Raw genomic sequence first — 51889 nt, forward strand, 5'->3', positions numbered from 1 at the left:
GGGCGCGGAGCCCCCGCCCGCCGCGCCGCATCCTCGGAGTGCCCCTCGGCGTCGGAGCGGGCGGCGCTGCGGGACGCGCCGGCTCCGCCCCTCCGGCCGGCCCGGCCGCCTCCCGCCAGGCCCGGCTCCGCGCTTAACTCTCGCCCGGCCGGGCAGCGCTCCTGCGAGGCAGAGGCCTGCGGGCGCCGGCTTGCCGACCGGACGGCCGCGGGGGCGTCGCCAGCCGCGGAGGACGCTGATTGCATCACATCGGCATATATGCAAACGCGATGCAAATAGCTACGGCCGGATGCGGGCAGCAGCAGCAGCAGCGGCGGCCGGTGCCCCCCCGCGCCCGCCCGCCCGCCCGCCCGCACGTGGGGCCACATAGCCGCTCCTGCTTTTGCTGCGAACCTTCAAGGAGGCATCCCTGGAGCAGCCGCCCTGCGCGCGGATCGGCGAGGCTGCCCCGCCGAGGGGATACCCGCCCCGCCGGAGCGAGCGCGGGGCTCCGAAGGCGCTGTCCGTGGTGCTGAACGCTCGTCCCCCGGGAGGCTGAGCTCCTGCAAAGCTTGGCGTAAAATACGGAGTGGGTAAATATCTAGACAAAGGAGTCACTAGAAACCTGGAAAGAAAATATTTCCCATAGTTTAAGGCAGACTAATTCCAATATTTAAGGAGCATCTCTTTCTGCAGTCAGGACAGCTATGAATAGGATACCTCGGCTATTGCCTCTTATGATCCAGCACGGACGTGCCAAATTACCTCGCGCTTTGGTATAGATTCCCCACTCGCATCGTCTACAGAGAAATAAACCCCATACAGTTCAATAAAACTTGCTCTCAACTAAACATGCAGCTTCAGGGGCATGGAACAAAATCCGGAAGATTTGTTTTTTATTTGTAACGAAAATCTGTCGTTATTTGTTTTTCGGCGCCAGGCCAAGACCTTTTTATTTAAATGTTATTTTAATTGTTGAGTGTATTTATTGATTTTATATCTATGCAGGGGTGTCTCCAGATTTTTAATGTAATTGTATAGTTATTTATTTGCTTTGGAAGCCACCCCGAGGCTTTTGCGAATGGGGCGGCATATAAATGTGCCAAATGAATAAATAAATAAATAAGAATAAAGTTTGCACCCCACTGCTTATTTTTGCCCGGCCTTTCTGCTAAAACCTGGGGCCCAGGGCAGGCGAGAACAGCATCCAGTTTAAAAAGCAAATCCGAATCAAGGCATTACATTATAAACTTCAGTTAGAAGCACCACGATTGTGGATGGTGGACTTGGGAGATCGGCGTTCCAGCCCTCACGATGCTCACTTTAGGCACGTCTCTTGCTTCTGAGCCTGGCTTCCTCACTGGGTGCTGTGAGGGCAACTCCACAGGGTTCCCAGAAAGAGGGGGGAAGGTGGCTACAAATCTAATAATAAAAACATGATCAAACGGCACCAACCCATCGGAACTCATTTTAGCAACCTGCCAGCTTCTAGGCCAAACTCCTGCCAGCGAAAGAACAGCAAAGAGTTGACCTAGATCCTTTGTGTCAGGGAAAAATGGCACAGCCAAAAAGGCCCTTCCCCATATCCCACCAAGGGTGCCTTTGATGGGCACGGGACTGAGAAAAAGGTGCGCCCCAAGGATCTTGGAGGAGAGGAACACGTCTTCCAGAAAGCCTGATTCGGAGCTTCATAGGTCATAGCTACAGTCTAAATTAGGCCTGGGAACAGCCTGTAAAGCTTTGCAATGAGGCAATCATGCAGCTGACCCTGGTCAACAGGCCGGCTTCAGGATTTTGAGCAGCTTCCAAGGGCAGCCCCATGTACAGCCTGTTACAGTAGTCCAGAGCAGCAGTCACCAAGCCTGGTGTAACTACAGCCAGATCAGACATCAAGACAAACAGACACCAAGTTTGGGCTTAACGACAGGGAGGACACCCACACAGTGAGCCTGAATCTTCAGGGGGGAGCACAATCCCCCCCCCGGCTTTCCAATCTGCCTTTCAACTATCATTAGCACAACACTGTATTTATACCCCACCTTTTCCCTCTAGCGAGAAACCCCAGGTGGCTAAAGTAGTCCTCCACTCCATTTTATCCTCACAACAACAACAACCCTGGGAGGTAGGCTAGGCTGAGAAGGCATGAAAAACCAGCAACACCACAGTTGTGTCTGGATCAAGCACCAATTTGCTCGCGGTAGAGATTAAGCCTTGTCATGGGTGGCTCGTCCCCTCCCAAGCTTACAGACATCTTGATCAGAGCTGCGAAGACGAGGACAAGGTGTATCACCAGAGCATCCCCTCATGGGGCTTCCAAAAAGCGGCTCTCGCTGGACCAGAGACCTTCTGTGCATTCATATTCCTCACCCCCTGGCTCGGCAGATTTCAGCACACGTCTTGAGAGAGAAAGAGAATGATTAAGTGAAAAGCGCATTACCCAAGCAAAACGTTACTTCTTGCAGCGTCTGCTTTGACAAATGGCAGTGCCCGGGCCCAGCTTGTGCTTGGCTGCTCCTGCCGTGCAAGAGTGGCCCGGGGACAGCGAGTCCTCCACAAACAGTCCTTCGGGACACGTTGCCAGGGGAAGGGCCACCTTGGTCGCCCGAAGCCAAATTTAGAACACGGTCTGTCGAATGCGACACTGGAGGCTTGCTAAGCCAAGCCAACTGTTCCACAGACCTGGTCTTTCCCCTTCTCCCTCCCTCACCGGCCTGCTGGGTGTGTCAGAGGTCCTGGGTCCCAGCTGGGTTTTCTCTGCAAAAAGGGATCAGGCACCAAGCAAGAAGGACCTTCCCCTTGGGCGGCTTTCCTCCCCTGCTGGGCACCTTGCTGGCCACTGACAAGATGGGACGTTGGCCTAAACCGGCAACTTCCGTTCTCATATTTGCAAATGAAGATGCAGGAGCAGCCAGCTCCTAGGCCCTCTGCCCCATTCGGATGTGCAATGCCAAGCTCCAGAAGCCACGGAGGAGGAGTCACTGCTGCCGAAGCCCAAGGCTCAAAGATGCCCTGTGTGAACTCGTCCAGGTGCCTCTTTGGACCCAGAGTGGTTTTCCAATACCTGTCCAGAGCTGCTACAACCTATGCACAGCTCCCCCATGTGGCAAGCCGCTGAACTACGGAAGGGAGGCTACCCTCAGGGGCCATGGACTAGCCCACCCCCTGGAGCCCCCCTGAAAGGAGGTAGCGCAAAAGGACTTCCTACTTCAGCTGAGCCCTGTTGGGTTTCCAAACCTCCCTCAACGCTGGGATACTTCCGCAGGTCTGACTATCCCATGGCTTCCTGTCCATCCCAGACTGTGACCCCCGTTCTGCTGCTTCCCTAGCTGTTCTAGGAATCCCATTCACTTCTGAACCAGAAGAAGAAAAAGGTCTGGCTGCTGAGCTCCATCTTAACATTTGGTTCACCTCCAGCTGACGAGCAGTGCAGTTGAAAAATCGTCAGCTGTCAAGAAGCATCGAACCTGGGTCAAGCTCTGGAGACATCCAGTTCGAACAGACACGGGCACTGCTTCCCTACGGGGACGAAAGAGCCAACCAGATTAGTGCTACTGTTCTCCTCTGTGCTTAGAAAAGGCTCTGCTGCAGCCGATATTTGAAGAAGGCGACGGTTTGCTGCGAATGGTGACAAACTGGGAAGAATCGGTGTAGGGAAAAACAAGGTGGTCCTAGAAAGCAACTGCACAGTGGATCTCAGACCCGAGACTTCTGCCGACCAAACCCTCCACTTCCAAATTCAGAACTGGTGTGGCTAATATGTGTGTGTGTGTGTGTTTTGTTTTTTTAAAGCTCTTTCTGTCCTGAGCACAAATTTAGACTCTGCAATGCCAAGCACAGAGGTGAAGAACCAAAAGGCTGGATTCTCAGTTCAGGTCACCAGAAGACCATCCCCACATTCCCTTTCCTGCAACCATACACCCCAAAAGTCCCTGTGGGAGACCTGCAGGCAGAAGGGGTACCACCCGTTTCCCCAACAACCCATTGCTTGCTATTTTCACATCCTTCACACAGTTCTTTCCCCACTCCTAAAGTTAAAAAGCCTTTCCTAAGGCTGTGTTACTACCAGCAAGAGCTTTAAGCTAAAAGACCCTATGGGTGTTGTTCCTTTGCATTTCTGGCTTCATCTTCTCTGCTTTCAGCCCCACCCAGGACTGGAATGCAGTCCCACAGGTCTTCTTCAAAATGGAACTGGTTTAGTTTGGTTGCAAAGTCATGCCTGACCCAACATGACTCCATGGTCAACATTCCTCCAGGCTTTCCTGTCCTCCACCATCTCCCAGAGTCCACTTAAGCTCACACCAACTGCCCCAGTGACTCCATCCAGCCACCTCATCCTCTGCCACCCCCTTCTTTGTTCCCAGCATCAGGCTCTTCCCCAGGCAGTCCTTCCTTCTCATCAGGTGGCCAAAGTATTTGAGCTTCATCTTCAGGATCTGGCCTTCTAAAGAGCAGTCAGGGTCAACCTCCTCTAGGACTGACTGGTTTGATTGCCTTGCAAAATGGAACTTAGCAGAAGCATTTCACCAATGCCAAAAGCAAACAAATGGGGGATGGATCGGTCTGGATCCTGCTTGGGAGAACAGCAGCTAAATGTCTCCCATCCTGAGGCTTGCAATGTCATCTCCTTTCATGGTTGGGCCCCAAGCGGCTGTCTGAGGTGAGCCAGAGGCCCAAATCAGTAAAGAAGCTGGACCAAACACTCTCAGCCCCCTCTCCAGGATAGCAAGTCAATAGCTGTAAGCGTAGGCCACCCTGGATCCTGGGAATCCTGGCCGTGAGAACAATCCCACTGCAGCAAGAGCACAACAGAGTCCGGGCAAACTCAGCTCCAGCTGGAGCAGGTCGTCCAGGAGGACCTAATGGGAGAGCCAAGTCCGTCAAACGACATGAGAGGGTGGACTGCATGTTCTCACCACCTGGCCTTGGACTCAATCTTTGTGACAACACAAATCTGCAAGGACACAAGTGTGATTTTGAAGGGCAGCTCAACCAAGAGGGTTTCACAGTGTTTCACTCGTGCCCATTAGGCATTGGATGGGTTCCCCAGACTTCTGGCTGCACTTCAGATGATTTGCGAAGTGAAATGTATTTCAGCGAGACTGGGGAGGATGGGCTTGATTCTAAGATGCAGCAGCAGCAGGAGCAGGTGATTATCTCAAGGCCAGATGCTCCGCTGAGCCAGGCAGTTCCTGGAATGCCCAAGCGGTAGAGCTGGTAGGAGGCGTCTCTGAGGATGAGGAATTCTCAGGTGCAGGCCAGCCCAAACCCCCCATGACAAGGCATCAGCAGGGGAGGCCCAACTGAAGGCGCGGTGTGCTAAGAGGAAGCGTACTTACCTTCAGAAGGAAGCCCCCCCGCCCAAGGGGATGGGGCTCAGCCATGTTCATAAGGAGAGTTCCTGGAGGTAAACACTAGATTGGGTTTAACAAGCCACTCTGTGCATGCTCAGAGATCCATTCTGGGTGAGCAATAACAAATGGTTTGCAAGGAAAATGGTTTTGACTGCTTGAAGGGGCAATCTCGGCTCACGACAATGACAGAAGCGATGTCTGCCTAACCAAGGCTAGGGTCTGACCACACGGACAGCTTAAACTGGGCAAAGATACCCCTGGCTGCAGCCAGCACTGGAGTATGCAGCAGTGTAGCTGGGGATGATTGGAGTTGTGGCCCACCACATCTGAAAACCCTGCATCAGGGAAGATGGTTTTATTAGGTTGATTGGAATTGTGTATCTACCGTGTCTTCGTCACCATCCTTGGAGAATAGCTCTGTGCACATGTTCCAGCAGGATTCACCCATGTACAAGACCGTTGGGAGGAAAGGAGCCAGATTTCAAGTGCAAAATCCACCTCCACAACTCATTTCTCAACAGAGCCTTTCGACAGGAAGCTCCCGTGCCAAACCCAGACCCTGTCAGCTTGGATCACCACAGTGTCTGGTGAAAGGGCGACATTGTTGAAAAACTGACTGCCGTGTGGCCCGGCGGATTAATTAGCAGGTGATTAATCTCTTTGGAAAGTGCTATTTATGGCAGACAGCAAGAGACGGGAGACGTGAAATCATCGTTTAAAAGGGCAGAGCTTAAGACAACTACCCTGCTGCTGCCAGGAATGGCACGAGCAACCAGCTTCCTTGGACGTCAGCATGGAGGGCCCACCACATCTTCCCTCTTAAGCATCTCCCCGCATCCTGGACCAACTACAAAAGGCTGAATCTAGAACCTCCTATTTTCTCACTTTGCCCCCACAGAGCACCGACCGGGGAAGCTGCTGGGAATGAGACTTGGCCGCTCAGCAAGAAAGGGAAGGTGCCTGTTGGCCTACATACATCTTGGCACTGTGAGGACTTTGGGCAAGTCACATCTAGCAGATTCCCCCTGAGCCAATTTCCTAGGTGAACTAGAACCTGAGGCAGCACACAGCACATGGGAATGCTGCTGGAAATGAAGGCAAGATAGGCTCATTTGTACACTGCTCCAACAGGCAGCAGATGCTGGCAGAGCCTTAAGCATGGCTTTGGCGTTCCCGCGGCGGCTTAGCTGCATCGCCCTTTAGCTGAGGGCTTCTCTTTTCAAAGGGCCTGGGTCTCTTTCCTCAGCTTCAGGCTGTGGCTTGGAGACCAGAAATCCCAGCATCCACGAACGGCAAAGTAATGTCATCTGGACACACTGGAGATGATCCTGTGGCCTTGCTGGACAACATTTACCCCTTGAAGCCCTCCTGTAACCAATTCCTTTCCCTGATCCATTTGTCCAGGAACTACAGCTTTGGCAATGCATGGAAAGGGTCTGTCCCAACGGACCCAAGACAATGTTGCAGCATGAAGGGTTTCTGTTCGGGATTCTTGCCAGGCAGCCAGCCTGCCAGCCAGCCATGTCTTCTCCACAATACTCCATTTCGTTTCCCTGCCAGCGAGAGACAGTCAGCATTTAGCCGCCACTAAACATTCAGCGGTGTGCAGCGAGTTATTTTAGACCAAGAACTAAATGATCTTATGGGGACGCCTCATAATTTACTTCCATTGTGAGTCCAACACCTTTTTCTTCCATCACCACCTCCCTGGAGAGCTCAGTCCGTGCTTCACAACCAATTCTGTGCTCCTGATGGCTGAGCACATCACAACAACCCTCTCCCAAGCCTGATAACATGAACAAACAGAAATACATTGAGCACTGGCCAATCTGAATTTCAAGCTTGCTCAGATCACCTTTATGACAAGGCAGAAATAGGCTTTGATCTTGGCTCCTCAACACACTGACTTTCTCCAGAAAAGGATGCAATATTTGTAAAAGCAATGAGAGGAGAACGGGCATTTGTGATTGGCCTATATGCCCTAGAAAGCCACACCTGTCCGCAGAATGATTTTGTTCAGAACAGGTGTACCATCAGCTCCTGTGAGCTCTGGCATACCCTTTTTTTGGGCCAGGTGACAACTTTGGGCCCATCACTTGTCCCTCTTTGGGTAACCATTAAGGTGTGGCATAACCTCTTTGAAGTTTCAGATAGCCTTTTCTCAAATAAAGGGCAGCACTGCTCTCTAAGTAACAATTATAAATCCAAAGGCCACGTAACCCACATCTGAAGCCCTTTTTAAAGCCCTTCCCACCTTAGACTGCGGTACCTGAAGGGTCACCTCTGGCTGGCCTGCCCCTATGTGGAGGTCACTGTGGGAGGCTCTTCATGGAGGCCCAAGGTGGATGGTGACCCAGTCAAAGGTCTTCTCAGTGGTGGCACCATGACTGCAGAAAGCTCTTCCCCGGATGGTTTTCCTGGCACCTATGTTATTACCTTCGTGGCACCAGGCACTGAATCAGGCTTCAAAACAGAAAGTCAAACATTAGTTTGAGAGTGAATTACATGTCAAGAAAAGAAACAGTACCGCAAACCTATTGTGGTTTTTTGAAATACATGCAAATCCCTTTGAAATCAGTAGTTATTACTTCTAAGTAAGCCTGCTTTGGCACACACAACAAAACTGCATTTTGGTCTCCACTGAGCCACATTTATGTTCTGATCATCAAAATGCAGCTAACATGGCATCCTCTCACCCATAACAAAACAGACAACGATGTAACAAAGCTCTTTATCAAAAGGGTTCTCTTTTTTAATATAAAGTTGAACAGACATTGCATTAAAGAGCAGTTGGGTGCGTCCAAGACAACAGAAGAAGAAAAACTTGACGCAAGCAGCCCGAGGCAAACAGTGCCCACTGGATAATGTCATTCCTCTTTAATAATACTGCAACAAGGAGGAGAAGGGGAGAAACCAAAAGAGCAATCTAAATGTTCTAATGGCTGAACTTCCTCTCCCCCTTTGTGAAGGAACATTCTGACATTCAGGGAGTCCGTCTGCTTTACACGCCCTCCCCAAGACTCTCACGCAGAGACTTTGTCCCCGTGACTGGGGATCATCTAGAATCAGGGATAACTCCTTTTGACAGGCCCAAGCAAAGAATCCAACTCCACCGCGACCGTAACAGTCTCTGGCCTTCCACCGAGGTTCTCCTCCGATCTCTCGGCAAGCCATCGACACCCTCAGTAGTAATCCTTTCTGCCATCTCTTTCGACGTGGCTTTGAAGCTCCTGGACCAGTTCCAGATCATCCGCATCGTCCACCTCACCTCCGTGATCTTCCTGTTGGCAGGTGGAAAAGCGGGACAATGGAGAATGAGATTAAACACAGGGTCACGGAGGAGGAAGTGTCAAGTGAGCAAACTCTTCGCATGGCTCAGCCACCGGGCGTTTGTTTTTAATTGTGCATCTGGTGCGTCCCAGCTGGTCCTTCCCCTGTGAGCAGGTGTCTGCAAACACGGGTTCTTTCCCTGCCACGTCAGCGGGAAGAAAATCCAGAGGTCCAAGGCTCAGATGCAACGCTAAACAACAGTGCTGTTTAACTCTAGCAGCTTGCAGGTGGCATAACCAACTTCTACCTTGGCCACAACAGCCCACCCTTTAAAAAAATGTGGCTTCTTCGGAGATGTGAACCAGAATGACCGGAGAGCATCAATGATACATAAGAGATGCGTATCGTCCTCAGTCTAGCACACTGGGGAGAAAGCTAGGCTCGGGTTTTTTTCTCCTTGAAGTGCTGCTGTTCCGCGCTGCAACCTTTTGTTGTGGGCTCCTCTCGTTCATTGGATTCCTTGCATTCTCATGCTTTATCATGGGGCCATTCCATTGACTCTCATGGGAACCCTGCGAGGCTGGGCTCAGAGAGGGCAACCAGCCTATGGCTACCGAGTGGATCTCACGGCTGAGCTTTCCCCCAATTTCCAGGGCACTGAATGCCAGGCAGACCACACAGCCCAGTGGTGAACACGACCCACTGTACAGCAATGGGGAACACAATTTTGATCCACCAGCAACGCAAGAAGTAACACTAGTCCCCCTGCATGGACGGCCCTCCCTTCCACCCCAATTAAGCCACCCAAACTAACAAACTCAGGCAGTTCCCGTCCCTGACCTACTTCCGAACTATACCCTCCCCTCCCTGTCACCCAGTAACACCGCACTTTCAGAGCGGGCTTGTAAATTTTTCATATTTCCCAGGACATTCATTTCAGGACTTAACAAAAAAAAAAAATTCCCAAGCTCCTTTTCCTGCTCTTGTTCAAGAACAAAAAGCAAGCAAGCAAAGCAGTCTGGATTGCAATCCTCAACGTGTTCATGGAGAAGAAAGCTTCACTATGTTCTGTCACCCGGTGGGCAAGGGGATTTGGGTCCCACCTGGATCCAGCAGGGGCTTGGCTGTTTTGGCTCCCAGCTTTGGGCGGTTTTTGCAACAATGACCCCATGACCCTTTGCTGGACGGAACCCAAACAGGCCTGCAGAGTGAAGTGGACGGGGTACAAAGCCGTATTCTGGCAAGAACCTGTGTGGCATAGTGGTTATAAGTGCGGGCCTGGGATTCGCTTGAGCCGGGTTCGAACCTCTGCTCAGCCATGGAGCTCACTGGGTGACTTTGGGCCAGTCGCAGACTCTCAGCCCTACCCACCTTGCAGGGTTGTTGTGGGGAAAGGATGGAGAGCAGGTGGAGGAGAATGCTAGAAGCCACTTTGAGTTCATAAGAAATAAGCTGGATATAAATCCAATACATAACTACTCCCAACCCATCATCTTGCCAAGGCTGGGAATATTGTACCCTGACACTCTTGCTTCTGACCTGCTTGTGCACATATGCACAGCTTCTTCCAAAATCACTTCCAAGGTTGTTGTTTTCCCAACATTAGCAGCCATGGGACATGGCTTGGGACCACAATCCCTGGCAGAACACCTAAATTTTGGAGGGGGGGGGGCAACACAAGGGAGGGCCTTCTCTGTGGTGGCTCCCTGAATCTGGAATGACCCCACAGTTGCATCAGTACCAATTAGCATGAGCATACATTCTTAAATCTGAGCAGGCAGAGACACCTGGCAATCTGCTAAACACTGCATCCATTTTGCAACATCTGTGCACCCCTACTGTCTTTAGACTACAACCTCCAGCATTCCTGGCTGTTGGCCATGCTGGCTGGGGACAATGGGAGCTGAAATTCAACCATCTGGAGGGCACCAGTTTGAGGGAAGGCTGCCGAGAAACCCAGGCATCATATAGGAACTATATATTTTCCATATCCCGTGATTCTCTTTAATGTAATTTTAATTACATGTATTTTTTAAACTGTGGGAGGTTCCCTTTTGCAAGCACCCATCCATCTGTAGTGAATCAGTGACTTCCGGGACAGTGGGAAACTTATTCTGTTCCAATTTACAAAAAATTCCTCACTCAGTTTCCCGGAGATCTTGCCACAGGCAACTACAGAATGGCTGTTTTGCAAGACTGCCTTAAATGCAAGACACTTTTAAATGCTTAAGTCCAAGGATGTTTTTAAAAGTTCCAAGCAGCATTAGCCATTTCCTTGAAAGTGTGTTCAGACAGACAGACAGACAGACAGACAGACAGACAGACAGACAGCTTCATACAAGATCTTGTTCCTGGTCTTCCTGATAATCATCTATTGGATCATCTGCCATTTTCCTGGGCCCTTTTGCATCCTAGGAAAAAAGCCAAGAACAGAAAGGGATAATATCCAAGTTAGATCACATACACGCATGCTAGGAAACAGATCTTTGGAAACTGCCGTTTGCTTTGGGCCTTCGCAGGAGCCAAAGCCCCAAACCTCTTGTGAAATAAGAAGAGGGAGAGTGGTTTGGATCTGGGTGAAACAGCAGCTAGGACTAAGGTGAGGGCAGCTGGGTGCAGACTCACAGATCCCCCAAAAACCCACTGGCGACATCTGGATTGTTACGATCACCCCCACAGGGCTGTTGCAAGGATAAAAGGGGAAGGAGCCCTAACCCAAGCTCCTTTCAGCTGGGATATTTACGTTAATAGTCACAAGTATTTATGAGCACTCACTATTAGCTGTTGATCCTACTGGCTGAACTCCCTGAGGAAGGGCCACAACTAAAATCTTATGTTAGAGAGCAGAATCTCTAAGCCAAAGTCTCCGTCTTACCACTGCCACGTATGTCAACATTGGACAAAACTATTATGGCAGTAACTCCTCGGGTAATAGATAAATGGAACCTAGGCCCAAGTCCCAGTCCTGCAGTTTTAACCACTGTACCACACTGCCCCTTAGTGTAAATTCTTTATATCTTTCACTGTGAGACTCCAAACCTGGCCCTATGTGCAGACGCAAACACACACCAAAATGGGTACCTCCTGGGTCTTTTCCTTCGTTGGCTCATTGGCTGGCCCCTTGGTTTGACGGACTTGGTCAGCCTGGCCCGCTTTCTCTTCGAAGTCTGGTCTTTCCAGCTCTGCCTCCTCGAATTCATCTTCCCCTTGGTTGTTAGGGTCCTGGGCAGGATCTCCAACATCCCCAGGCACCTAAGGGGAAGACAAGTCCCTTTTGACGAATGACTTCCCACTACAAGCAGAAAGAAAGCCCAGCTTCCCCTCTTCTTACGTTCGGATGCTGCATGAGTGTCTCCTTCCGAGGGGGTGAATGGTCTTCTCGCTCAATCATGCCAGCATCTGAGGAAAAACAATGCAAGATAGACTCCTGAGCATTGTAGCTTGTCTGTTTCCATATATCCAGCTCCTGCTGTCCCACAGGTAAACAGCCTGGCAGGGTATGATGGAACTTAGAGTTGCACCCATCAGGGAAGGCTGGCCTGGATCACTCAGTCATTTTCATAAGGCATTCTCAGGTGAATTTCTGGAGAGGATATGGGTATAATTGAAGTATATTATATATTATTAATTGTTATAGTATGTGTATGAGGGTAGTATTGGTCTCCGGGGTGATGGGTGCACTCTTTCATTTATTCTTTTTTAATTATTATGTTCTTGTTGTTATAATTATTATTGTTGTGATTGTATTTGGTTTTTTTTCTGTCTAAAAAAATAAGAAAGGGGAGATGAATAGTATCTCAAAATAAGGCTTCAGAGAACTTCCCTTTTCTTCTTCTCATAATGTTAGATGTTGGAATTACCCACTGAATGATAATTGATCTGGAACAGGTGAAAACAGTACTTCATCTAGCATGGGAGTGGAATAATTTTTTTAAAAATTAAGGAAAAAAAACCAAGGAGTTCTCAGGTTGCACAAGGCAGAAATATGAATGGAATCTTGGTGCCCCTGCACTGAAAAACACAGCCCTTTACACTCCTCAGAGCATGGAGGCCATGCACCTCACCGATACTATTCATGACTGCTGGACTGCCTGGCATGCACCAGAGGACGGCCGTGAGGACAAATCACACATGGCTTCCTTGCGTGCTGGATGGTCAGTACCTTATTCAGAGCACTCCAAACCAGAGGACACATCCATCAGAGGATGAATCCCCAAGCAGAGACTTCCTCAGCCCAGCCTTGCAGTGATTATCTTTTAACAGCACAGCGAGCTTCTGCAGAGGGAGAGCAGAGCTGACTACAACACACTTTCTGCCATCTGATATAAGGCATCAGTTGGCTTCGGCTCCCTGCTGAGACAACGTCCTCCTGTTTTATTAGAGCATTTCAGCTAGACAGCAGGCCCAGCTTGGAGCTGTCCAAGGTCCTGTTTTCGGCTGTTTCAGGCGGTTTGCTGTTGCCTCTGTCGTGCCTTGACTTATCTACCTTGACTGGAGGGCGCCTACTGAGACCTGATTCTGCCGCTCAACTAGACTTCATCTACATTCATCTGATCCCATCCTGTGTTTGTAGCTACCCCAGTAAAAGGGGTAGGTGGGGGGGATTCACCAGCATTCCTTAATCACAGTCAGGGACAGAATTTGGGGTCACTCTATCCGGACACGAGCAAAAGTCCACATACTCCAGTGCCTCCTGGGTGAAGTCTGTCTGTTCACCTGCCCACTCTCTCTGGAGCAGCGGTAAGAGGGAGAGATGGATCAACGTTCTCCACTCCTTCCATGTTTTTCTTTTGAGTAGTCCTACACAGACAGCGCCTCAAGGAAGGGTCCCCAGCCATCCTGAGCCACTGGGCAACTTTGGAAGTCGAGCAGCATGGGTGGACTCACACAATAGCTGCCCAAATGGCTGCCAGTCAGTGTCTGGGGGGAAGGGAGCATGGCTACCTGGGAAAGTGCTGGGCTTGCGCTTCTGCATCCCGGGAAGCTGCCCGGGCTCATGACTTTTCGCTCCCTTGCTCCAAACTGGCTTTTGAGGACCCTGAACCATTCCATGGCATCTAACTGAGCCAGGACATTCCACATGCAACTCAGGCACCCGACCACTCGGGTGAAGCTCCATCTGTGTTTTTGTGCTGGTAGAAGTATCTGTGTTTTCCTTCCCCCCTTGAAATACTGCCTAATAAGCCCCAAGTCTCCCAATTAGATAGCTTCGTAGCAGGGGCAAGAAAGCCTCTCCTTCAGTATTAATCCAAATTAGAGACATGGCGATCAGGCTCTCCGTGCTGGGAACCCCTTCCTTTCTGCAGGATTTGGCTTTGATGTGAGGCAATTAATACCGTCCTCGAAGGGCGCTTGTTGAAAGTGGGTCAAATTAAAGCTGAGGACTGGAACCAGCTGTGGCTCTCTGCAGGGAAGGGCAAAGCTGTTCGCATTCCTAACAAAGCATGTTTTCTTTCCCCTACGCAAGCCTTTGGTGGGCTGCCAAGCTTCCCTTCACAACAGCCACCTTGTACTGGCTGGCTACTTTCTACTGCCCCAGGAAGTTGGCCAGATCCAGTCCCAGCAGCACTGGTCAAGCTCTCCAGCCTCCCCCCACTGAAGCCTAATGTGGGAGGAGTGGAACCATCTCATCTGGGTGGGTGGGGGCCAAAGAACTGACCCCAATGACATGTTGTCCCCATACCCTTTGGGATGGGCCAACAAGTGGAGCTCTTTCATTATGGTTCCATTCAATACCTGAACAAATATACAAACCAACAAAAGGTACCATCCAAGACTTTACAGGTGTGATTTTTCCTCACTCCCAGCCAACCTGTGGAACAACCTCCCTGGTGCCCTTGTTACAATCTTTCTGGTGCCAGATGCAAGTAACTTTATTATCTAGGCACTGTAATGATTGATCTAATCCGGATAATATTAGCAAGTCTGTTTTAATCTATACAGTTTTGAATTGTTAGCCCTCAACTGTGTACTGTTTGGTTTTATGGTCTTTTTGCTTATTGTGTTATAGCTGATTGTTTTCATTGTCATGATGTGTTTTTATCTTCCTATAATCCACCTGCAGGGCCCTCAGGCCAATAAAGCAGAATATAAGTTTACAAAATAGCTCCCTAAATCATATACATGAATGTGTTTTTTATGGCCCTAGATACTGCAAAATCTGCTTTTGAGCCTCACCCAGTGTCCTGAACTATAGTTTCTTAAAGCCGGCAAGGAAATTGGTGGCATATGGTGAGAGTCAGACCAAGGCAAGGAGAAAGGACTTTGAATAGTTCTCTGTGGGTCTTCCTGACTGAGATACTCTCCTACTGGGACACAGGAGGATGTTGTCTCAGCAGAGAGCCAAAGCCAACGAAGAATTATGTAGACCTGCAGTGTGGGGTCCATTCCACCCCTCCTGGAAGAGCTTCCTGGGGCTGTTAAATAAATAGCAGAGAAAGGTCCTTTATGTAATTCTATTTCTATGCTGCCCCATAACCTACAAATTCTCCTTTGTCACATGGAACTTTTGCAAAGCTGTGGAGCAGGTCTCCGTGTGGGCTTTCTCTTCAGTGTTGCAAGCTGGGGATGCTCCCTTCACACACCTTTCTTACTAAACTTGTTGTCTTGTTGACCGAAGTGTTTTCCAGATGCAGAAACACCTGGAATGAATCTCTGAGCATGCACAGAGCAGTTCTTTGAACTCAATCTAGTATTCGCCTCCAGAAACTCTCCTTATGAGCACACCTCCTCTCTGCACAGCAATTCTCAAACTGGGCTGCCCCCCTTTGCTGACAACGTCTCATGGGTTTTAGAACCAGGGCTGCCTCGTCTGTGTCTGAGAAACTTCCCAGCTCCAAATCCCCTCCCGCTTGGTTACATCTTGGTTACTCCCAGGGACTGCCTGCCCACCTAGGGAGTCTGGCCTGGATCCGACTACCCCAGAGAAAGCTGGCGCCGCGGCCCTTCAGAAACCTCTGCTGCCAACGAGGAAAACCAAAGCCAGGGAGTCACCTCCTCCTCAGGTCCACTCTCCCACCCAGAAGACGTACCCATCTGCAGTTCCTCCTCATCCGCTCCACCTTTCCTGGCTCCCCAGTCGGCTGGCTGCTGCTGCTCGCCTCCTCTCTGCTGCCCACCGCCCAGGACTTGATGGCCATTTGCCATCACTTGCCCAGGCCTGGCACCCAGGTCAAGGCGCTGGGAATAAGGCAGCTTTGGGAGCAAGGAGGCCTGTTCCTCATCCATCTGGACATGGACTTTGTGTACAATATCTTGCCAGCTGCAGCAGAAATAACAGGAGCATCATGAGCATTTCCTTTTTTCATTCAATGTTCAATGTTCAATGTTTCAATTTGTTTTAAACTAACAAAACAATGCAATCAAAGTAGTAACAATCATTAGAATCCAGCATGACTAGCATAATTAAACAATCCATTAATATCTGTGCTACCTCCATCAGGACCAACAACTCTGGATACTTAATGTAAGACGATATATTCATCCAGGTTGCCTCACTTCCCTTCCAGAACTGCAATGACTCTTGCGGTGGTTCACTCCCCTTTCTGTTTATTAAAATATATTCAATAAAAGGCCTCCAAAGACTTTCAAATTTATTTTCACTTTTTCCATCATTTCCCTGCTCCTACGAATTCCATATCTTTGGATGGGCAGTTGCTTTAAACCAAGTGAGAGCTTTGGTCCCTCTTCCAGCTCCATGGTGTTTACACCAGAGATTGGTCACAGCCCTCCAGGGTGCCAAATAAGGACCCCTCCCAGCCCTCCCTGGAAATGCCAGGATTGAACCAGGGTCATTCTACACTCTTCCGATCCCCCCACCCCAAAATTTAAGCCGTAGAGCATTTATTTCCCATCTACCCTTGAGCAGAGTCTCCAATCAACCAGATTGCCATAACATTCTGCTTTTCCTCCTCAAAGCACACCAGGAGGACTAGAAACTTGTCATTTTAAATGAAAGCAGATACTTTGGGGACTGGTGGTTTCCATGACATCCACACCGAAAAGCCTATACAGGGTGATCGCAGTTGTAAAGAAAATCAATCTCACATTCCTTTCCCAGCTTTACTGATGTTCTGAGAAAAAGTTCCAAACCTGTTCATTTTCTAGTTGTCTCCTCCTTACCTGCTACTTCCCAATTATCCTATAACCTTGAAAAGGGAAAAGACAAACATTTTCGCTGCTTGGACTTTTCCCACAGAGCCTGACAGATTACTGATTAATTAGAGGAAAGCATGAGGAAGCAACATTTCCAACATTCAGCTTAACGCCTCTTAATGAGAAAGGAGCAAACATACCGGAGATCGTCACAAAACCAGAACACCTTCACACACACACACAGGATGTGTGAGGAATCCATCTTATGCAGAAAATCCACTGGTTTCAGCTGCCCAGATTCTATTATTATTATTAATTATGTTTTCAAATATACTGTTTCCTCAGCATGTTGCTCTTGGAACGGTTCACAAATAACCAAACATTAAAGCAACACAGCAAGTCCCCAGCAGCCTATACAAGAATACCAACAAAGCCAAGATGAACAACTATAACACAGAATAGACAACCCTGTGCTGAGCACAGCAGCCCCCGGTCCAAGCTCCTGGCAAGGGCCCTGATTCACCAGGGGCCCGCCACGATTTGAGCCCCAGGCAGGTCATGAAGGCTGCCGTTCTTCCAGGCCCCCCACCGCGGCCGGCACGAGCAAATGGGGAGAACCTCACCCCCAGAAATAGCAGCCAACGTGCCCACTTGCGCTTCCTGTCGGGGAAGGTTGCCGCATGCACAACCCGGAACCTGAGCGTGTTCCTGGACTCCTCATTGGCTCAGGCCACTTTGAAGGACCAGATTCGGGATGGACGGATTCGGAAAGGGCTTGTCCCACCCCAGCATACACAAACTCTGTTCGCACACAGCCTGATGTTTGTCTACCAATTCTACAATAGTGCTGCTGTGTCCTTTGCGGTACCTTTTCCCATCATCCCCACATGCCCCCAGGGCCTGGAACAGACAACACTTTCCCATGGGATGGTTTTTCCAAGAGTCATCATTAGACCTTGCAGTGTTACAGGGATGGGATCCAAACTGGCCCTGCAGTGGGGGCCATCCCCCCAATATTTTTTGACCCCACTAACTTTAGGGCAAAGAGGCAGTCATGGCACATTCTGCCTTTGGGAGCAAATAGGTCAGAGGGCTGATCTGGGCTGGAAAAGGGCCCCACTGATGGGTCAGACTCTGCTTCTCAGCCTGCAGTCCCCATCCAGCATGTGCCCAGACATGCAGGGAGCTACAATTTCTAAAAGAAAACCAACACTGCATTTCTTCGGAAACCCAAGTCTTAGCCACTGACTTTCATGAGCAGTCTGAATGGCTGGAGATATTCCTCAGCAGCTGAGTAAAGAGCTCAGGTGCTTGGGAGCATCCAGTTGCAGGGCGTGAGTCCTACACTTTCCTCCAGCCCTGGACAAATGTTGCAAAGGCGTAAACAGATCATAAACAGATCAAGCTGCCAGAATGATCGTGGCCAAGATGTCCAGCATTGGAGGGCCTCCTTTGACTGCCCGTCCAAGACAGAGTCCGTTGGTGGCAAGAAGGAAATGCTTCTTCCAAGTGGCAGCCCCCAAGAATGGAACAACTTTCCCACCACAGCCAGCCTGGAAGCAACCCTCCTCTTCTTTCAGTGTCCCTTATTTCAAGGCATGTAACCGTTCTAAGCTGGGGATGGAGGGGAAATCTATGAAGAGGTCTAATTGTATTAATCCGTCTTAGTATTTAAAGTGGTTTAAATTCCATTTGTGTTCAATGTGGTGTTTTTGCTGTTATCGTATTTTATGTTATGCATTTTATGAATTGTAAACTGCTCAGAGAACTTTGGTTATTGGGTAGTATAGAAATAAAATAGACAAATAGGTAGATGAACAACAGCCAGGCCCATGGGATGGAGGTTTCCCCGAGAGTCACCAAGCTAGCTGCCATCAACCCCTCAGCAATGCATACATACCTCTGCACTTCGGGGTCACGCTTTTCCCCCACAGATAGCTGCTTATCTAAACCCCGCGCCCCGTCGGAAGCAGGTGGGGGTTGGAAGTCAGGGGCCATTGCTTCAGTATGCAAGCTTTCCTCACTTCCCCTCAGCATGCTTTGCATTGCCTTTTCATCCTATGGAGGAAAGAAAAGGAAAGACACACCTGAACAGCAGTAGCGGAGGCAGTGTGGTGCAGTGGTTAGAACCAGTAAGACCCAATGATACTCACACCTGTACACTGGAAATAGAGAGAAAGTGAGACTGTTATCCCCCCAAGATGAACTGCCATGTGGACGGGAATTGTTCTCAAGTGCAAACTTATACATTTGGCTCATTTTGTTAGCCTCTCTAGGCTCCCCCCAGGAAGAAAGGAACAGGATGTGAGGAACACAAGAAAGGTCATCTCTAGCAAAAAGAATCTCAAATCGTAAGTCCGAAAGAAATTTTGTTTTTCTGTTTTGGAGCTCCACTGATTTTTGGCATTGAAAGTCTCATGCCTTTCATGACAGTTTGGGTTATGTGTTTATTTATTTAAAGCACTTTAGCCTATTCCGCAGCCAAAAGGAATCCTGGAACAGTTTATGTCGCTGTTGCTACATGCCAGCAAATAACAGCATGGCTGCCTGGGTCATATCGATGCCTGCAGACCTTCTCCTCTATCAAAACATGCCTACACTGGTGCCTATAACTCTCACAAGGCACCAGATACAACTGGTTTGACCGTCCTGGGGAAAGGGGTGCAGGGAGCAAACAGGAAATGAACCCTCATGCAAGCCAGATTGCTTTGGAGGGGGCGAAGAATTCTACTCAAGCAGAACCGCTCGCTTTCGCTCAGAAGGGGGACCTGGAAAATATTCTTACCTGGTTCGCGCTTTGTATGCTGTTCACCATCCTCGTGAATCGGATGATGGGCCCATCCCTTTGCAGATGCGCCTCCCGGGCCGGGCCCTGCTCGCCGAACGGCCCAGTGTCACTGTGTGGAACCTGGCCTTCGTGAAGGACTTCTCCTCTCTGGTATTTAACGTCGGGGAACTGGGCGCCCAAGGGGTGCTCTGGGACAGCAGCCGCAGCCTGTTCCGGGGGGCTCATCGGGGCTCTGGCTTCGTTGCCCATGGAGGACTAGGAAGAAGACGGACAAAGCGGTCTGGAGAAAGCAGGTGCAGAGCAGCGCTCGGACTGCTGCCCTGGGGCTCGCGGGGGCCAAGGTGGGAAGGCTTGGGAAGCGTGAGAGAAGGGACAGCTTACCTTAGGTCGGGCAAGCTGCAGCAGCCCGAATCCTGCCGCACGTTGCTCTTTGGCCAGCTGCTTCGGCTGCCCTTTGCCCATTCCCACATCCTTGAAACTCGGCATCTTCTGCAGGGTCTCCTTGAGCTGCCTGAACTCTTCCATTTGGACCTGGGAACAGGAATCAAAGAACAGGGAGCAGTGGGGAGGGAACACGTGTCTTGGACCCAAGGAACAACCCTGCAGGTCCAGGCAGTGCTTTTCAGAGATACGTCCAAAGTCTTCTGAGTTTCTTGGCTGGACCAAATTTCCGGGAATGTAGAAGTACCCAGTCTATCTAGTCAACTCCCATTTTTGTGTCTTTGCCATGAGCTCTGCCTAGCTGGCCATCTTCCTCGTCAACCCTTGGGATCTACCTGGAAGGCCTTCCCGGTCATTCCATGACCAAGAGAGTGTCCTCAAGTTACAGAATATAAGAGGGTCTCTTCAGCAGTGGCACCCACTGCCCGGAACACCCTCCTACATGCTGTTTGAGAGCTAGAAAGCTTGATGACACAGTCCTCAAAACAGCACCAAAAGATGGGTCACCCTCTCTGCAGTCTGAGGCTGGGGCAGGGCTGGGATGGAGCATTTTGGCTAGAATGAGACACCGCTTGGACCCATCTCCCCCATCGCGGTGCCTTCTAGGTGCTTTGGATTACAACTCCTATCATCCCTGGCCAGTATGGTCATGGGCGATGGGAGCAGTGGTCCAAAAACTCTGGAGGCAGCATCCGCGGAGCTTACCTGAGCATTGAGGAGCTGTGAGTGAACATCCTGGTGAGCTTTCCGAAGGAGTTTACTTTCCTCTCTCAGCTTGTGCACCGTATCTGCAAAAAACAAGAACCGAAAAGAGGCACTTGGTTTCGGAAATGGAGGCACATGCAGAAACGTTCGAGCTAATCCAGCACCTTGCAAATAATTCCCTCAGGAAACAGTTCACCAGCCGCAGGGCAATGCTCCTGTATTTTAAGAACTGGTCTAAATCCAAGCATTGCATCTTTTCCTCCTACCAGAAGCCTGCCTCACAGGCAATTTGTGGCATTCCTCAATACTATCCACTGAACAGAAAAGACACGCTTGCAACTTTCCTTCAGTGAGCCGCAGAGCCGCGGCTAAGAAATTGAGTCCACAGATCAGGAGGCCCACCGCTCCGAAGCTTGTCTGCGCCGTCGATCAGCGATGTGGCCCTGGGCAAGCCGCTCACTCTGGGCACTCGGTCTGCCCAGCTCTTCCACCTACCTTGCAAGCCCACCACCTCGCTTTCCTTCTCCCGCTGCAGCTGGGAGTACTTCTGGTTGTGGGCCTCCACAGCTTTGCGGTGCTCCAGTTTCAGCCCATTGTGTTGCAGCTGCAGATCAAGTAACTGCTTCTTGATCTCTTCGTGCTGATTCTGAACATTAAAGGGAATACAGGGGAAAGGAGGAAAGATTGGAGTGTTACAATCCAAGCCACCACAGTTGCAACCACTAGGAGAAGCACTTCAGATTGGAGTGTTACAATCCAAGCCACCACAGTTGCAACAACACTAGCTCTTCTGAGCAGGACCTCTTCCACTTGGAAGTTTTCCAAAAGGCTAGCAAGAAATGCATTTGCAATTCCATGTCTGGAAGTGCATCTCTAGCCATTAAGTGCTTTGAAATTAACACCACACTCCTGCGCATGTTTACTCTGGAGTAAGTCCCATGGCATTCAATAATACTACGCATAGGTCCACCGGTGAGCAGCTGCGATGGTCAGACAGGCATTACATATTGTCAGTGGATGTGCTTAGTCCATTCATTGCTGGAATCAGTCCAGTAAAAAGCAAGAGCTTAGTTAAACATGTGTCCAGATTACTTAAGCAGGAGATTCTGGGCAAAAAATTAATTATTTTTAATGCCTGAGAAGCCAGGGGGACTACCAAGCATAATTTTCATTAAAATGTAGAAAGAGTCCAGAGGAGGGCAACAGAAATGATCCAGGGTCTGGAAACACTGCCCTATGAGGAGAGACAGAGAGAACTGGACATGTTCAGCCTTGAGAAGAGAAGACTGAGGGGGGACAAGATATCCCTCTGTAAGTCCCTCAAAGGCTGTCACAAAGAGGAAGGTCAAGATCTCTCCTTGCTGAAGCCAGAATGCAGGACATGGAATAAATCAATTCAAATTGTGACAACCCAGATTCAGGCTGGACATCAGGAAAGGTTTCCTCACTGTCGGAGCAATAGGACAGTGGAACCAGCTGCCTGGAGAGGTGGGGGGCTCTCCCACACTAGAGACATTCAAGGTGAAACTGGGCAGCCCTCTAAGTGGGATGGTGTGAACTGGTGTCCTGCAACAGCAGGGGGCTGGACTAGATGGCCTTCTTGGCCCCTTCCAGCTCTACTCTTCCAGGATTCTGTGAAACTTTCAGGAAGTTTTTTCTGATGCTCACCCATAACCTGGACCTACTGCAAGAGACTGGGGGAGCGGGGAGAGGGGGGAATGTTCAACCTTTATTCACCCTGTTCCCCTTCATCCATTTATTCCCCACAGACATTCCCAACATCCACACGGAATGTATTGTGTGGAATAACTCACAGCTTACAAGGGGCAGAAGTTCACCTGCTGAGCCATCAATCTGCATATACAACTGGTCCGTCCCAAGTCTGGTGCAGCAAGATCCCTGGAAGTTACTATGGGAACCCCAAAGGAGGTGAATTCTGGGTCAGTGGCATGGCACAAAAGGATTTCTCTGGATACGGGAGCACCTAGCCTGGGAAAGGGTACAGAGAGAAGGGGCCCCTCCAGCACAGAAAGGCAGGAATTCTGTTTCATTGCGTGAAGCGGAGCCGCTCACATCAGCCTGCACAGTACCCATTCTTAAAATTAAACAAACGAGAATGCTTTTTCCTTTTCCAAAAATGTGGACGGCATACTCCGAATCTATTCACAACAAGGGGAAATTAATCTGTACAATGTGGTTCCAAAAAGTGAGCTCCCATGATCCCCATCCTGGCTTATTAAATTACAAATCAATAAATTTGAAATGTGAAATAAAGAAATTTAATAAGCAAAGCAAAAAGCACCCCCATCTGGGCAAGATGCTCATGTTTTGAGGCTCATGGGTGTCGAACGTGATGGCGGATTTTATTTTAGTAAAGCCATCACAAGTCTCTTCCATGTTGGGCTTTACCAAATGCCGTGATCGACTAAACCAGTGCCAGAACCAAAATGGTTACTCATGGGGACAGAGTTATTATCCACCACACTCTATGAACTATGCACTGGCAGACATCCGTGGCTTAGAAGGAATAGTTCAGACTTGCACAGCACTCCAAAAATGGGCTAGCAGTGCTGAAAAGAAAGCAAAGCCAAATCGAAAGCAAAACCAAATCAATAGCAATCGTTTTATTCCTATTTCATATAGCCTGAACCTGCCCAATCTTGGAAGCCAAGCAGGATCGGGCCCAGTTGAAATCTGGATGGGTACCTCCCAGAGAGCTTTGGGTATGGGTGATACAGAAAATTAATGTAAGAATAATTCCACGGAAGGCCAAGACACGAAATTAGCACAAAGCGGCTGTGCCAGAGACTTGGTTGGTGAAATTTTATTTGGCCTTTGGAGTGAACGCTCACCAGCCTCTGATCTCGGCACCTATGAGCACCCAAGCACAAGATACAGCGAATTCTTCCACTGTTGTATCTCATGCCCCGCATGATATCCGGCAGACTAAGTCTGGAGTTCTAGATTTAGGGTCAGGTGAGGCTGGAATGACAACTGGAGGCGACACAACCCTGCAGCCTCAGCCCCTCCCAGACCCACAACACAACCCTTTTCCCCCTGGGGCAGCCACTTGCAACTGTAAGGGAAACATGGGGACTTTGCCTTCGGATTCTGAGCACCAAAGGCGCAGGAGCTCCAGGCACGAACTCCGCCAATTCCTGTGACCTCCCAGAAGATTTTGGATGGCTGCATCTTCGCTGTCCTTTTGTGCTCAGTGGTAACAGCAAAATGCACTTGGCAGCAAGAACTAAAGTGCAAGTTTTAAGCAAAAGTTTGTCACTGTCACAGGGGGCAGAGCTGGCCTGCACCCAACGGACAAAGAGTCTTTTTGGCACCCTCTGCGGTTTGTCAATTGTAAACCTCTTTTTCCAATCACTTTCTGTGGCAGAGGCCTTGCTTGGTAGCAATATTTTGCAGGCATGCTTTATTCCATGCACAGTGGTCAAGAAATCTGCATGGATCTGCATGCAAATGCTCACACGTAGAATCATAGAATAGATGAGTTGGAAGGGGCCAGGAAGGCCATCTAGTCCAACCCCCCTGCTGTTGCAGGACACCAAGTCACACCACCCCACTCAGAGGGCTGCCCAGTTTCTTTCTGAATGTCTCCAGTGTGGGAAAGCCCCCACCACTCCAGGCAGCTGGTTCCACTGTCCTATTGCTCCGACAGTGAGGAAGCTTTTCCTGATGCCCAGCCTGAATCTGGGTTGCCGTCACTTGAATTATTCTGGGTCCTACATTCTGGCATTAGTAAGAAAAGATCTTGGCCTTCCTCTTTGTGACAGCCTTGGAGGTACTTAGAGCGATATCATGTCCCCCCTCAGTCTTCTCTTCTCAAGGCTGAACATGTCCGGTTCCCCCAGTCTCTCCTCCCTCACAGGGGCAGCGTTTCCAAACCCCGGATCATCTTTGTTGCCTTCCGCTGGACCCTTTCTAATTTCCCTGCATCTTTCTTAAAACTTGGTGCCCAGAACTAGGCACAGTATTCCAGGTGCGGTCTGACTAGCGAGGAGTAGAGAGGAACTACTGCTTCCCATGGTTTAGCAGCAACACTTCTGTTGATGCATCCCAAAATAGCATTTGCTCTTTTGACAGTTGCATTGCATTGCTGGCTTGTGTTTCGCCTATTGTCCACAATTAGCCTATTGTCCACACAATCCTACACAGCTGGGCATTGTCACCAGTGTTGTTACGGGTAGACGTTTTGCAAGGTATGTTCCAGCTCCTAGCTATTAAAATTTTGTAAATAGTACAGGACTGCTGTTCTCTGCAAACACCAAACTCAGGCATTGGATGCCCTTGAACTCTGCCCTGATCCTTGGCTTTGGAGGTCAGTGACCCTTGATTAAAGAATGGGGACACGTCTATTTTCATCTGTGGATTCTGGAACAGTATGGCATCTAAATACAATAAAACTAAATCTTCCCACTGGACTAATTGCCAAAGTGTTTCCATGCCCTGCTTTTAGCACTGGCCACCTCTTGAGCCAGGACCCCGCAGCTTCTCCTCCTACAAGAGCATAATTGTCACCATTAGCAGAACATAACAATTACCTCCAAGATTAGCCACCGGAAACCTGCTGTTATCTCTACAGAGGGCAAGCATACAAAGGCAGGTACGTTTTGGCACCTGCTGAGTGCTCACCCCCCAGCAGGAATCCTCTGACAAGTTCCCCGAATTGTTTCACCTTTCCCCATGGCCATCTAATTAGACACTGAACACTGTAGCCCAGTTCCCAAATGTACAAAACCTCGTGACTTGTGTGGGATCCACGTGCCTCGGAAAAGATAGTTTCTTCCAAGCTATGCAGATGCTTAAGAGGATGAGCGCTTCAGTGGCAGTGCAAGGACGGGTGGAGCAACTCGTGAATGGCAAATTGAGAGCTGCCCGAGAATAATTGAACCAGAGTGAATAGCTCTGATGAAGCCTTAGCACTGTTTAGTCAGAGACGTGTAACTAACAGAGAGTAGCACTGAACGCTGTGACAGATCGCTACGGCTTTTCTCACCCTCCGTCATTCTGGCTAATCCAAAAGGTTTTAAGGGGTTTTTTCCTCTGTTCTCACAGTCACATTTTTTACTTTCTATTTTTCCTTCCTTTTTTTAAGTTTATAATGTTCACTTCTATACGCTTTTAACAATTGTGGTTTTATTATTGTATTTTATGCTATTATGCTATTTTATACTATGCAAGCCATCCTGAGCACTTGCACAGAAGGACAGGATATAAATATTTGTAATAAAGAAAGAAAGAAATGATTTCAATTGGTAGACATAACCACATCCTGTTAAATCCCATAATTTAACCTTGCAGAGTAAAAGATTATTTCCTCTGCTCCGATTCTCCACCACTTGATTTCCTCGAATGGCTCCAGTTTGACTTTATGCAAGAAAGAAATTTTGCAATCCACCCTTTCCACACCAACCCTAATTTTATGCGCTTCTGCCAGTAATGCTTGTATGCAGGTTTCAGAAAGTCGTTCAGCTGGATTAAAAAACAAAACAAAACAGGGAAACCCACAGCATGGTCCAGATCTTAGCCAGGAGCTTGGGACCCTCAAAAAGTTATGGGTCTCCAATTCCAATCAGCTCTAGCAGGCACGGATAAGCGTTAGGGAAATGGGCCACCAATGGAAGAGAACCACATCGAAGAAGCTACTTATCCACTTACCTTCAGTATCTTATGCTGAGTGCTCAGGGCACCATACCGGTTCATGGAATCTTGCTGTAGTGAAGAGAGAGGACGGTTTATCAGAAGGACATAGTCCAGAAGATAACACATCAGAAATCCCTAATTTTCAATAAAGACACTTAAGAGAGCCAGTGTGGTGCAGTGGTTGAGAGTGTGGGACTGGGGCTCAGGGGATCCGGGTTCAAGTCCCCACTCAGCCATGGAGCCAGCTGGGTGACTTTGGGCCAGTCAGACTCTCAGCCCAACCTACCTCACAGGGTTGTTGTTATGGGGATAAGATGGAGGAGGAGAACGATGTAAGCTGCCTTGAGCCCTTTGTAGGAAAAAGGCAGGATATAAATCAACAGATAAATAAATAAAAATAAACAAATAAATTTGAATAAGACAGGAGGAAGCTGGTGGAGAGCCAAGCGCATACTTGGAGCATAGGAGGGCCTGGGAACACCACGTTGCTGAGCCCAGTTTATCCCCTTATCCTCCCAGTAAAGACCAGCTATTCATTTTGCCAAGCAAATAATTCACACACGAGGCACAGCTGTCTCCTCCCCTTGCGAAGCAACCTCACGACATGGCAGAGGAGGAGCAAGCCATACCCAAATTCCACTGCTAAGAGAAAATTCTGGATAAACGCACCATCAAGCCCCTTTCCCCACAGTTTATTTATTAGAGTCACACCCCACCTTCTGCTTCATGAAAGTGGCTTATGTCATTCTCTTCCTGCTGCTCTCTATTTGATCCCCACAACAGCAACCCTGTGAGGTCGGCTGGGCTGAGAGCCTGCGACTGGCCCAAAGTCACCCAGTGGGCTCCATGGCTGAGCGGGGACTCGAACCCAGGTTGCCTGCGTCCCAGCCTGTGCTCTTAACCACGACACCAGACTAGCTCTCAATTTGACTTTTCCTTCCAAAATGGCGCCCCGAGAATGGGAAGGCCCAGGGGACTGGCCAAGGCTGGGGGCAGCCCGTTCAGACCCCTGCATCTGACATCTCTGCACAATTCCCCGCTACCATCTTCTTGCTTTCTATGACACCTTAGAGTCCTTAGGTAGTTGCAGACATAGGTAATGTGACAGTTAATTTGTTTGCCACTTCACCTGTGCATAGTTCAACCAGGAATCTGATGGGCCCAAAGCAGCTGCTGGGAAATGCATGAAAAATTAATTGCATTTGGGACCCAACTCAAGTTAGCAATCTGGTTAATCCAGCGTAACAAGAGGGTTAAAGGACTTTCGTCGCTTGTAGGCAAAATTCTCTCACTCACAGGCATGCATGCTAGAAAGAAATCTGTTTTACCCCACCTTTTCTTTGTTCAGGGCTTCCTGGGCCTCCAGTTTATACACTAAGAAATCTGAAAGGCAAGAAAGATATTGCAATATTAGTCGGATGGAATTTACTGGAATCTGGTTTACATTTTAAAGAGGAAGCCAGCCAAGGCCTATGAACTTAATAGGATGGAATGTACCCACTATTTAAAAAAAAAAAATCTGGAAAAGCAAATAAAAACTCAGTCTTGAAAACTCCAGAGGGTCCCTCCTTTACTGATTGGGTGTAAAAGAGATATTTAGGCATGGGAACTATCAGTCTTTAATGAAATAACTTCCATAATGCCTACATTGTCGGGGCAAAACCCTTTCCAAGAGCAACTGTTGGAGCAAATTGCTATTTACTATTTAAGGTTTATATGAAAGTAACATGAAATATTAATACAACCACAATCTCAAATGAAAACATTTAAACATGATGTCATTAGAACAGTGCAGTGAGACCAAGTGGGGAAAATCAAGCATTTCAAAGCAGTCTGAAATAAAAAACAGCTTTCAAGTTCTGTTTCGGGTACGTGCGAAGCATATGTATCTCCTAGACAGAAATTTCCAGAAGTACGGGGCCATGGCCAAAAAGGCCGTCTCTCATACTTCATGGGCTTTTGTCTTTTTTCTTTTTTTAAAGATGAAATTATTTTAATGTTTTTATTTCCTAGTGCATGTTCGTTCATTGATCATGCCATGATTTGCCTTGCAAAGATAGATACCTGAAATAAGGGCTAAAAAAATTCTCTACTTTTTACTGCCAGTCCTTATCCGCGCTTGTGTTTAGATTTGTTGCCTGTCAAGTTTCTTTTTTTTAAATAAGTTTTATTTGAAAAATTATAATCCTAAAAAAACAGAAAGAAAACTTCAAACAACATCCATCATCAAAAACGTCGGGCCCGCTGGGTCAGCCCCCACACCCTTCTTTTTCCATTTATGATAACTTAAAAAACATCTAAATCTATGCAAAGTCCCATTTCTCTAGCCAATAATAACAAGAGTATGAGCCTTTGTCTTGAGTTCTCCAGGCTGATCTCAAGACCAGGGCAAGTCCATATAGGTATAAGGGAGCCTTCAAATACTCTGGTCACAAGCTGCTTAGGGATCGAAAGATAATTGCCAGGACTTTACATTGGATCCAGAAATGAATAAATAATCCACATATGCTCTACCCACTAGGTATCCCTCCCAGTATTCTTGGTGCCTCAGAATAATCCAAGCACCACATTAGGAGTGAAGAAGCTGTATTTGCACTAGGATTCAGCCTGAACTTTTACAGAGCTGTCCATGGTACTGAATTCTATTCCCAAAATACCATGGACCACTCCTTAAAGGGCTACAAACTGGAGGGGAAACCCTGACCATTGACACTGGCCTGCTTACAGGGCTGTTGTAGAGATCAAGAGACAATGTATAGGAACCAAGAACATGTTCTGGTCGTGATTTGAATGCTCAGCAATGATGATAATGGCAGGACTATTTCTATTGGCGACATACAGGTGTGTGAGGGGGTGTCACACGGAGGTGGGTCGAGACCTGTTCTCCCCTGCAGAGGAAGGCAGGACGCGCTCCAATGACGCAAAGCTCAGGGAACCAGGGTTCAGTTTGGATGCCAGGAAGCACTTCCTGACAGTCAGGACCCCCAGGGTGTGGAATGGGCTCCCACAAGAGGTCGTTGAGGCCCCATCGGTGCGGGTGCTCAAGGACAGGCTGGACATGATGCACATGGTGGGCATGTCATGAGCGGAGCCAGGGGTCAGACTAGATGGCCCGGGAGGCCCCTTCTGACTCGCTCTGTTTCTATGTTTCTTTTTAGACGTGATTCCATCTGAATCCATGGACCAAGTTTATGATCAACCTTAGAAATCTCCTTAAAAGGACAGGCACAAATTTGCATGAGATGCACATATGCAAATACCCCTATCTGTGCATGACAATAGATATTATGTATTGATATAATTGATCAACTGCCCAGAGAGCTTTGGCAGTGGAGCAGTATAGAAATGTTTTCTTCCCTCTTTTCCGGTATTGCTTTGCTCTGCGTCCAGATGCTAGCAGTGGAAGGGCAACTTCGAGGCCCTCCAATCCTTCCCAGAGATGTTGTTGGAGGGGGGCTCGCAAGGGACCGAGCCCCCAGTCTTTCTTCTGGAGCCCTGAATCTCTCTGTGTCCTTCTGCCTCTCCACTGTCCATCCGTGGCTGCTTGCTGAAATAGAGGGCTGAGGGCCCTCGTGATCTCTAGAGCATCTTCTATTCCTGGGAGAGCTGCCCTTTCGCATGTACAAGCTCCCTCTTCTTCTGCTGCCCCACTCCCAGACCCCTCCGCCTGAGGTTTCTCCTGAGATCAAGCATCTTCTTCTCCCCTATTATCCACACATCCCTTTTAGAAATACAGGGGTCCTTAGGAGACAGGATCTTTAAAAACACAACACACCACCAGACTTTAAGCACATGTAACTTGGCATATTTTGTTGTTGCTAGTTGTGAAGGTGCGTCCAACCCATCACAATCCCATGGACAACATTCCTCCAGGCCTTCCTGTCCTCCACCATCCCCCGGAGTCCACCCAAGCTCACACCGACTGCTTCAGTGACCCCATCCAGCCACCTCATTCTCTGCCATCCCCTTCTTTTGCCCTCAATTGTTCCCAGCATCAGGCTCTTCTCCAGGGAGTCCTTCCTTCTCATTAGGTGGCCAAAGTATTTGAGCTTCATCTTCAGGATCTGGCCTTCTAAAGAGCAGCCAGGGTTGATCTTTTCTTGGACTGACCGGTTTGATCGCCTTGTGGTCCAAGGGACTCGCAGGGGTCTCAAAGCACCACAATTCAAAGGCCTCAAATCTTTGGTGCTCAGCCTTCCTTATTTATTTATACTGGGATTTATATCCTGCCTTTTTCCTACAAAGGGCTCAAGGCAGCTTGCATCATTCTCCTCCTCCATCTTATCCCCACAACAACAACCCTGTGAGGTAGGTTGGACCGAGAGTCTGTGACTGGCCCAAAGTCACCCAGGTGGATCCATGGCTGAGCGGGGCCTCAAACCCGAATTGTCTGAGTCCCAGTCCCATGCTCTTAACCGCGACACCACACTGGCTCTCACACCACACTGCCTCTCAGTGTGGACCTTATGGTCCAACTTCCACATACAAACTGGTATATTTGGTCCTTTTTCCTAGATCTTTCCAGGACATGGCAGCACCCCTAAAAGCCTTTCCTACGGAGGGTTTTTATCTCTAAACCAGCTTGGACTGGACCAGCCTCCTCTAGAATTCCAGGATGCTTCCAAGCAAGGGCTAGTCCTTTGTCAAAAGAGAGGAGCGTCCACTGGAAAGCTGGACACCTGGTCATTCTACTGCACCCTGAATTAGACATTCAGAAAACACACACAATCCATCTTTCACAGCTTCTTCTCCAAAAGTCAAGCAAAGCAGAGACTAAGCGGCCGGCACCGTTTGGCAGGATGCAACATTTTTATTTATGATGATTAGCAATCCTGGCAACCCTCCCAAAAGCCCTCAACAAACACACCAATTGCCATATTGATCTCTGGCAATCGCTTAAGACACACGAGTTGAGCTGGCCTCGTAATAAATTGCGGCGTTCTGCCTTTCTAAAGGGGAGCTGCAGCTGGGGACTGCTAATGGAAGCTGGAGCATTTGAGCTCAAGGCTTGGATAAGGGAACTCAGGAGGAAAACCTGGAGATGCAGCAACGGAGGCCAGATCAGGGGCATAACCAAGACCAAGGCTGGCCCTAGGGATTTTCCTGGTCTCACGGCAAAGGACAAAGGGTGCCCCCCTCCCCCGAAGTGACTGGGTCAAAGCCGAAAGGACACTCAGCTGTGGATGTATCTGGTGGTGAAAGGAAAGTCCGATGCTGTAAAGATCTATACTCCATAGGAACCTGGAATGTAAGATCCATGAATCACAGCAAGCTGGACGTGGTCAAGCATGAGATGAACAATTGACAGCAAAAGGGGAAGGGGATGGCAGAGGATGAGGTGGCTGGATGGAGTCACTGAAGCAGTGGGTGTGAGCTTAGGGGGACTCTGGGGGATGGTGGAGGACAGGAAGGCCTGGAGGAGTGTTGCCCATGGGGTCATGATGGGTTGGACACGGCTTCACAACTAACACAACAACTGCAACAACTAATTCCATACAATGAAATTGACTAGTAACGCTGGACAGGAGAGCAGCAATGGTGCAAGGACCACCACAGCCTCTGGGGGAGAGGATGAGTTTCGGGGCTGCAACAGGGGCATGCGGCTTGGCCCTCCAACTGCTCATCGCTGCCTGCCCGCCCCCCAGACTCATGCGACCTGCTGGGCTGGCCTTCGGAAGACATGGATGGGCGCCACCTCTTACCAAACAGCCCTTTCAGCAAACCACACCACTTGGGCCAGAAAGCTCACCTTCCTTCGTTTTCTTGTGCTCCCCTCGCTCCTTCTGCAAGGATCGTTCGAGCCGAGATCGGTGTTCATAGACGACTGAAAGAACAAGCCACAAAGGCAAAAGAAAAGAAAAAACATGCATTAATGCTATGCAAGCAAATGCTTTGTCGTTTATTTATTTATTTGGGATATTTCTAACCCGTCCAATCACTCTGCGTCTCTGGACGGCTTGCAGATTCAATAAATACAACAATATAAAAGATCATAAATATCCCCCAAACAATAATAAAACTAATAACCCACAACGAAAGCAAAAGATAATTAAAATCTTTTGTAAGTTGTGTAGAGTCTTGCCCAGAAAAATTGGGGCCCTTTCAATGGCCAGTGAACAACCCCAAATGTGGTTTGCATGTTGTCTGAACCCTGTCACAGAGAAGAATATTCTTGAAACGGGGCCAGAGATGGGGGAGGAAGGCTCAGTGAAAATGCTTTGGGGATGCAGTCTTTAAAACCCCCAAAACTGCATGCAAAAACAAATCAGTGCCTCAACAACACCAGCAAGATGCAAATCAGCCTATGCAGCCCCTGGCAGGAGAAGCAATAAATATTCCCCCCGTAACTAAAGGACAAAATTTTCTCCAAGGAGAAGATGAGCATTTGATCCTCCGGTTATTCAGCACCATGCATTCTGATCGCATTTTCCAATCACTTTATAACTCTCAGTCAGCTGCAGTTTGCCTGCTCAGATCGCTTGGTTTGCTGGACTACACTCCCAGCTTAGAAGTTCTTCCTCTGTGGATAAAAGCTGCTTTCCAGTTTAGGTTTTATGCCAAGGTTTGCAGAAGTTCTGAATTAAAAAAAAAAAAAAACCTTTGCAGGGGGAAATATAAAGGGGGGACCCCAAATAGGCTAGGTAGTACTTGGCAATCAGCTCAGTGTCGATGCTGATTGGTTCTTAAAACACAATGGACAGGATGGAACGGAGTATCTTGGATAAGGTCCTTGGAACCCAGAGCATTTTGCTGCAGGTTCCGCTTGTTCTTAAAGAATTCTCAGATTTTCGGTGGCATCCTGGTAAGTTTCTGTTAGCTATGGTTGATAAAGATATTATTGTTAAAAAAACCTTGATGTAGTTTCAAGAAGAAAGCCAAACATATTTAAAACAAAGGCCTGACTTTCCTGTGCTCAAGGAAATAGGAAACCATCTATAACTTCAGCTGCAAGTTTAAAAAATGAGAAGAAATAAAGTTATTTCAGACACGTCTGTCCAAGACGACATTTAAAAATAATTTTTAAAACATCTTAGTACATCAATGTCTGGAGGCGAATACAGTTCTTGCATGCACGGCTTCTAGCAGTCTGCACTTGGTGAACTTTTAAGGACATTCAGAAGATAAAGAGACAACCCCAATTCATCTTGGAAGCAGAACGAGAGTAGTGCTGAAAACCAAAGCTTGCTTCTCCAGCTGAATATAATCTGCACTTCTGGGCTTCTGCCTTTTCTCCCTCTCTCTGCTGAGCAAAAAAGTCTCCAGGCTTTCCTTTTAACTCTTGGACACTTGACAATGGCTTTCAGAAAGCTCTAAATTGGATGTCACACCGTGCCCTGAGGAGCACGAGGCTCTCTGAAAAAGCCAGGCCTGGGAATCTCTGATGAGGCCCTGAAAAAACTCCAGTCAATGGGATAGGACTCAGATCTCAATTTCAAGCTACACCACTGCAGGGCTGTGTCTGCTGGAAGCTGACTGCCAGCTCTTAGGACAGGGGGAATCTAGGGACCTGTTCCCAGACTATTCCCAGGACGGTGTTTTCTAGGATGTGAAACAGGACCAGGGAAGACATATAAGCAGTGAAGGTGAGAAGAGCCAGTCAAGTATGGAGCACAGATAGCAAGTTTAAGAGCAGCATACTGAGGACTAGAAACATGCACATTAAAAATACTTTTTAATATGCATAGCCCTCACCTATAGTCCTAGTAGGTGAAAAGCTGAGATTTTCCAGCTGGAAAACTGCTTTTGTAACCAAACGCTGTGGCTTCTCTGCATTTCCCTACTGACACACAGCCTCACACTTTTATGCAATTTTGCCTGGGAGCAAATTTCTGGCATTTTAGCACCAGCTGCAAGCGGCCTCAGAGACCCGAAGATGGAAAATCGCCCCCATTCTCCTGATTTTGTCTCCAAATTAGAGCAAAGCCTATTTCTCTTCCCTGCACCCACCCCTCTTCAGCTCCCTTTCCAGGGCCTCGCCAGAACCAACCTGCCACCGCACGAGCCTCTATTTTGAGCTGCATACCACAAAGTCTCGCCAGACTTAACGTGACAGGATACAAACAAGGCCTTTGGGAATTCATCCCAAGGCGTGCAAGTCCTTAACACACCGCAGACATGTCACAACTCTGCCCTTAACACATTACTCTTCTCCTGGTACCTTGGCAAGGTTAGAAGTGGCATTTCTGAGCAGAGAGGAAAGATCAGCGATAGTCACAAGGAAGCCAGGTATCTGCAAAAGATTTTGACCCACAGTTCTGTAGCAGTTCCCAAGCTGCTTGGGCCCCACAAGCTTGCTGGTCGGGGCTGACCTTCGAGAAGATAATGTTTTAATTGTGCAGCCAGGGTGTTTCCAGGTTTTAACTGTATTTGTATTATATTTATTTCCGTGCGCCATCCCGAGGCTATATAGCAAGGGGACGGCATACAAAAACTTTAAATAAATAATAAATAATAATGCAGATCTAGTCACAGAAAAATAGGAACTAACTAGTGGCTGAAAATGTGCATTTCTGCTCACAGTCTGAGGTGTGAAAACATGCATCAGGGGAATCTTGCATTTTCAGAATTGTGCCAGCGCAGATTGGAGCAAGAGAGCACACACACAAGCTTGGGAATGGGAAACTGATCCAATTCCACCAAGGAGGGTGGATGGACTGTCGACAAAAAGCAGGCAGAAGGGACTGAACGAAATCCCAAAATCTAAGACTGTAGTAGTCGGACAGTATATATGAGAAGCTTTAACAAATAAAATCTGTGCATCCCTAAACCATACCCATCCTGACTTCAGTGTTGAAGGAAGAGCATCGGATTCTGGGCAAAAATAGCATGGCACCAAGTGAGGTGGATGCTAGGAAGCTACAACATGTCAGAGTGCAGGATGATGTGCTATGTAGTTTGCCCCCGCTCCCAAAGCTAGCTTGCTCTCATCCACCGAGGTGGAGTTGGATGCCCAGTTTCCCTGATGCTGGACAGCTTGTTATCTCCATAGAAGAACCGCTGACACGGATAATCCGATGCGAAAAGAGCGAGAGAGAATTGTGCGCAGCGTGGAAAAGTGGCTTCCATCCCAAGCCAGCAGGCAGGGAAGAGCAAAGCTGCAATATGAGCGAGCTGGCCCCAGTCCCATCCAGCCAATCTGAGCAGCTCCTGAAATGCATCTTTTAGAAATCCCCCTGGAGCGATCGCAGGCAAGCAGGGCTCCTTCTCTTCCGCACCGTTCCCAATGAAGCCGATGCACAAGCAAATGGCAGAAGAAACAAGCGATCCCTGCAGGTTTGCTACACAGACGTGCGTCTGTTCACCAGTTCGGATATGGGGCCGTAGCGAGCATTTCTAAAGCAGAGGCAAGTTTCATGCTTATGTTTCCCCCAAATCTAGCTGACCTCCAGAACACTTCGCTCTAGGTGATGCTTGGAATCTGAACTTTTTACAAACACTTGAATTAAAACCATGTTTCGTGATCTGCCGCCTGATCACATCTTTCCCCGAACCGGCAACAGAGCTTGGTAAAACATTTTGACTGCTGTTTAAGCCCCAGCGAGCCATTCCACGCTATTCTGCTTTTCGTAGACAAGAAGTGTTCAACAGTAAATGACTGCAAGCGGTCATCACTGGGTGAGGGGATCTGGGGGTGAGGGAAATATTGCCTCCTCAACCGTTTTTGTAAATGGTTGTTTCAGCTTCTATGCATCTCAGGATTCACTTGAGCATGGGGATCGCTTCCTTGCATTTCTCAGAAGCCTCATTTCCATGGGATGCGCCGCCACACACGTTCAGGATTAGGGGCTACAGACACACGTTTGAGAAGGAGCATTTCTAAGGTTGTACCAGCCAGCGCTTGCTCATTTTTAAGCTGGTCTGTGCCCAATGCCCCCTCGGCAGATTGGATTAGAGGACCTTTGGGGGTCTCTCTCGCTGCACTGTTCTATTCTAGGAAACTGAAGCCAGCTGGAAAAGCAGGGTGAGCCCCCCTGTAATAATTACCAGAACTGGCAGCGGGCCAGAATTCCTGAGCTAGCGACTGGATGCCGTACTAAGCAAGCAAATATAAAAACCCTCTGATTGCTACAAAGCAGTCCTGATCAGAGGAGTTTCCTGTTCTTTTGTAGAACAGGGGGAAATGGATGCCATTCTCCATCGTGTGGGTTCATTTTGTGGATAAACTCAGTCTAATTTGGGACTAACGAGGAAGCCCAGTGAGGAGGAGGAGGAGGAGGAGAACGGGGGGAGCCAAAAAGTTGGATCCTATCCCCTACAGGTCCATCCATTCAGATCTCTTTTTACCTCCCCATCCCGGTGGCAGCAAGAACAAGAAACAGGGTAGAAGAGAGAGGAGTACCGTCCTGGCACTATCGCAGGCAGTCCAGTATAAAGTAATTTTGCAGGCCATAAAGTAATTTTGACCTTATGCCTTTGAGCAGTTGGAGCAGTGATGAAATAGCTTGAAAGGCACACTCCGCACAATTGTTTTGTCCACCCAAGGCAGCACTTCAAATCTTCATGGCCAAAGAGAAATGCGCAGACACCTCTGCCCATAACTACATGAAGAAGCCTCACCTGTCCCTTTGAGGTGTCCTGGTCAAACAGGTTTTGCAGGTTTAAAAACCGCAAAAGCCTACCAGACCTATTTTCACTAGAGAATCTTTTTTTAAACTTCTGCTGATTCAACAGATGGGCACATGGCTGTCCGACTCCAGTTGCCGATTCCTGCCACGAGCCAAAGCAGAAACCTGGCTTCCAAATTAGAAGCAGAAAGTTGAAGGAGAAGACCTAGAAAACTCTCTGCGTGATCACAGCCTGGGCAAAGCGAGTTCTTTAAATAGCCACCTTCCATGGGCAGTCCCGGATGAGATGTTGTGTACATCCTCTTGACAAATGCCAGACTAAAATAGGAACATGCTGTTGGACGCATGTGCTCTATAACACAAGAGTTAGCATACAGGATGTTTGGGATGAGCCTGAAGAGGCTGGTGAGCAGAAATGAACCTCAAGGAAAGTTCAGGAGTTACAGCTCAAATTCAGAGAATGCCATTTGCCACAGATGGAGCACATGAACCCCCAAACAGCACAGATTTCTTAAAGAGACACTCGCCCCTGGCCCAGCTTGTCTTCAGCACCCAGCACATGTGAAGTGAAATGTTGCATTGACAATCTAGAGCTAACAAAATTCTGCTTCTACTCTTTCTGCACTTCCAATGAGCGCAGAGTTGTATGGGGAATGCACCAGAATGTCTCCATTTATCTCTTAAGAATCAAGTTTCTAGTCCTTGTGCTTAGGAAGCCGATTTAGAAAATGCACCAGCACCATCTTCAAAGAAATGTCTCTTTCTAGCTTCTTTTCATGGACTTCCACTGAAGTGTTTTTTCTATCCCCAGAGTTATGCTACATCCATCGTGGCATTGTGTGCCATGATTTGACAGAAGCATAGTAACCACAACTGAGGGTTCTGGAATCTTGGCTTTTGAGAAAAGTAAAAAGGTAAGTTGCTAGTCCTTATGGATGTGGATTTGGAGTTGAGATTTTAGTAGGTATTGCTCACACCATTTCAAGGCAGAGGAGTGATGGTGGAAGGTTGGGTAACTGGAGACAGGACTTATTAAGTTAATAGCCCACCTTTGCACCAGGAAAATGGTCTTCAAGACTGATAATATCTTGCTTCTCCCAATCCCTGGCAAAAATCAGAGAATGGAAGTTATGCAAGAAAGCAAAAACAAATTGCAACATAAATGGTACCAGACAGAAGCAATTCTGCCTATTTGTTGAACTTGCAAAGACACGAACCATGGTGAGTATTACACTTTTGTTCTCTCGTTTTATTTTCAAGTTTGTACTCACTTTTCATATACTGTAACTTTGTATATTTCCATCTCTTATCCTGAGGTATTTTATTTGCTTCAAAACATTGGCTTGAGTTTCGTAATCAATTTTGTTGTACCAATGTTTGCTCAGTTGGTTAAACTTTCATGGACAGGGTGCAGAATTCACCGCACCTGAATACAGAATGAAATTGCACTGTGTATCTATTTAAGCTAACATTCACAACCTTGCCCGTTCTGAAGCCAAGAGGGAGGCTTTATCTAGACCTCTGCAATGGGGTTTGTGAGCATGTACAGAGTGCCGTTTGCTTAATATCATGTATCCACTGACTCTCCTTTGGAAAGGCAGAATTTTCAGCACCAAAAACTGCCATGGTCACCAGCTCCATCCACTCAGTCCTATCTACCCTCCTGAAGATTAAAACCAGATGCTGACTCCCTGTCGGCCTGCCAAAGGCACTTTGAATCAGAGATGCCGGGATGCCAAGCTCAGGACCACCAACAGACAGAGCCTGTGACTTACCAGGAGCCCTGCCCCCTGCCAAGTTTGCACGTCAGAAGTCGCATATCCCAGAAATTCTTGAGCTGCTGCAGAGAGAGCTCACATCGGAAGCCCTATAAGATCTTTAACCCCTCTCCTGGAAAGCCAAGCGGAGCATCCACCTCTGGAAGTCCCTCCGCACCCGTGCAGTCCCATTGTGGAAACCTGGAAGATGCTCAATAAAAGAAGTGTTTGGCTGGGGCAAGGACAGCTTTGCCCAGCCCTGGGGAAACTCTTACCTGGAAGTACCCCGATTCTTCCCCTCAAACAACTCCCGCCTGGGAATGCCCCCCCTTTTGGGGGCCGCCCCTTTAGCTCTCATTGCAACATGCCAAGAAGGAAGAGCCAGACACCCACCCTCAATTCAGAGAGGGGTTGTGTGTGTCGAAATATGTTCTTCTCCACCTTGGTATTTCAAAGCTCCAGAGCTTGATCTCCCAGAAGGAAGCCACAACTACATCCAGAAGGATAGATACATTTAAAATCCTGCTTAGCCACTACCTAGGCTCCAAAAATGCAATATCCAAAACAAACAGGCAATAAAATGACTCCTGAGCCTTCAAGGCTGAATTCCAGTCCTCTGAAGAGCAACCCTGGAGGGAAACCCTATTGACTTCAGTGGCAGTTGCTTCTAAGACACACTGAAGACCCGAAGATCTCCAAGCAGCTGGAATGAAGACCTCCACTGTCAATCAGAAGGACACACGGTCTCACAAAGGAGGGAAACACCAGTGGAGACCCCAGCAAAGAGAAGGAAAGGTGCTTCCAGCCACTCTGTATTTTCCTGTTTCTGACTGCCACTGCAAAAACCTGCCCTGAAGATAGCAAAGTTTCACAGCCCCATGACCACGTCACCGGCTGGCTGGAGCAAGACAAGTCTTGCCAGGATGCACCCCAGAAGTTCTCCTCCAAGAAACAGTTGGCCCTTTCCCCATGAACTGGTCCTCAAGTTTCCACGCAGCCTGCCACAAACATCTCTTCCCTGATGTTTCCTCTCTCGAGGTGGCTTTTCCAGCTCAAGGACCACATTCCATTTTAGAGAAGCTTTTGGGGATGCCCAGCAGGGTCCAGACCCCTCCCAAGCCAGCATATTTCCGCTTAAACTTCTTCCTCACAGTAGCTAAGCCTTTCAGCCTTTGTAGCACGGGAAAATAAGACCTGAATGCACAGAAAGCACCAAGCAGCTGGTAGTCGACACAACCACAACCTGCAAAGTTCTGCAGACACAGATCTGGCCCCCAAGCCTGGGCCTGCACCCTTGGTCCACAAACCTATTTTGGGAAAGGTGAAGAGTTCCAGAGATGCTCCTCCAAGCCATAATTCCACACACCCCTTATTCAAAGTGGACTTTCTCGTGTTGTGTATACATGTGAAGTTGTGAGCCATACTGTGTTAAACCGAAATATGAAGATGAGCTATTTGATCACTAAAGCAACCACATGGGCCTGAAAAGTCAACCAATAGGAAGAGCCAGCTTTATTTTTCTGGACAGACCAGGGGCTGTGAAGACTGAACGGGAAGGACCTCAGAGTTACAGGCACGCATCCTTACACAACGACAGTGCTCACAATAACCCACTTTCAAGAGCTGAGCCATCGAACTGTGGGTTATTGTTGAAACATGGGGGCATTTGCTGTCTGAACCCGGCTGCACTCACTGTCCATTGTTTCCTAGCCAAGAGCAACCCATGAAAAGAAGCCGGGTTTGTGCCGAGTAGTTGTGAACTGTTGGTTGTTCTTGGGTAACCAACTGTGGGTTGTTAGGACAGCTGGGTTCAGACAACATGCATCTACTAGTATATACTCAAGATCATGTGAGCTGCAGTCCACAAAAGCTGCCATCACCAAAATGTTAGTGCTGAAGATGCTTTGAGATTCCTTGGTGTAAGTGCTGCAACACTAACCCGCTGGAAACAATTCAAAAGGCATCAACTTCCCTTCATTCAAAATTGGAGTCATGGTCTCGAGTCGGTTCCCAGACTTCTCAAAGGAAAAGCGCCTGCTTGCTAAGGTGGTGGGGTGCAGATAATGCAAACCAAACATAATTGGGCTTCTTGTGCATATATGCTGATGGCTAATCTTGCTAATGGAGCCTTTCAGAACAATGCCCAATACACAAGCCAGTGAAAGTCATTTCCCTTTTGCTCCCAGGGGTGAGCCCTGGAAGTCAATGTCAGCTGAAAAAACAAGAACTTGCATTGGGGGGTGCTTTGCACCAGCATTTGCCTGCCATTAAAAAAAACCAAATATTCAATGCTTTCTCATAGTTCTGCATGTTACTGTATTGCACCTTTCTGGTCATGCTGCTAAGGCAGCTCAGAAAATTCCTAATAAATAACCCTGCAGCCAGCCTGGAAAAGCCAATCAATTTTGCTTGTTTAATTCTCAGGCCTTTTTCTTCATGGAAAGCAAAAGAGAGGGGTCTCAGACTTTGGAGGGGGGGTGTAAGCAGTTCCAGCCAGGCAATCCATCCCTCATGATCCTCAGCCCTACACAAGAGGGATGGCGCTGGTCTACCATGCAGGGTTGTTGTAAGTACTGAGATCATTGTTTGAGAGCACACCAGGGCTAGGAAAGATTCTGGGAAGTTTAGTCCACACTGAGCCAGTGAGATGGGCACAGGATCAGATTGGGTAGAGGACTTTGGCTATTGGACAGATCAGAACTAACTCGAAGAAATAAGAGTTGGAGCAAAGGTTTGGCCTGACTTAAGTTTCTAGAAGCAGAGCACCTGAGCAGAAAAAGGCAGGAGGTGAACTTTTGAAGGTGCATGATTAAAAATCCACTTAGGGTATCTACTCTACCCCACTTCAGCTTCCTACAGGCATCTTCCCCACACTGTCCTACTGGGTCCTTGCAGGCCATGCCATCAGAATAGAGCTTTGGGGCAGCTTTCCAAGACAGAAAGATCCCCTAAGAGAGCTGGGCAGCTTTTCTGAAATACAGAGTGTGGAACCAGACTGACCTTATAATCTAGGAGTTCCCCAATGCACACTTAGCGACAAATCAGCAAGTGATCTTCCGGATTCTCTGAACTTCACAGTGCCATGTCTTTTAATTGCAATATCTGCTCACTGTCCACGAGTGCAAAGATTGCACAACTCAAGCTGTGTCACTTTACACAGACTTCCCCCATTGACTGAAGAGGCATATTCATTCAGTCCATGGGGAACGTTTGTCTCCCTTAGGAAGCCAGCGAGTTGATGAGAGATTCAGAACCCACAAAAAGGAAGTATGGAAAAATGACATATGAGTTGCAACACCTGGTTTAGAGAGCTGCACATTTACAGGCAGAAAGAAACCTTCCAGATGAGGAAAAGTGCCATGTGGAATTCGACAGTCCAGAAATCATCCAGTTATTTTATCAGATCATGGATTGCCAGGTGTCTTTTGTTCTATTCTTTGTCCAGCCATAATTGTGCTTGCACTAATACCTTAAGCACTAATGTACATGGGGTGCTAAAGCGCATCTGTGCTAAATGCTCTTCGAGCAACATGAATTCGTGCTTTCTCCTTCCCACCTGCAAAAGTAAAAAAACTGATCTGCAAGTTTTCACATGACTTGGAATAAGCCAAGCCACAGGTTGTACTCACAGGAATATGAATTCACGGTACTCTTTCGTGAATTACTCCAGCTTCCCTAGCTGTGGCAATTAATGCATGCATCCTAGCAGCAAGAAATGAGCAGGATTTGATCTTCCAAAGCTGTGACTAGATCAAGGAAAGCCGTTAATGCCCTAAGGAGGTAGGCCTTGGACCAGGTCAGATCATTCACAGAGAAAGCACAGGGTGGTCTTTTCCAGTCTCCTTCAGTGCAGGGCCATCCACAACTCTTGGATAGGGGATGCTGGGAAAGGTAGTCCAATGTTCCTAAAGGGCACCTGCCTCAGGAAGTCTGGGCTACACTGACGGGTAAAGAATGGTTTAAAAAAAAAAAAAAAACTGGAGATGCTCAAGTTCAAAACTTGGGATCCTGCATGCAAAGGGCCTTGCCTGGACTTGGATCACAGAATGCTCTCCAGATGTGCTGGACTACAGCTCCCATCTGTCCTGTTCAACATGGGCAGGGAAGCAGGAAGCTGAGCTGCTCCCCCAGAACATCTGGCTGTCCCAGCCGAAGGCAGATTTTCCGAGCTGGACGTCCGTGGAACCCAGTCCAGGGCCTCCGAGAGTGGCCAAGCCCGAAACAAGCAGCCGCACATGGTAACAGCCCGAGCCAAACCCAGGGACCCCCTCACCTTGCAGCTGGGCCGAAAGCACCTCCTGCTGCTGCTTGTACTTCACAGCCACCGCTTCAGCCTCCTTCACCTTCTGCTGGAGATGGTTGTACAGAAAAGCCCCCGAACCCAGGCAGGCCAGCGCCACGAGGAAGAATCCTGTCTGCAGAAGGCCCTTCTGCCTCCTGGAGCACATCCCCGAGCCCATGCCAGGACACCTCCTTGCCAAACGATGCCCTTTTTCTGCCTTCAGCTCTGGCGCATCAGCCCCAAGCCTCGCTCGCACGCACGCACGCACCCGCTCTTCCCCTGCTGGGAGCTACCAGCCCGTCAAAATCCCCTGTAAGTTCTCCCAGTCAGAAGAGCTCTCCTCTTTCCCCTCTTGGCAGAACCAGGCTGGCTTTAGGGTCCTCATAGTCCGCGGCAGCTGGAAGGAAATCGCACCCTTTCTCAAGCCGCGTTCTCCCCGACAGACCAGCTCCAAGCAAACCTGAGCCACGAGGCGTATCCTCCCAGAAGGGCCCGGCCTCTTCGCAGCGCGCTTCCTCTCGGACTTCCAGGTGTGCGCGCGTGTCCGTGCGCAAGCCGGGGCGCGCGCGCGCGCAGGGACGAAGGAAGCCGGAGAAACTTTTTGGAACTGCCGTCCCCTTGTGCTGCGGAGAAGGAAAAGAGGATTTAAAGCCATAAACACACCACCACCCCAACCCACCCAATATCTCCGCGCGCAAAAACTTTCTGGGCACTCCCTTTCCACCCTCAAAGCGCGCCGGGGGGAACGCGTGATATTTATAAATATTTATTTTGCAAAAAGCGCAATAGTTGTACATAGATAATCTTTACAAGGCAATTCGGGGGCGGTTGAGGCTCGATTCGCACGCCCTGCTTGCCTTTCCCCTCAATCTGCAAGCGAAAGAGAATAAGGAAGCCAACCAAACAGCATTCCCAAAGGACGCTTAAAACTGACTGACCAGAAAACTGCGCGGAGATCTGACGGAGGCGACGGCGAAAAGGCCGGATCCGGTTCCTTCCCGCTCCGGGCAGGCAACTTGGAAGGATAACTGGAACCGCGGGGGGGGGGGGCGGGGGGAGCAGTTTGCGGTTCGGAGAGGGCCGGGGAGGTTGATGGAGGAGGATGCGGAGATGGGCGGAGCTGAACTAGGAAGGAAAGGGGCGGCAGCTGGAGCATCAGAAAAAGGGGCTGGACGACGGAGAGCTCCAGGGGGGAGAAGGAGGGGAAGGAGAAGGGAGGGGAAGAGCCGCGGCGGCCGAGTAACGACCGGGATTACGCGTGGGAAGGAGGCGCTTCGCTGTGCGCGGAGCGCGCAGGGAGCGAGGTCGGCGCGGGCTGGCTGGGCACGTTGCCCCGCTGGACACGCCTGGACGGAGCCTGGAAGCCGCTGGGTCCGGCGCGGCACAGCTCGCAAAGCACCCGCCCCTTGCCCCAGCGATCAGTTTCCAACGGAGGACAGACCAGACAGAAGCCTAGGGCGGGCTGCCCCTCCGGCCTGTCCCCAGCATTTGGCACGCACCGCCGTGCAGTGTCGAGGGCCTGTTTAGTTTACGGGTCCGAACGACATTGCTCTGCTGAGAAGCGTGCTTTCCTCTTCCCTCCTCACCCTCTTTTCCTCGAAGGCGGGGCCATTTTCCATCCTGAGCCTGCAAGGAAGGATACAGTTGCACTCGTGTGGATATGAGGTAAAGTGCATATGCGAATCACCCTCCACCAAAACGAAAAAAAGAAAAGAACCGTCCTTGTGTGTGTTTCTAGAATCTGCACGGCTCAGAAAAAGCCTAGCCCATTGTGTAATTTATTTATTAATTTATTTTATTTTTTATTTTTATTTTATTTTATTAAGACATTTTTATGCCGCCCCATTCGCCAAAGCCTCGGGGCGGCTTACAACAGATTTAGTTCCTAGAAACCTGGATTCATTTGAATCACTGTGGATTCCCTCCCCACTCTCATTGCTCTGGATTTTGCTTTCTCGGACCTTCCCTCATCACGACCCCTACATCTACCAGGGTCTGGAAAAGAGCAGGGAAATCAAACCTGTTGGTGACAGGCAGCATCAGAACAACTGTCAGGATATACCTGCACAGTGTGTTTGTTTGTTTAACACATTGTTATGCTGCCCCCCATTGCAACAAAGCCTCAGGGCAGCTCACAGCAAGAACAAAATTATACAATAAAAATATTAAAACCTGGTGCATCTCGGCTTAAAAAATTTAAAATCCTACAAATAACCAATAAATTAACGCTTAAAATAAGTTTTAAATAAAAAGGTCTTAGCCTGGCGCCGAAAAACAAATAACGACGGCGCCAGGCGGACCTCTCTGGGGAGCGCATTCCATAGATGGGGCACCACTGCAGAGAAGGCCCCCCTCCGGGTACTCACCCTCCTAATATCCTTCACGGAGGGCTCCCTGAGAAGGGCCTCTGCCGCCGATCTCAAGGTGTGGGAAGGGCACAGTTGCCGCTGGACACGCAAGCATTCCTGTTCCCAGGACAGCCAAGGGGGAGAGTATTTATTTATTTATTTATTTATTTGGATTTTTTTGTATGCTGTCCCATTCGCATAAGCCTCAGGACAGCTTCCAACATATAAATAAATATCTATGCAAATACATATAAAAACTGGAAACATCCTGGCATAATAATTTAAAATCATTAAATAAAATCAGCAATTAAAATATCATTAAAAATTAAATAGGAATTACCAATTCCTAGGAAAAAAAAGGTCTGCATAGTGATAGAACATCATGTTTATTTCATCTTTATCCTGCCCAATAACTGAGCCGCTCTGGGCAGGTAACAAAAGTTAAACGTAAACGAAGGTCATAAAGACACAGATATTAAAAGAATGAAACCACAGTAGCCATTGCTATGATCCAGCAGAGAAGAGGTACAGAATAAAAGGGGATATAAAGAAACTAAGTTAAATTATTTCAGTATTAGGAAAATAAAAACATCTCCCGCTGGAGCCAAAAAGAACACAAAGTAGGTGCCAAGTACTCCTCCTTGGAGAGTTCATTCCAGAACAAACAAAAAGGTTTCTTTCCTGCCCCACTTCTTTTGGAAGGGGCTCCTAGGGAAGAACCCCAAGGGTCCAGAGGAGGCTATCCTTCAGATCGCCGGATAACGTATAGAAACAGAGCGAGTCGGAAGGGGTCTCCCGGGCCATCTAGTCTGACCTCCGGCACCAGCCGGCTCCGCTCACGACATGCCCGCCATGTGCATATCATACCAACATATGTCTGTTCTTCCCTGCACGGATCTTGTAGTTTCAGAAGCACTTTCCGCTGTGCTCACACATGTCATTTTAAAGTCCGACTGCACCACATAAAGGCGCCGGAGCGAAGCCACTGAACATCCAGCCGGCTCCCATCACTGCATCCCCTGGCAGTGAAGCACAGAGGTGAAGTCTGTCTTGTGTGAAGTCCTCTTTGGGTGGTGTGTTTCTCTCCTGAAGCAATTCAGACGTGTCTCCCCCACCCTGGCATGCCTGTGAGCCCAGCCTGGCCTTAATCCCACTTACGAAATGGGAGCTGGTGTAATGCAGCACTGCAGAAGCGCAAAGTGATTATGAGTGTACATGGCAGGGTGGGAACAATTCCCCGGGGATTTATCAGCCTCTGGGGGAGTTGGGAACATTAGGGCGGGGGGGGGGGGGTGGGAGTCCTGCAGGAATACTGTCCCCTTCTGCCGCATTGTGTATTTGCATTTCAGTGCCTCCTTTTTTCAAGCAGAAGTGTAAATATTTGCCAAACTATAATTGTGTTTAATGCCTCTCTCCTTCCTCCTCGTTGTCTCTTTGTTTTATCATGCAGAAGAAGGGCAGGACTAGAATTGAAGCCCGTGGTAAACACAAGCAGGTCAAATCCCTCTTGGTCAGGCCAGGGCCCATCTGGGGAGATACGCTGTTTGCCAGCCATTTGCCAGGACTTTTGAGAAGCCCTCGCAACTGCCGTGCTTTCGTTTTGCTGCTTGCCTGTGGAGCCTAGTCTCCTGTCTCCAAGAGGGGACAGCTTTGCACTCTAGGAAGCTGGTGCATTGGGCCTCAAAGAGGATGGCATCCTCGCCATGTGGCCATGGAAATTTAAGCGGAAGGAGTATAAGCAAGCTGTCTGTGCAATTGCCCATATTTTCCTTTCCCTTTAGCAGTCTGTCTCGGCCCGCGCCATGTGGTCTCACACATGCTAACCAAGAAAAGGCATTTCCGAGCATACAGAGAGAGCATAACCAGCTAAACTTCAGATTGCTAGGCTGCTAAAGACCCGTGAGAGACACACTGCAGAGGAGGTGTGACTCCCACGTCCGCAGGGATCCTCACCCATTACAGCTTTTATTTGCGCTACCCCTGGTGCTGGACCTCACCCCACAAAAACAGGTTCACCACCCTGGGTAGCTCCCGTGAAGTTCAAAGTAAAAGCTGCACTGGGCAAGGAACCCCCAACATGGAAGTCAGGGACTTCTCTTTCCTTCACTGACAAGCCTGCAGGATCTCGGAGCTGCGGACTCGGTTGTGCGAGATCTTGGTCGTGCATTTCAGAATTGGCTCTGCAAACCTGTGGCTGGGTTTGAGGACGCTGGTTTTTTGCTCGGACAGAAACACGGGTCTATGCGGCAAGGTTTTATCGAATCGGGCAGGCGTGCCCACACCGAAGCATGGTGCCGAGTCTCTCTCTCGTGGCAGCACGGGGCAGTGCAGGCCTTCAGAGAGCAAGGGTGCGGCAGCAAAATCACACAGAGTGGGCCAGGCAGAGCAGACCCTGCTCCGAGCTGAGCTCCTTTTCTGCAGCTGGGTATAAAAAATGCTCCAGAAAAGGAAGGTTTTCAGATAAGAACCGTCATCTTTTTGAGTTTACAAAAATGCTGGGAGTTCGTCACACGTTAATGATTGGGAAGAGGAAGCGGCACAGTTTTATGCATTGAAAATATTGAGAATAAATGCTGGGGTGGATTAACCAACCATTCAAGGTGCATTTCTATGGACGTTTAGGCAGAAAAAAGGCATGCAGTTCCCAACATTCCCGTCTTCAAGGGTCATTTGCTAGACCCCATGTGGTCTTGGCTCCCAATTTTATTTCCCAGAACTAAAATAAAATAAAATAAAATAAAATAATTATTTATTTACTGCACAGAACCGTGTGTGCCTATAAGGCCAGTGGAAGAGTTTACCCCCCTATACAACTTCCATGCAACTTTCAAGGATAATTGTAGCTGGGGCAGGAAGGGTTAATTCTCTCCCCAAATGCCCCATGTTGTCCCTCATTAAAACAAAACAAAACAAAATTCCTCCTCTCTGGCAGTTAAGCATGGGGGAAATCTATTGTTTTCCGGCCAGTCCAGATCAGAAAATAATCTGGAGAATTTGTAATTGGTGATGATACAGACTGGCAGAGATACAGATTGGCTGGCTTTGCCCTCCAGTGATAAAGGATTATTATGGGTTATCAGTTGTGGGTCATTATGACTTATTTATTAGGATGTATTTATTGTTGGGGGACTGCAGGTGGCGCAGTGGTTTAAACCGCTGTGCTGCTGGGCTGGTTGATCGAAAGGTCGCCGGTTCAGATCTGCACAACGGGGTGAGTTCCCGTTGCCCCGTCCCAGCTCCTGCCAACCTTGCAGCTCGAAAGCATGCAAATGCAAGCAGATAAAAAGGTGCCCCTTCGGTGGGCAGGTAGCAGCGTTCCGTGCACTTCGGTGTTCAGTCATGCCGGCCACACGACCACGGAGACCGTCTGCGGACAAACGCTGGCTCCCTAGGCCAGGAAACGGGGATGAGCACCGCCCCCTGGAGTCAGGCGTGACTGGACGTCACGTCAAGGGGAAACCTTTGCCTTACCTTTTTTATTGCTGATTTGTCGTAAGCTGTCCAGAGACTTACAGTAATTGGATGGCTTAGAAACGCCCTAATGAATAATAATAAATAAATAGTCCTCTAGGCACATCTGTTCTGCAGATGTGTGCCCCGAATCTGTGAAGTGCTGAGCAACACTCCAGGAATGCGGCGGAGTGGCCAGCGTCTCAATTCGTTCTGGAGCGGTGACGTTTACTGTGGTCTGGTAAGCACAGACCTTTGTAGCTGTTCGGGAGTTTACCAAGTCTGGAAAACAATAACATGTTTGTTTAAAACAGTTATATACTGTTGCACATCTAAACATATCTGGAGCAGCAAATCATGAAGAGAGGAAAAAATTAAAACGCCAAATGAGTTCTGCAGAAAGGGGCCCACCACGATGAAGGCCCCACTCTGGGGAGACGCTGGACGCTCTTCTTCATCTTCTGGCACAAAGGCTGGGCACTTGTGTCTTTTGGGTGTCCAGTTTCCCCCACATTACCATATCAGTGACGCTGGAAAGAGGACACAAGGAGAATGACACAGAGAGGGGAAGTTTCTTCTTTAAACAAGCTTCTGGTTAATTTAATATAATGTAACACTTGTATATTTTGTTGCGGATTGCTGCTTTTGGTGAATTTATTGGCTGTATTATGCTGTGTGGCTAGATTTTGAGATGTTATGTAGTTTAGCTGTTTTATCTGATGAATTGTTTTAATGTATTTTTACTGCACCCTAAGTATTTTATGCTGTTTGGATGTGTGTAAGCTCCCCAGAAAAGCTTCGGGTTATGGAGTGATGTAGAAATGGAATTAAGTAAGTGTTGCCTAGGAAAAAAAAAAAAAGGCTCTGGTTTAGATTAAAACGCTCTGTGCAGTTGATGGGCAGATGGAGGTCCCCACAGAGGGAGGGGAGATTTTAAGCTTCTGATACCTGCCGGTGGAAATTGGGGTACTGAAGGCCAGTGGGGGGGGGAGGTTCCTATCCATACCTAAGCACACTTTCTCTCCAGTGTGACCCCAAACCACCAGCCATCACACTGAATATTTGATAAGTGGTTGAAAAGCTCAGGTCAGTGATAAAAACATAAAATATTAGCAACATACACTATATGTAATATTTATTTTATTTATTTATTTAGAAAATTACTATGCCGTCCCATTTGCCGAAGCCTCGGGGCGGCTCACAAACATAAATAACTTCGATAAAATAATATAAATTAACAGTATAAATTAAGTCGCCCTGGTAATATAATAGATATTAAGGATAAGCATATTCCAATAAAATTGCAATTCTGTTCAAAGTGAACAGTGCCGTACCGACCGAAGAGCTGATTCTGAAAAAGATCCTGGACCACACGGAAATGGATGAACTGACTCTGTCTTTGAAGGGGAAGGAAGATACATACTTCTATCAAACTTGGAGTCTCGGTTATCATCGGTTAAAGAAATGGGACTATATGTAGAATTGGATATGGTTATTAATTGTAATTAGAATAAGATGTCAACCCAGTATGTCCGATGCCTTGGGAATAATTGCTGTTTTTTTAGTTTAAACCTGTAGAGAAATAGCAAAGTGAACAGTACCTTCTGCAATGCCATTGCAGGTGCTGCTACTCTCGAGTTGCTGCTTTGGGTGAGAAGAGGCAGGTTGCAATTGCTGATTCTTGCACTCTTGCATCCTAATTCTCAAGCGCTATAGCCCTTCCCTGCAGGACTATCCTGCAGCAAGGGCAGGATTTCAGCAACAGCATAACTCCAAGCAGAAAAAGGAGCTTGTTTCAGCTTCTGGGATCCTCTCTTGCCTTCTGCCCTTTGCTCCCTGCCAGGGATGCTTCTCCCGATCTTTGGCCTGCAGGTGATGATGGACTGGCCTCATCCTGCTTTTGCGGCTTCAACAGGTGATGGTCACCTGCGTAAGGCTAGTGTGTCAGACTGCTGGAGGTGGCATCAGAGCTTTACCGAATGCGCCATTGTCTCCTCGAGAGGCAGTGTGGTGTAGTGGTGAGAGTGCTGCTGCCTTGGGTCATGAATCTCCCTTTGGGGCCGGTCACGGACGCCCAGCCGTGCCTACCTTCCAGGGCTGATGGGAGGATAAAATGCGAAGGGAACCGCAGGATTAGAGAGGAGTCTGGCGTTCCTTGCGTGAAAAGGGGGGCTATAAATATAATGAATCAATAAAAGTTTAAAAGTGTGTTTTGAAAGGATGCTGCACCCCCCCCTCCCCGCTTCTAGCCTGCAACACGCCCCCAGCAGCCGCGAGGTGGCGCCTTCCCCTCGCCATCCCTGCCTCTTTCGGCACCGGTCTGGGCGGGAGGCGCTGGCGGGGGGGGCGTGCTCGGAGCAAATCAGAAAAAAAAGAAGCAGCTGGGGGGCTGATTAGTGCCGGCAGCTGCGCCTGGCGCGGGGCATGCTGGGCCATGGAGTCCTTGCTCCCGCTGGGCTGAGAGGTTGCCAGGGCGAGGGACTACCTTTCCCGGAAGCCTTTGCGCGCCGCAGGGCAGGCTTTGGGAGGGAGCCCGCCCCACGGAAAAGGGGGGAGGGGCCCGCGCTTGCCTTCTCTCGCTGCCCAAGAGAAGGAAGAGGGGTAGGGGGCTGCAAGGTCGCGGAGGAGCGGTGCCCCGGCTGCTGGAAACGAAGGCAGGCGACCCCAGAGCGGACCCTGGAGCTTGCTTTGGCCAGAAACTTCGCAGTAAGTTTGGGAGGGGTGGGGGCTTGGGGAGGGGACGCTTGGGAGGGCGCGTCGCAGCCGGGGGGGGGGTGGAAGCGGGGCGGTCGGAGCCCCCGACGTGCGTTTAACAGCAGCTTGATAGAATGCTGCCGAACTGCCAAATACACACACACACAAACACGCACACGCGCGCACCCCCCCCCCAGCAGGGTCCTCGAAAGGATTCGTGGGACGCAGCCTCGCTTCCCCCTCGGGGGCGAAGAAGCGCCGCTGCAGGAGCCGGTGCAGAAGTTGGCAGCCCCCGCCGGGGTGCGGGCGGCGGGCGCTGTTGCGCGGCTGCTGCCTCGCGGGGCCCGGGGAGGGTCGTGTGGCGGGCGGGACGCGTGAGCGGGGGTCTTCTGCGCGGCGCCCGGGAGACCCCGCCGGGCGGGTGCGCGCCGAGCCTTCCCGCCGCGGCTCGCGGGGCTGCCCTCGCCCGGCGGCGCGCCCAAGGCAGAGGGGCCGCGGCCGAGGCCCGGC

General features: G+C 48.9%; 3 protein-coding genes across 4 annotated transcripts in view; 1 reads left to right on the forward strand and 2 right to left on the reverse strand.

The window, feature by feature from the left end:
* Window positions 1-245, reverse strand: part of FNDC10 (fibronectin type III domain containing 10) — a 990-nt gene extending 745 nt beyond the window's left edge. Inside the window, exon 1 of the mRNA XM_044445311.1 lies at window positions 27-245. Within this exon, the coding sequence (XP_044301246.1) occupies window positions 27-245 (219 nt within the window). The remainder of the gene's footprint in view (window positions 1-26) is intronic.
* A 7813-nt stretch (window positions 246-8058) lies between these two features.
* Window positions 8059-43910, reverse strand: LOC123031068 (Golgi integral membrane protein 4-like). Of its 2 annotated transcripts, none has more exons than XM_044445519.1 (15): window positions 43826-43910; window positions 42879-43510; window positions 32033-32107; window positions 27617-27666; window positions 26299-26352; window positions 21124-21274; window positions 20629-20711; window positions 19864-20013; window positions 19480-19737; window positions 18595-18752; window positions 15632-15861; window positions 11932-11999; window positions 11682-11852; window positions 10940-11011; window positions 8059-8611 (listed from the first exon to the last, which is right to left on the reverse strand). In XM_044445519.1, exons 2-15 carry the CDS (start codon window positions 43063-43065, stop codon window positions 8513-8515), a joined length of 1806 nt encoding a protein of 601 aa, XP_044301454.1. In that variant the 5' UTR covers window positions 43066-43510; window positions 43826-43910; the 3' UTR covers window positions 8059-8512. The 2 variants fall into 2 exon arrangements, with proteins under 2 accessions (XP_044301454.1, XP_044301453.1); XM_044445518.1 differs by having other exon boundaries at window positions 11670-11852.
* A 7353-nt stretch (window positions 43911-51263) lies between these two features.
* Window positions 51264-51889, forward strand: part of MIB2 (MIB E3 ubiquitin protein ligase 2) — a 58149-nt gene continuing 57523 nt past the window's right edge. The window contains exon 1 of the mRNA XM_044445398.1: window positions 51264-51391. The gene's annotated coding sequence lies outside the window, so the exon portion shown is untranslated. The remainder of the gene's footprint in view (window positions 51392-51889) is intronic.

The sequence above is a fragment of the Varanus komodoensis genome, unplaced genomic scaffold (assembly GCF_004798865.1).
Source record: "Varanus komodoensis strain SLA01 unplaced genomic scaffold, ASM479886v1 scaffold48, whole genome shotgun sequence".
In the NCBI taxonomy this organism is placed as follows: Eukaryota; Metazoa; Chordata; class Lepidosauria; order Squamata; family Varanidae; genus Varanus; species Varanus komodoensis.

What these genes read in the sequence shown, in the direction of transcription:
- LOC123031068 (XM_044445518.1), bottom strand. Translation starts at nt 43,065, where the DNA reads ATGGGCTCGGGGATGTGCTCCAGGAGGCAGAAGGGCCTTCTGCAGACA. An exon ending in TGCAGCTTGCCCGACCTAAG is followed by an intron (nt 19,738 to 19,863) that starts GTAAGCTGTCCC and finishes TCTTCTTCCTAG; the next exon opens with TCCTCCATGGGCAACGAAGC. An exon ending in CACTCATGCAGCATCCGAAC is followed by an intron (nt 11,853 to 11,931) that starts GTAAGAAGAGGG and finishes TCTTCCCCTTAG; the next exon opens with GTGCCTGGGGATGTTGGAGA.